At 42.6% G+C, this 60948-nt stretch overlaps 2 protein-coding genes across 3 annotated transcripts; one reads left to right on the forward strand and one right to left on the reverse strand.

Moving 5' to 3' along the window:
* Window positions 1-23690: 23690 nt before the first annotated feature.
* On the reverse strand, window positions 23691-25850 carry utp11 (UTP11 small subunit processome component). The gene is made up of 8 exons (XM_068735790.1): window positions 25587-25850; window positions 25365-25426; window positions 25146-25248; window positions 24909-25022; window positions 24530-24623; window positions 24293-24423; window positions 24065-24175; window positions 23691-23976 (listed from the first exon to the last, which is right to left on the reverse strand). The coding sequence occupies exons 1-8, from the start codon at window positions 25644-25646 to the stop codon at window positions 23893-23895; spliced, it is 759 nt and encodes a 252-aa protein (XP_068591891.1). The 5' UTR covers window positions 25647-25850; the 3' UTR covers window positions 23691-23892.
* A 5853-nt stretch (window positions 25851-31703) lies between these two features.
* On the forward strand, window positions 31704-57929 carry fhl3a (four and a half LIM domains 3a). 2 transcript variants are annotated; one of them, XM_068735862.1, is made up of 6 exons: window positions 31704-31943; window positions 52775-52947; window positions 53934-54108; window positions 55766-55935; window positions 56053-56239; window positions 56588-57929. In XM_068735862.1, the coding sequence occupies exons 2-6, from the start codon at window positions 52792-52794 to the stop codon at window positions 56737-56739; spliced, it is 840 nt and encodes a 279-aa protein (XP_068591963.1). In that variant the 5' UTR covers window positions 31704-31943; window positions 52775-52791; the 3' UTR covers window positions 56740-57929. The 2 variants fall into 2 exon arrangements, with proteins under 2 accessions (XP_068591963.1, XP_068591964.1); XM_068735863.1 differs by lacking the exon at window positions 31704-31943 and adding an exon at window positions 52355-52625.
* Window positions 57930-60948: the final 3019 nt, after the last annotated feature.

Consider the following 60948-nt stretch of genomic DNA (forward strand, 5'->3'; position numbering starts at 1 on the left):
CATTTACATGATCTACACATTAGACCAGGGTACAGTTGGGCTCCACGGAGAGATTCGTAGCAGGCGCTGGATTTTAATTCCTTACAACACATTACCGGTTTCATTCATTTAAAAAAAAAAAAAAATCTCAGTAAAAAGTGAAAAGCTGTAACAAAGTCTACATCCACGAGGCTTACACATTTCAAGTTTGTTAAAGATCCAAACTTGTCTACATTTGGGATGTTATTTTAAATGTAAGAGGCAAGTTTTTTCTAATAGTTTTATATTTTATTAGGCTACTTCCTCAAGGAAAGTGTGCCGTTATCTAACGAGAATACGCAATATAAAGTTTGAAGTAGCATTCGGTTTCTTAAGGCAACTTATAGGCAGGTTATATTTCGGAGACAGACATTTACTTGCTTCGTACACATCTCGTGACACTCAATATCCACGAACATTTTCCTTCATTTTGCGTAATGCGTTTTTTTTTTTTTTTTTTAATTTAAAGATGATTTTGTGTGCGGTCATTGGAAGCCTACAGCCATGGCATGCGTACAAAACAACGAGACACAATATAAAGACTGGATCATTTTTTAAATCGGCCTTTAGTGCTGCTGTGATGAAAGTGAAAAAAAAGTGTCTTTGGACTGGCTGAGGTGGTCAAAACGTTGAGAGGAGGCCAACGTTAGGAAGCAAACCAAATGTCAGAGAACAGCGGGTCACAGGCGCCCCCTGCTGGTTAAACCGGAGTACTGCACCATTAAAGCTGGCGGTTACCTCCAAGTTGGATATGAATTAACAATAATAACAAAAGCAACAATATAACGTTAAAAAAACAACATACTCATCATTGCCAACATCATTTCAGCTGTTTGTTTCTGTGAAACACACACAGCTCAAACATGCTCGACAAATTTACTCCACCTGCTCAAGTACGGCATTCTGCACCTTTACAGAAGTTTACAACAGACTATATGTTGTGTATTCCTTTTCAAATATCAAGCAAATGAATACTTATCATTTGGGTTTATGTGTACAGTACTGTTGGGGGTAAACTGTTGTTTCTGTGCAGGTGCACAAGTGGCATTGCCCCCCGTTGACTAGACCTCAGTCGTCACTTCTTCATCGCTGTGGTGAGCCAAGCAGAGAGACATCAGGTCACATTTTTTTTTAGAGTTTTACGTCAAACCTCCCAGTATCAGGACAGCCACCCAGACCACCGAGGGCCTCTAAGTGATCAAATGTAAATGGTTTGAAATACAATGCAAAACACAGAGTGAACATAGATGGAGAAATAGAGAGTCCACAGTTGTCCAGACAAGAGAGATTGTGGTGACTGGTACCAACTGTTATTATTTGATGATGTGCATTTTTTATTCCGTGCCGTATGGAGGGACACAACCCCCATTATGCCGATAAATCAATAATACATGAGCAGAACTCATCACAAAACAGCAAAACCCAGCTATTTGACCTTACGAATCACCACAGTACGCCCTTTCCTCCTTTCCTCCTCTTCCCCTCTCAGCAGTCTGCTCTCCTACACTGAGTGGGCCCTCGGCAGCACTTGCAGAGGAGCTCCAGCCTCAGCAGTGCCCGGGCGCTCGTGAACACGATGCCTCCTTCATCGGGGAAGTATCGTCACACACAGGAGATGTGGATTAGTGATGATTAGCAGGGATTATGGCTGGTTAATGGTGGGAAAATACATTAGGAACCATCGGCTCTGGGAGGGGGAGGGGATTTCACTCACGCTAGCGGATTTGCATTGATCCACAGCAAATGAATGAGGATTAGCAGCATCAAGCTATCTGCCAACAGATAAATAACATTAAGCGTATTATACGCCAACGCCTGTTATTAATGACATTACAAACACCACCACAATGCTGGCAATTATGGAAATAATAGGAGCGGCTGAATAATTTACTTGGTTGGGATTCGTGGGATTCCAGATCATCCTCATGTACGGAGTCATGGGATGATGCTGCAAAGCCAAGATACTGGGAGGCAGAGGCACCTGTAGTTCTTGGGTACCACTTTCTATTAAAGCATGCATTACAGAGTTTATATATTGGTAAAGGCTGTATTCAGGCAATGTTCAATAAATAATCTATGCCTGCTTTATAGATTAGTAATAAGCCGTTTGTGGGAACAAGTTTCAGGTTGCTGAACTGTGAAATCCCCCTTGGGTTGATGTACATTCTCCACCAGCAGCACTTGTCTTTTGCTCTTTCAAATTCACCAATAGCTACCTTTATCACTTACACATGTGAACAAAATGAAGACCACCAGGACCAAAAGCATCCATTAACAACTCCAGATTGAATAGATTATTACAGTGAAAGTCTATATTCATGTTTTACTCACTCCCTAATAACCCGACATGTGTGCACCCTGCAAGTCCATAACCCGACAACCCCAAATTATTATTATATTATACATATTACTTATCCATAAAATATTAATACATGATTTATTACCCATCAATAAATAGTAAAACGTATACCTTATTAGAAAGTGCTTATTAGCGTGATGCGACAGATGCAAAAAAAGCACAAGAAGGAATGCATCATTTACACTGTGTGAATTATAGCTGGCTCAAAATACACTTTCTTCTCAAATAGATGCATCCTTTTATATTTTATGACAGATAATGTTAAAGTTCTATTGGATCAATACTGAGATATGCTTGACACTGATTAAATTACAAAGGGAGGGCATCTACATTATACATCCTCTGCTTGCACATTACGCTCCGTAAGAAGTGTGGAGAAGAAAAAGTCGTCATTCCTCCATCCAGCCCATATTTTTAACCTGACAGGTGAAGGAGCCTGTAGCTTATGTACTCTCTATTAATACCTCTTCCTCCAGCCGGCTTCTGCTTCTTTTTTTTTTTACCGTTTATGTAATAAATACTCCACTCCCACAGTGAGTGGCAGAGAAGGTGGGGATGAAGACTGGAAAAAAAGAACAGAATAATGCATTTTTTCATCAAAAATTCTTTCTCTTCCCCTACCTCAAGGTTTCCTCCTCTGAGCCACTTGAAAGATGGGCAACAATGTGGCCACACAGTGAACACCTAGTTACCATATGAAACACTCCAGCAGTGAACTGGAGGAGACGGAGACGGGAGAGGAGAAGTCTTGTCTTATTTATGATACTGGGCCTTGTAGCTATATGGGTTCCCCCTTCATGTCGACTCCAAGGTATGGCCCCCATATGCGAAAGGGGTTTAAGTGCAGCTCTCCCCACTCCTCTGCATCTCTTTGCTCCTCACTCTGAGGTTTTGAAGAAGAGAAGTAGCCCGTCTCCCTCTTTCATGGCTTTGAGGGACATTTTATATCGCCTCAGGTGTCTGTCAGTGTGACTAACAGTTCTGAGAGTGGAGAACTAATATCTCAGGAACTTGCCTCCAGGCAGCAGCACATAGATGTTACTGTTGGTGGCATACAATGAGAAGAAAGTCATACTTTAGAGGCATTCGGCAGCGGCAATTACTACTGATTCAGTGAGCTGGTTGGTATTAAACAATGGATGTGACAAGCTTAACAGGTGATAAGAGCAAAGTGGGAAAGGCAAGATAAATGCAATCATCCGTGCTGCACAAGCTGCCTTCATTCTGGAGGATGTCTGACAAAAGGTTGCAAATAGCCCAAGGAAACGTATTAAGGATAACACACTAAGTAAAGAAAGCAGAAATAATAATGGTGTTTTTATATCTTTAGTCTTTTTCAGGGCGACACATCCGAAATCACACAGCACAGGCGCTGAGGAGGCCTTTAAACAACTGCACAAGGTTGCAAAGTTAATTGTTGCGCCCAAGAGGACATGCCATTCCCATGTTAAAGGTTGTCCCCTCTCTTCACCTTCAAGTTGGGCTTTTGTCAACTGTGGCAAAGGCATTGCGATGCCTCTTGACTGCAATAACAAGATTCACTGCTGAGAGTAAAAGAAAAGATAAGGCTTTGCAGTAGAGAGACACACCGATAAACAATAGGAAGGTCATCTAACCTTAGAGCACACTGCGATGGCCTTCCTTCATCAAGGATATTCAAAAAGAAAAAGAAAAAACATGATTAAAAACATGGCTGTTCACAAATGTATAGGCAGAGCAGCTGAAAGATGTCCTCTCTGCATACCCCGAGCAGCCATATTGTTTCTTTAAGAAGACATATGGACGATGTAGGAAACAATAGCAACTGAGGAAGTTCCAGCTCTGCCCTACACTGTTTGTGTGCCAGCCCTATGATCCAAACCCAAACAATATTCTTTGCAGTAGTCGTTTACCCATGACTGATCCTTCGTGTTATGCATGCCGGAATGGATATTATATTGTGAACCCCTGCAAATTGGAGCCGGACATTAAACAGATCATCAAAGATGATCCCACTGCCCCCGACAGTCGGCTTTGCCCTGCGATGGCGAGTTCAAAGGAGGGAGATCGGTGGGCAAATGAGTGCTGTTGCTCAGCGCACAGTCAAGCGAAACAACAACAACAAAGATAAGGCTGATGGAAATAAATAAAAAAATAAATAAGGATGGAGGAGAGAGGAGGGGGGGGGGGGGTAAGGCAAGTAAATGGGGAAGACACAGCACAGAGATGAAATGGAGACCTGCCACTGTGCTCAAGGACACCGCGTGCCACTGTGTAATTAGAAATGTACACAGATGATTTGGATGCAGCGATATGATTAGGCAAAGCAGTCCCCAGTCTTAGGCCTAATCAGCTCTCTTCTGAGAGATACTCCAAGACTGCTGGTGTGTGTGTGTGTGTGTGTGTGTGTGTGTGTGTGTGTGTGTGTGTGTGTGTGTGTGTGTGTGTGTGTGTGTCATAGAAGTAGACGGGGTGTTACTCACTACTAGGCATCTCTCCCCTTAGCACAAGCGCTGGGAAGGTACACTATGAGAAGCTGGCATCCAGACACCCTTGCACATTAAGTTAGACATCCAGAGATGGGGAAAGACATAGCGATGGATATGAGCAGACACGTAATTTGAACATAGCTTTTGTCAGCTATTGATTATGGTAATATTTTATACATGCATGCGAGTGTATCTACGCTGAAAATGTCACATTCAGTATATCATGATGCGTTACAATGTGTTTTCTGAAGCGGGTTTCCGCACACAGAGGGCTGGCTTGTCCTCCTCTTACTGTAGAATGGAACATTGGTACATTTTTCTTTATAAGGCCGTATTACACATACTGCGTCCTTATCTATGTTCTCTGCTGACACCAAAGTCTACCGGTGTCGACAACCTCTGATCATGTGCACAAATTAGTTTCGTCATTCCCAGAAACCACACCTTTTTTTTAGTGAAAGCACTTTTTACAATTCTTGACCCTCATCTTGGTGTGAGCTACAGAGACATTTTAAACTAGAATACTTTTGTTGTTTTGCTTTTTTTGTCTGTTATTTGTGTTTTTATGTGGTACATTTGTGAAACCTTTATGCTGCCATCTTGGCCAGGACACCCTTGTACAGTAAATGAGATTTAAAATCTCAATGTGATAATCCTGGCTGAATAAAAAAAATTAAATAAAAAAAGACATATCTAGGATCTGTTTATGGTGAGAATTAGGGCCACCGTTTTTTGAAGACGTATGAGAGGACTAGAGGGTAGTATAGAAAACAGAGCTCCATGAAGGAGAAGATTAAGGGGAGAATGAAAAGAGAGAGGGTAAGAGTTGGCAGGAGCCCTCATCATACAGTTTTTTTTTCTTAGACATGCATAGATAGTAAGTAATACTACACTTGACTGAAAGTAGGATTCTTCCAATTCTACTCTGAGTCGCTTTCAGGTCAAACTTCAAACCAGTCTATTGAGAGCACCACATTTTGAGGTCAGCTCAAGAAGAATCGAGCGAAAAGACCTAAAACCCCAACACATATGTGCCCTGGAGCTAGAGGCCGGGACGTGCACAAAAGAGGCGATGGTCCACAAAGACCCGAGTAATGAGCAGAGGCCAATTAAAAAGAGCTGCTCCCTCCTCATCCTCCTCCTCCTCATCTACCATCTCTCACGCTCTTCCTCCTCACTCTATCTGTCCTTCTGCCACTCCTCCTCCAGTGGCTTGTTATTGATCACCTTTAACCCCGTCTCTCAGTGGTGTCAAAACTACCATTTAGGGTCATCCCTAGGGCTGAGCGTGTGTCGATCGCACCCTGCCCCATAAATCATTACTGGGAGGAGGGCTGTGGAGGGTCCGGCTTGCTTGAAGAGCAGAGGGAAGGCCTGACTTTCACAGACACATTTCGGCAGAGCCCAAACCCGTGCCCCCAGGGGTCAAGGGTCATCGATGGTCCCATGGATTAACACCCAGACACCCCCACTAACCCTGGTTTCTCCAGCCAGCCCACCCCTCATCCCCCACGGGCCCGGCAGCGGCACCCCTTTGATTTTTAAATAAGACGAAAGGTCAGTCAGCGTCCTGACCCGTCTTTGCCGTGAGCTTTCTCCCTGTACGTGACGGTTCCTCTTTATTCATGATGGATCCTAATTTTTTTTTGATACTGAACGAATAGGATGGGCAAAGTTTTAGGGAAAGGGAAGTTCACAGAACGATATGGTCGAGAGAGTTTGTCAGTGGCGCGGATGACTGTGGGCTACAGGAGGCTATTGTTGTCACTGTCTATCTATTTGGCTATCTGTGTTGGCCTCATACAAACTCCCCTTTACCTCCTCCTGGGCTGGAGGCGCCTCATCGCCTCAGTACACGGCTGCATATCAGCCAGATGCCGCATCCACCCACAGCCCTCCTCCTCTCTACACCCCCTTTCTTCCTGCCTCCAACCTATGTAGAAGGGGCAAATAAACAATTCTCTCCAATCCGCTCTGTCTGTCTCTTTCCTTCTAATCTGCCTCTCTCTGTCTGTCTGTCCACCTGCTGCTCTCCCTGCAGTGGTCAGACCAGGTTAGGTTACCCTCCCCAGTCACAGTCTAGGGGCCTGGGGATGAGGGGATGATAGGTAGAGGTGACAGGTCCTTTGTTGGGGTAAAGACTCATGACCCATGGGTAGGCAGGCAATGGAAGGGGTAAGGGAATCTATCACTTTCCTTAAATCCTGAATCTTCATTGCCCCCGGAATGATGTAGTTGGAGGTGATTTTGTTTCTTTTTTTTGTATGAGTTAGCGACCAGTGATAGATTGTTGTACAACCATATACAAGTACTCAAATACTACTGAAGCACAACTTTAATGTATTTGCACTCACATACAGTATCACATTTGTTGCTACTTAATAAATCTACTTTAAATATTGTATTTTTGCTCCAGTGCATTGATTTAATAATTATAGTAACCACTTAGATTGTATGAAACCTATTAGCTTCTAAAATATGATGCTGTTAGGGATTAAACTACCCAACAGTATATAGAATAGTTATCATCTCCACCTTTCAAACAGCTGCTTACATGTTAATTCATCAGCAATAATTCTAATAATTCTAATGATAATACCATATTTAATTGTGTAACAATGACAGATAACCACATTGCTTCTGTACTTTCACACAAGTAAAATTGTGTTTTTACACGTTGGTATTGCTACTTTCACCGAATCAAACAACCTGAATACTTCTTCCATATTGTTAGCAATAAATACAAATAGTCAGATCTTTGTTTTAAAGCTTCAACATTCACCTCGATTCTGAAATGTGATTGATGCAGCTGCGGTACTTGCATATACGGATGAAAGGTGATCCATTGATGCTGAGGGGGGATGGTGGCGAAGCGGAACACAGGGTATGGATTTGGTACCCATTGTTGGTAGTGGGTTCCCATGTGCCTCTCCACCCACTCCAACACCACTCACCTCTTCCCTGCGGGACAACTCTACCAGGGGGTGCAGGCGTGGGACAGGACACTCCGCCACCGAGGGGATTAATTGGTGTGGCACCTCTTTGGTGCACATGGCCAAAGCAATTAAATAGTGGCCTTAGGCCTTCAGTTTGCCATTACAAAACCAGTGACAAAGCAGCAAATTGGGCCTTTCTCTCCATACTTGTGCCCACATATGAGCATATGCCTGAGAGATGAAACAAATTCTGCATGTGTCTGCAGAAGTGGTTCTATGAGGTGTGGCTATTGGGCGGGAAAGGACTACAGGTACGGCAGCATCAATGTCGTGAAGGCGAATGATTGAGATTATAAACATAAATTTGTTCAGACTTGTGCTATCTGCGTATGTTTGTGAATATGTATCTGCATGGACATTTGAATGCACAATGTGCAGACTATGAGCAGGGTCTGGTGGCTTTCTTATCTCTCCCACTGTCTCTCCCACTCCCTGCAGCCGTCAATTAGTGAGCCCGGGTGTGCGAAGGCCTTGTGCTCTTTCACATCAGCCTTTGTTGCTTCTCCCTCCCTCTCTCTGTCTCCCCCGTGTTTGAAGATTGAGAAAAGACATGAGGCAGGTTACTGTAGCTCCTCTCTAGGGTGTTGGTTGCTGTCTGCCCCTCTGTATGCCTGCCTGGGCCTGAAGCAGCAGACCACAGTGTCCACAGAGTCTACAAACACAGGAGGGAAAATACAGGCCCGGCCATGGAAATCCAACCTCCGTCAGAAAAGGATGGCCGTGTCAGATACACCATCACCTCTGCCAGTGCAGAAAGACGAAAAGGCCCCTGAGATGTTTTACGTACAGTAAATGCATATTGTGTATAAGTGTATCAGTGAAGGAGGGGAAGGAAGAGGAGAAATGGACTGTGCTAAGAGCAAGGAAGGGAGGCAGGTGAGGGAAGTGGAAGAAAAAGGAGAAGGAAGGAGATGAAGGGAAAGAGGAGCAGACACAATGAGAAAGACTAGGAAGAAACCAGCAAGGAAAGGTAAGAAGGAGAAATAAAACAGGAGACAAAAAGGAGGATGAGTAGGAAGAATAGATAAAGAATAAAAGAAAGGATGAGTTTTGAGAAGGAATTTTTATGGAAGCAAATGAAGATGACAGGAAGTACAAATAATTTGGATAAAAAACATGCAATGAATTTTTTATATTCCTACTTATTTTTACCTTTACTATATTTCCTTTATGCAGCTCAGGCTAAACAAAGCTAAGCTTACTGTATATTAGACAGAGTGTAAACAACACTGCAAACAACAAGGGACCTTTTTGGTCCTGCAATTGTCTCGAAAGAAAATTCATCTATTTAAAAAGAAGTGATATATTAAAGCCTTTGAACGTATTTGAAATATTCACAAAATAACCTCTTCTACTCTCAGTTACCAGTTTGTTTTTCATATATAGACATGTTGAAGACTTAGCAGTTCACAGGTTCTAAGCAGAGGAAAAACACCTCTCCATACAAATTTGAAGCACTTTTTATCTGCTAACTGTCAATGTCAAAACTGAGAGCAATTCCAGGTGCTACATTGAATAACTGACAGCTCCATTCAGAAATTCAAGTGGTTTAGCTAGTAGCGATTGTTCAATTTAATGCAGTTTATCCTAGAAAGAACCACTGAATAATCTTTTTTTTTTGAGTGCAGACAACCTTTGTCTAACTAGGGCCAGACGCGTTCACCCCCAACCACCCAGCAGCCCAGCCCTATAGCCCTCCACCCCAGCCCAGATCTCCAGACACTGGGCTGGGAGAGAGGCGTGAAGAAGGGGGCCAGACTGCTAGCCATCCATCACACCCGTCTGATCCGCCCGCAGTGCTGAAAAGACCACGGTTATCACTCACCCCTGACACAGTCATCGACGTTTGCCCTTACACACACACACACACACACACACACACGCACACGCACACACACACACGCACACACACACACACACACACACACGCACACACACACACACACACACACACACACACACACTCACACTCACACGTACAAAGACACCGAGGCACACATATGGACGATCTACAACACCGTTGCAGTCACTCCAAAAATGTCCCGTCACCTCTTGTACTTCCCTCCATTGAACTCTCATCACCATCCATTAACCTTCATCATTCACAAAAATGCCAACATGCTCAACAGATGGCTCCAAATAAGATCAGGAGAAATGCCAGGTAACACCCAACAGGGACCAATCGCATTACTCTGCATGTTCAACTATAGGAAACAGTCATTTCCAGTCCTAGAAAACAGTTATGCAAAGCGAGTGTCTGCTTCGATCTGGACTGGTGGGGGCCTTTGTGCAAATCTGAGTTGGGCGTTACAAAAGCTTGTATTGTCCTACTGCCTCTCAGCTTTATTACATATGTATGTGTTGATTGCTGCAAAACAACAATGCTAGTGCATGGCATTAAGCAGTAACAATAACAGTGATGCTTGGCGCTCCTACTCAGCGTTGGATGTTTATCCAACAAACCTCTGTGTTTGCGCCCAGTACCCAATGGTGTGAAATACCAGCAGGAGCGCCAGCTTGGGAATATCATGAATGGGAACTTTATAGACTACTTTCCTTTATTGAGGCATAATTCAGTGATTTTAAACTATAGATCAGGAGTGTTTGACTTAATTTCATTTATTGTTGTACATACCGAGAAAAATACAGAACTCACAAGTCATCCGAATCATTTCCACTTTGGCTGTATCCAGAGTGCTTTGTATCGAGTCTGAACACTAAGCTTTGAATAGGAACCCGATGAGATCCATATACTGTGTAGATGTGCGATTGATACAGAATTCAGCGGCACAATGGACACATATGAGAGAACTCCATAAGCTCAAAGGTCACCTGGGCCACCCACGTCACTGTGGTGTAACAAGCCCGTGTGGAATGCCAGGGGGTCGCTCTGGTCGAAAAACCTTGGGTTTGTCAACCGCTCAAACCCTCCAAGCATCGTGACACACCCGAGCGGGCCAAGCAATGCGCCACCCCCGCCAGCACCCTGTGGTATCAGAGACCTCCCCACCCTTGGGTCTGATTCACACAAACCCACACATGGGCGTACGCAGACAACAGCCATCTCTGATGCCCTTCTGATTCTCTGCGTTGGCATTTAGCTGCAGAAGTTTAGTGTGTGTGCACGTATACTTGTGCCAGTGTGTGTGTGTTTGTTTCAGCGGGGCAGTGTGCAGCAGAAAGTGTGTGTGTGGGGGGGGAGGGGGGCTGAGATGACAAGAGTTGTGGTGCAGATGTCCCCACAGCCAGCGGAGCCTCATGAATGGCAACTGTTGTGATGGTGACGGGGAAACGCGTTGGAGGCCTGGCCTACGCACTCCAGTCATCTGAATGGCTGGAATTCAACTTGGTCGAAAAGACAAGCTCATGCGTGCAGACTGGAAACAATGTGCCCTCTTTATTACTTTCTCTCTCTCTCTCTCTCTTTCTGCCACTCTCACTCTTTATTCTTTGCCTTTGAATCATTCCCCCTTTGTAAACGTAGCTGTAATTTTCATTGGGTTTCATTGTGACGCAAATCGGTAATCGTACCTTTAGAATTGCTGTTGAGCACCAAATATGGTGTAATATATATGACAAAAAAAACATAAAAGCCAATTGATTCATTCTTGATAATGCATCAAATGAAGCAAATTATTCTTAGACTATGGAGCGCATTCTATTAAAACAAAGGAACAAAGATTGATTGGAAGTCTCGGAGTAATTGATTTGAAGTGGAAATGTTATGATTGATCTATTGATTAGCTGTCCGGTGCTCCAGCCCTTTTTAACAGCAGACATACGGCTTCACTCAGGGGACCTTGAAGCTGGGGCCTCAGAGGGACACACACACACACACACACACACACACACACACACTCACCAAAGGTCCATCTATTTACCAATCCAACTATTGGGACAATGAGACCAAGAAGAGACAAGATGTCTCTTCAAGCTCTGTCCTATTAAACATCTGTTCAGCTAAACTAAGAAGTCGATGCTTCGTCAAACACATTTTAACACTCAAAGGCTGTTTACATCTCAGAATTTATTGTCACACATCAGCATTTTTCAGAGGAAATGATGTGACTGATATTCAATTCACAAAAGACAGAAGGGGAAATTACTGTATGTGTGCCGAAAACAAATTTTCCAGAAGAAAGTAAATCTTCCGCTGCTCAGTTTGCTGTTTTTTCTTTACAGTACTCTGTCAACATCAGATAAAACTGAGAGCACATGCACATTTCCACAGATTCACATAAGACACCTACCACCATGTCTTATTCAGAGTTGCAGTACGTATCAGTCACAGACTGGCTATACTATTATCTTAACCAAAGAACAACCATGAATGAACAGCTATGAAAGTGTGAGATGACACTGACTCATGACGTGATCAAACACATTAGTGAAAACCTCATCCATACATAAATAAAAATGTCTTTGCAAAACAAAGCACATTATCTTTGCTAGTATTTACACGAGAGTAGATATTAGACATCTTCAAGTTCTGTTTAATACTATTTTGTAACTACACCTTGTTTACAAAGCTGCACAGCTCCCATCTCCTTCATATATTAGGGACAGTGAAGTGGACAGCCAGACTACAGTGAAGTCCTTTATCCTGACTTAACAAACAGATAAATCACTCAGCTCTGACCCACACAGTCACACACACACACACACACACACACACACACACACACACACACACACACACACAGGAGCGACAGACAGTAAAAGTCAGACGTGTCCCAAGAGAGACTAAGAAAAGGATTCTTGTTTGAAGCAGGAAGGGGTTATTGTTCACTAGATGCCAGGACGTGGGCATCCAGGCACAGATTAGCCACAGGGAAACATTATCTCTCTGGGCCAGTTTACAAGAGCCAGTCTGGCCTGGCTCGGCATAGTTTGGTCATCTAGGTACTTTATGTTCTGAGTGGCTCTTGTCTCTCATAAGAACAAAGTACTGTCTTGTTGGAGAAACCCAGAGGGGTGAGTCCCTGCTCTCCTCCCACCTTCTCTCCTCCCTGCCTCCCCTCCTCTCCTCACCTCTGGCCCCCAGACCAACTGCGAGGCTGCTGGAGTTCAAGCCCAGCCACGTGTTGGCCATTACACTCCCACAATGACCTTGTTGAGCTCAACATTTAGAGTCTCATAAAAACATTATTGTCCAACTCCTGGGATCATTTGTCCACTACCACAAAGACACAGAGAAAACCAAAATGTTAACCCCTCGGGGTTTTGCGGAGGCACATTTTTCAGATTCTGCCCCTTCTCTGCCTCTCTGCCCATCCACCCTCCCGGTACCACATTGCGCCCACACTGACGTACTTCCCATCGATGCCCACAGGGCACTCCTACACCAGCGCATTCAGATATGAAGAAGGCTGCTTGGTCAAAATGCTGCCCCATCAAATGTGTTTTGTACTCTAAAGAACAAAACCAACAACAATATCCATTCTCTTCTGCATACATCACCATTTCAGCCTTTCTGCTTTCAATTGAATGTTTTTTGGCCTCTAATGTTCCTGTTTGTCATCTATTCATCTGTCCATCCATATGTCCTTCCCTTATTCAGATGGTAACTATGGACCCATAACAGCTAAAAGTCCCTAATGGTCATTTAGTCTCTAAATATGTCCTTTTCACATTGGCTTGGTGCATGTACCTGCTGAGTGAATGGGCAAGGTCGTGCCAGCCTATTAGCCATATTAAAAACCAACCCATTATGGTAATTGGGGAGGTCTAATGCATGTACAGGTTGCTTAGCGCCCATGTATTAGCTCTGATAGATGACTCAGTGATTAGCATTGAAAGGTACATTGTAGTGCAGCAATGCTGCTTGCCCCTGCGCTGGCCATCCTCTGATCCTGTCTCTCAATGTGGTGAGCACTACTGTGGACACTTAGGTCAGTTATGCATGTCCCTGACCAAATGTTTGCTGCTGGGAATCAGAGTGACCGCTATGGGCAAGGGCATTTGTTATTCACTGTGACAATGACAAAGAAATGTAACTTTTTTCTTTTCCTGGAGGGCCGAAAAACATTCAATTTACATTTGCTGTCAGGACATGATTGTGGTTAGAAATTAAGGAAGGCACATGTTTCATCCTCATTACCTAACGTAACAAAAGCGGACTTAAGATGCACATGTTCGATCCCCGGCTCCTGGTCCGCTAGTCTCATGTCAATGTGTCCTTGAGCAAGACACTTAACCCCAAAATTGCTCCCGTAGCTGCGTCTACGGTGTGTAGATGGATACTGAATTGTAAGTCGCTTTGGATAAAAGCATCTGATAAAATGACTGTAATGTAATGTAATGTAACATGTAAATGTAGAAGCTGTACATACTGGACTCTGATTCTCTACCACAACACACCCGCATAGTCAAAAGAACAGTACATGCCAAATTTTTAATTATTAAATAAAAAAATGTAATTGAATAAAAGTCAAAGTAATTAGTACTGATGAACAGATTTCTTTTTTTGTTTTTATAGTGAAACAATCTTATTTTATTATTATTCATGTAAATGTCTCTTCCAAAAAAAATTTGAATGGAAAATACAGGAGGGAGGTGGCAAGAACCCACGGTCATACTGATTAATACTAAACTACAAGTTTTTCATTTAGAAATCCATAAGGGAAAATGCTTTGCCTTGAGTATCCAAATCACATTTCATTCAATTTTACCATCTGTCCCGAACCACCGGCACCCACCCCAATCCCTGTTTTACTCCCAATCCAGAGCTCCCATCCCCTGCTCTATGAGCGGCCCTGACTGGGTCTCTCAGGGAAGAGAGCACATTCTCCTTTCATCCCCTCTTAGAGGACAAACATCAGTCCCATCACGTCGGCCATCCATATTCATGAGCCGCTTATAAATATCTGATAGCAGCCTCGCTACAGCTGTTTAGCTGGGAGAGCAACGTAAAGCGTCTCGCACATATACACACACACACACACACACACACAAACAAACAAATGTTTTGACTGGACATGCATGTGCACATACACACACGCTTAAATTGTACGTATATTGTTCTTTCTTTCACACACGTAAACACACTGGACAGAGGCCAGATATCGGCCCCACATCTCCCAGTGGTTCTACCTGCCTGGCCCCCTGATAGCATCAGCTCACTGCAGGGCTATCGCTCTCTACCGTTCTCTCTCGCTGGCTTTAATTAAAGCGTAAATGTGACTACAAAATGAGAGAGGAATCCATAAGTGCCGTATTTACCTTCCCTCTGACAGGGCTCATGCTTATCAGTGAGGCGAGAGTATACTGGAGCCAAGAGACAGGGACTTCTCAAAGGCCTGAGTAATCGCTCAGCCCCCTTTGCCTCAATTACATAACACACACACACACACACACACACACACACACACACACACACACACACACACACACACACACACCTACACACCTATACACACACACACACTTCTCAACCTCAGCATCACCCGTGTTGTAACGCCTCTCTCCCTGTTTGATGCATATGGAATACAAATGCTTCACATTGGTTCTCATCAATTGCAGGAGTTTTAAATTATTTAATGAAACATACAGTAAATACCTAAGAGTTCAAGTAAATAAATTTGTAACACCTCATTAAGACAAAACAAAACAACATAACAGTGTGTGAAAGGGGAATTTCTTATGTTTAGTCATGTGGCTGTAGCGATTCATGCTAATTATTCTTCTATTAATTCCAAACAAACAAAGACTTTTCACTGTTGCTGGAACATTTCACTTTCTGTTCGCCAGAGGATTTTTCCCTGGAAAGATGTAATTGACACTCAGGTGTTTAGAACAGGGAGTGAAAAAGCTCATAAAATAGTATAATTTGAATCACTAACCAGCTGTGAGGGAGAGCAGAATGCAAATATTTGGCTCTTTGCCAGCTAACTGTTCCACTACGGTCACCAGCTAGTCGCTAAGTGGGCTTTATTTTAGTTTTTTCTCTTAAAAACAGCTGAGAAAGGCTGGAAACAATTCTGATGAGAGTGTGAGAATGAACCAAAACTGAATTCTTTCACAAACAATGAGCTGAAACAAGATGCTAAAATGCTGCGTAGAGCTGAGGTGCAATGCAGTCGCATGATAATTCACTGTGTATTCGTCTGAGCTTTCACATCCATTGCTAGAATAAAAATATTGATTATAGCAGCTTTAAATGGAGCATGTTTTATTTTACCTTTTTTATTTTTTATCTTTATGCTAGATAAAAAGCTGTCTTGCATTTTTCCATATATGAAGAGGAGCCTTGCAGGAATTTACAATGCAAAAACCTTGGGAGAGGAAAACAGAAGGGGGCTTTCGTTTTTTTCCTGGGGCTCCAGATTAGAATGGTGATATGAACACCTCCCTATCAATGTCTGCTAGTGGCTTCCTAATCACATCCCTGCTACTGATACTGAGGCAGAAACAGGACGTGAGAGGGAGGGTGAGCAAGAAGAAGAGAAAGGAGAGAGAGAGAGAGAGAGGCAGCTAAAGGCACAATCTTGGAAATCAAATGGCACAATACACTGCATGCTTAGTGTGGCAGAGATAGAGCGACAATATTCAGAGGTGACATTGCAATCAGTGGACAATACTGGCACGGGTTCTCGCACTTTCAGAAAGGTAGAAGCCCCAAAACTGCACTTGTGAGGAATATTTCTGATGTTTTTTTTTCCTTTTGATTCCTTTTTTTATTTACTTATACCTAACCCTTCCAGTCGCTCATCTTCTCCTCCAACTAATTAGAAACATTAGAATTGCTGATGCCGGCAAGAAAACACATTTTGCTTCGGTCTGAAGAATATCTTTGTTCTGTTTCCAATACAAATAGAAGGAGATTTAAATATTGCTCCTCTGGAGTGTGGCTGTGTAAGAGAGGGAGGCAGAGAGAGAGAGAGAGAGAGAGAGAGAGAGAGAGAGAGAGAGAGAGAGAGAGAGAGAGAGAGAGTGAGAGAGAGAGTGAGTTTGAGTGTGCATCTGTGTGTTGAGCCGCGATTGGTTGTGCATACGAAAGGATGAGAAATTGTGTGAGCTTGTATGTGTGTGTGTGACTGTGTGTGTGACACTGTGTGTGTTCCCAGAGGGTATTTCTGTTCCTTGTGTGGAGTACAGTTAAAGTGAACAATAGGCAGTGCTGCACTGCACCCTATGCAGCGTGATACTACAGAACATCAACAAAAGACAGACTACAGGCTTTGTAGAGGAATCTGGATTCTACTACTACTACTACCTCACTTTTGGAAATGGTCAAAAATGCTGCGAGCTCTTAGCCTCAAAGGTCTTAAATATCAATGGCAAACCGAGATGAAGGCGCAGAAGTTGGATCAGATAGGCCAGTGGCTTAAACCTCTACGACGACAGAATACATTGAGTTTAACTGTGCACTGCAACAGGTGCATTAGTCTGTTTCCGTAGCCTAAGTCAGTCATCAAAACAAAAGCACAAGGACAAAACAGTTGGGGAAAATAATGATAACAACACATGCAATTCACAAGAAATACATCAGAAGTTGCGAGAGAGTAACGGATGCAGTAATATTAAATTACACTTAGGCAGAGGAGAAGGAAATTGAAGCGTAACAGAGGTGAAATATAAAAACAAGGAAAGGAGAAAATGTAAATAGAAGGTGGAGAATTGAGAAGAGAAAGGGGAGGGAAGGCTGAAGCTAGCTAGCTTTCCTCATTAGCCATGCAGAGCATCTTGGCTCCGCTCCCACACCTCCCGGCTCATCATCGCCTGGGCCCTGGCTGCCAGCGCACCCCCACCACCATGAGCCATCCCTCCATCCCTCCCTCCCCTTCCAGCCCCTATAATCACACCCGCAATCGCAGCCCCTAATTAGGTTAATTAATTTGTATCAGCCCTTGTAGGGACTTGGCTGATGAGGCAGCCGTAATAGCGCCAGCGATGGGGCCCCCTGCAAGAAAAAAACAGAAAAGAAAAAGAGGGAAAAAAGATCTGATGCAAGCCTGCCAGTGACAAGACAGGACTATAAACCACGGGGTCACGTTTACCTCCCCACCCCCAACCTTTCTCTCAACTACGTCTTTTCTCCCCTCTAACCCCAACACATCCCTTCCCCCTGCTCGTGTTATTCAACAGGGGTGACACTGACACCTAAATACTGATATATAACTCATCGTTTGACATTGTGTCCACTGGAATGAAAAGACCCCGTATAATAATAATAGAGTGTGCATCTAATAATTGAGTCTGCATCATCTCAGTGGCACACTTCAATGCTTATAGAAGTGTTGTGTTTTGCTTGTTTGTTTACACTTTGGCAGTCTGCCGTGGTGTTCCAAAAGTGGGGGGGGAAGTGTGCGGTATGATAATGATTCTCTTGGTTTGTCTCTGTCGTCGTCAGAGAGACCGATTGAAGCATCGCATTACAATCAGCGGCCCTCATCGCCCCTCATCAGGCCACTGACGAACAAACTCTGATTAACACCCCCATCTGATTACTGCAATCACCCAGGCTAACCACGCACATGAACTGTCCCCCACCAGCACACACACACACACACACACACACACACACACACACACACACACACACACACACACACACACACACACATCACTGTTGAGCAGATACGAGGCACACGTGCACTCAAAAAGCAGCTCTCATCACGCATCGCCACGCAGTTGCCATTAGAGAGGTAACCATTAGAGAGGCAACACACCAACAAATTTAAGAGACAAAAAATAAAGTGCATGTCAGGAGCGGAGTGTGTTTGTGTGAAAGACAGAAGTAGAAATTAAGAGACTGAGAATATTATAATGAAGTGTAAAGGAGCTTGAGGAAGGAGGAAACTAATGAGTAGTTTAAAAAAAAACGTACACACCTAAAGTATCAAACCCAAGTACAGTGTCCGGTGTGTGTGTTGTACCCACCACACCCCATACACTAGAACTCGGTGCGTTCACTTGTGATGCAAGCAGACACATGCATAAATATACACACACACACACACTCACGCAATCTCAGGCAGACAATGACACGGGGAGGCTGCGAGACAAGGACAGATCCGGTAGTTAAAGCGTAATGAACACGTCCCCGAGGCGCGCGCCTGGCATTCCCCTGAATGATGGACTGACAGTAATACCGGGGCAGATGGGTGCCCTCCACGCCCCCTTCAACACCACACACACATGTACACACACCCTCCCCCTGGTCTATCCTGTCCCTCTCTCCTGCAGAGAGATACCCCCTGTAGGTCTGATGTGGAGGGGAGGGGGGGGGGACCAGGGGTGCTGTGTATGTGTGTGTGTGTGCACCTAGAGGTGGGGGTGAGGGGGGCACAAGTATGAGGCCCCCGTCATGATTTAGGCTCCCATGCAAATTTAATCAATTCGAGTACCTCTCGCCAGCCAGGGCTCATTAGCAGCAATTTAAAAAGGGGGCTCTGTGATCCCCACCTCACTGCATGAGCCAGACATTCAACTCAGGCACACATGCTCACACACACACACACACACAAACATGCTAAGATACACACACGTATCCAAATACTCACACACAAGTACACAAAAACGCACACGTCAGGGGCACTGTCAAGACTGTAAAGATTTTCCTTCAGACGTCTTCCCCCTGGCATGGAGAGAGACCCTGCCTGCACGCCAGCCAAACCCCCCTCTTCTGTCCCTCCTCTCTATCCACTACTTCAAAAGCCCCATGACACCCGGCTTCAAGTTAAAGGGGAGAGGGATCTGAAGATAAGGACTACCTCTCATCCCCCACCCCTTGCATTCTGAGACACCCTCCCAACACTCAATCCCCAGGCTACCTCTCTCTTCTCCCCACCTCTCGCTCTCCAACTCTCCGTAATTGGGGGATCGATTAGTATTGTCCTTAACCATCCTTAACCTTGGCTCTGTGCGCTGGCTATGGAGCAGGGCCGAGCTGTGTTGGTGAATGAGGAGGGTGGAGGTGCAGCACTTGTGGTTTGCAAGGATCAAGTGCCAGGTTAAAGCCGTGTGGGGAGGTGGTAGTGTTTGTGACCAATTTGTATTCTGTATCATCTAATAAATAAAGGAAATGTCACCACAAAATAACAAAAAACGTAAAGGTTTGGTTCACCAATATATTTAGTAAAATGTTTTGTAGTTTTGTTTTTTGTTTTTATTTGCTCAGATGTTTTTATCTCTGAGATTTCTGCTGCAGCTGAGCTCAATTTTTTTTCAATTGAGCTCAACATTGAAATATTATATTTTAAAATGTAACAACGACATCACTTTCCAGAAGCAGTGTTCCTGTATAATGCACAGGACATACTGTCAACAGCTCTCATGGGGACATTTCTTCAGTAGGAAGTAGTTCTAATGAAAACTGTTCACATTGAGGTCTGTAGAATATCTACAATAACTGGCACATCGTCTCTAGAAAGAAGTATTACATTTTTTTGGATGGCATTTTTCAATACTGCAAGTAGCAAAAAGGAAGTTTTGTTCACTTCTACTGTTTTGAACTGGTGGCTGAAATCTCAGGGATAAGTATCTCAAAACCTGGTAAATTAAAACCAAATCTATGAGCAGGTAAATTACACTTGTAAGTGTTAAGTGAGGGAATATACAGTATTTTTGTAATAAATTAAACAAAAATAGCAGAAAAGAAGCAGAAATCTCCTACACTGAAGGTTTACCTTAGCTATAACTGACACCGCATGAACGGCCGAGAACAGAGCAAGTTTATCTAAAATGTAAAATATAGCATTAAATACAAAGAAAGGGATCACAAAATGTTCCCCATTTTAATGGAGGGTATTTTTCCATAATATGTGTGATAACTTAACAAAGATCCATTGTATTGTACCCCTTCTTAACCAGGCTACACTTTTACTCTCAGTTACTATATTTCGGGGTCAAAGTCATACCCTGCAGCTGTGAGGCCACACAGCTCTCCACTTCTAACCCCCCCCCCATTCCAAAAATGACTATTTGTTAGCAAACCTCCAGGGTCATTAACTTAAGAGATGCCTTTGTGGGGGACAGGATGGCCTGGTCCAGTCGTCAAATGAGTTATGAGGCTTTTGACAATAGAGAAATGCTTGTCTATATCTTTAAAATCAGAAGGTCGCCCACTGTGCCCACCCCTGAGCCCTGCTACCGCATCCCGACGCAAGAGCCCCGTTGCTGGGTTGGAATGAAAGGAGAGCTTGAGGAGGAACAGTGGCTTGTCTGTGTCTTGGGTCGCACAGTCAGATAGGGGTCCCGGAACTGCGCACACAGTGTTTTGACCCCTGGGCTCTCCTCAACGACCCCGACCCCCTCGGCTTATGGATGCTGAGCCTGAGGGTCCCGATACACGCACGCTCTCTCAGCGGTGTGACGCAGTAGCAGAGGGCAGGGAGAGTGGGAGGAGGGCGTAAGGAGGGGCGAGAAGGAGCGTTGGCCAAAGGACGTCAATCACACCACAATTCTGACATGAATGGTCAACACTGAAATGCCACGGGGAGGATTTTGTTGGGCCTTTTGTGTGCTTGTGTGGTGTACAGTTAAATCCATGCATTCATATACTGTATATGATCACTATATGTACAATATATACATATAGTCTTATAGATATTTGTATTTCTAAAAACATCCTCATCAATATTCATACTGCAATTAGGAAACTGCTGAGTTTTAAATGAGAGGAGCCAGTCCAAGCGGACACCCACCGTCACTCTTCCCCTGTTTTGGCCCATCATGAGGTGTTGGCTTACCTTTGCTCTGGTCAGCAGTGTTTGGGCCAAGGCCTTCGGTCTCTCTCCTCCAGCCTTTCCAACACTCTCACTGCGCCTGGTGACATTTCTGCCTGACTCCCTCTCTCCCCTCTTCCCCTCCACTGGCTCCCAGGAGAGGCTGATGGATGGGCCCTGTTTATGAAGCTGCTGCCACCACAGTGATCAATCAAACCTGGGTCACTGTGATCTGCTGCTGGGCGCCAGGTCCTCAGTCTATTTCACACTGTAGGCTGGAGGAACCACACATGCAGTTTGTTAGCACTCGCGGCATGCACGTACATGGCCACGTCGAGGTTGATGGAGAAATACGGCACTGTAAAGAACTAGAAAAGGATTTTCTAGTGAAGAATATTTGAGTGGGCTTGGCTCACCTGCATTGTGGTACCTCAGGACATAGAGTACTTGACTCAACCAACTTCAATTCTCAAGGCAGGGACTTGGCTAGGACTGATGGCAGGAGGATCAACTGAGGAGTTGGCCTTAGTGGTAAACCAGGGATCTTTTTTTACAATGAGACGTCTGAGCTAATCCCCACTCCACCATGGCACTCAGGCAAACTGATCAGCACACGCACACACTTTCCTGGGAAGTCTAATTAGCCAAAGACGACGTGCCTGTATGAGCTGGATAGTCTTGTGAGAACAGAAAGATGTGTGAGAAAGACGTGGCAAGTGACAGCTCCTGGAGGCCTTTATCATGGAATACATTTTTGACATGTCACAGTAGGAAAAGCGCAGGTGTAATTAATTCAATTAGTGACGGTTGAAATCCATTTAGCGGCTTCAATTTCTGGCTCCGGTATTGTGCATGCTGGCTTGCAGTCACGGCTTACTGGGACACCTGGATGTAACAGAGCCATCTTAAATGTCATTAGTAACACCTTTGCTTTTCTTAAAATGTCAACATGTCTACTGTGAAAAAAAAGGCAGAGGAGTATGCGCACTGATTTAATAAATAATGAGATATCTGATAACCTGTGGCAAATCTAAGGCGGTATTACATTAAGATAACTGGCTGAGTGAGAATATACTGTAGAGACAGGTGTAGCTCTAACAATAACTACATATGTCTTTCAAGGGAGCCTTTTACCAGACGTATTTGTGCATAAGGACAGCTGCAGCTAATAAAATTAATAATGGGTCATTTTGATTAAAGTGAGCTAATGAGCAAGCAAAGCATTGACAATAGTATTATTATCAATGCAAGCTAACGGACACCTAAATCCTACTTACTTGTATTAGCTGCAGCAGGGTCTGTCCTGCCGTGACATGTGAAAGGGGTCTGTTGGAGGTGTACGCTGCATCCTAAGTCAAAGCCTGCACCTAAGGCGTGTCCCTCAGAGGCTCTGAAGACTTGAGCTGAACCTACACCTCCACTCCACCAGACGGTCCTGCCTCACAGACACTGAATCTACAAGTGTATTTGTGGTCAAAAATGTCCAATTTATCACAAGGAAGCTACCCTCAAATGACAAGTAAACTCAGATGAGTTCCGTGTGAGTGACAACATATTTCCTGGATTTAAGCACCAATTAGTTAATTGGAGTGACATTTTCATTCACATCGTGTCGTTTACCAGTGACTGATGAACACAGGGATGCAAATATCTAATAAATATGACATTGACATGCGATACTTAATGAGATGACAATCAGAATGCAACCAATTTGCCTGCATTGAGTTGGGGGATGCTGAGGGATGCCAAAGTTGTGTCTTTCAGATTTTGGAAGAAAAATAACGCATTTCTTATGATTTCTTGGGAAAGCCTTTGAAATGGAACGTCAGTTAAAGTTATGACAGGTTTGATATTTGAATGAGGGGTTCAGGTCCTCAGTTCTCAACCTACTAAACTACAGAGCCGTTTGGAACACAGGCAAAGACAGAGCACTTCAGTGACAGCTTACAGAAATCAAAACCACTATGAAACTCTGAACTCTAAATGTTGGGTCATACTAAGTGACTTAAAGCTCTGTGTTTTCTCAATGCATGTTCCAGTGACTCCAGCTACCAACAGATCCCCCCCCCCCACCACAAATAATGTGATAAAGAACACTAATGCCACCTACTGGTGCAAGAACAAAATACAATCGACTGCCACAATTCTGATGGAACGCAGGTCAAGAAATCACATGAATGAATACGTTGTTCTGATATTTATTTTGAAAGAAACTAAAAGTCGTCGATGAATATGTACAAAACTGCATGGCTGCAACAACATTTGAGGGAAAGAAAATCAGCCCATGTCTGTGGTCTATGTTGTGAACCAGAAGTCCATTATTTTTCCAACATCTTATTGGAAAAATTGGGTGATTTCTTCTCAGCATGATGATTGCTCCCCTCTCAGCGCTTCCTCTTGGTGTCAAACTTGTAGATAGCTGCAGCATTGGGCGTCTCCTTTTTTACCTTCACTTTCTTGTTCTTATCCTGGTGCACAGAGTAAAGAAAAGTTAAGACAGTCACTCGCAAAAAAACAAAACACTTGTTGTGATGAAGAGCATCACCTTCTCCTCACCTGTAGGTCCTTGCGGGTCTGAATCTTCTGGCTGATCACAAACAGTTTCTTTTCTCTGTCAATCCTCTGGGTAAGGATCTTATACTGGTGATTCCTCTGCTTGGCCAACTTCTACAGTCAGAGTGAGGAGAAAACATGATCCATCAGTGGGTATGTGGTATGTATTCCATTTAGACGGGATGGTCACACTACAAACAAAGCTGATCTCAATGCATTGTGAACACAGACCATCATACTGTAAGGGTCTACAGCTCCCTGGATGCTCTTGGTCTCCAGAGCTTTCAGAGTTGGTCTGTTGAACACTCTGTCCACCAGCTCAGGAGCTGTGTCGAGGTGGTTTGCCAGGTCAAATGACTGCACTGAGGAGACACAGAAACACTTTTCAACTTCTCCGGTAACCTCATAACCTATAACGCCCACAAAGACAAGGACATCAGAAATAACTACTGTACATGTAGAGTTTACCTTTCACCTTGGAATCCACAAAAAATGTGTGCTTGTTTTTTTGTTTGCTGTCTGCATCCAGAAGATGGAGCTCTCCTTTCATCCTCTCAATTTTCTGAAAGGAAATGATAAACAAAGATTTACGGGGAGCAACGACAGAATCCCCTTTTATGGAGGACTCTAAAGTGTGTGTGTGTGTGTGTGTGTGTGTGTGTGTGTGTGTGTGTGTGTGTGTGTGTGTGTGGGCAGGGGTAAAGTAATGGTTGTAACACATCTGAAGTTTAATTTTCAGTGCATAACAAAGTCCATTTTTGTTGTATTCTTTTATTCCAAATTTTAAGGATCAGTCAGGCACAAGAGGTTATCCAAGCATGATCTAATACAGAGAAAATAAACTTACCGCAGCCTCTGCAACTCGTTTCATCTCCACATATTTGATGTCCTGCGTCCTCATCACTTTCTTCTGCTCCTCTGTCATCTCCTCTTCCTTGTTCTTCCCTATGTGAACTCCATCCTGATAACATCCCACAACATAAGACATCGATATTGAACCATTCAGCTACAGAGATCACATGATTAGGATTTATAAAGGATAACTCATTTCTTTCTGTCTTGCTGATGTTGACACTTCTCTTACCTGTAGCTGAGAGCTGATCATGTTGTAGTAAAATTCATCTGGGTTCTTATCCAGAGCTTTCTTTCGCAGAGCAGCAAGAGTGTTCTGTTTCTTGTGGTAATCACTTTAAAAAACACACATAGGAAGCAGTTACAAGACTTCCTCGACCATGTTTGACATTAAAAGTCCAACACAAAACCTGGAAACATCAAACATGTCTTAAACTTCACTCAAACTCACTCTGCTCGGAGTTTGTAGTCTTTCTTCTTCTCCAGCAATCCCAAATGTTTCCTGAAACCAGGCTGGTCGAACAAAAATTACACATTTAAGACACGTTCTACACATTTAGTATTCTTAATTACTCAATGGCATTACATGTAATACGTTGGTGATCATATGTAGACATCTCAAATGTTGCTAGCATGCTAACAAGCTAGCCAGCAAAAACACTGAAACGCTCACCTGAGATCTTTCATGGTGGTTTCTCTGTCGGGATTTCAACGCTTTTCTGAACGACGACATTCCGAAAAATGTCCTCGAGCGTAACAAAACTAAATAGTTTAGTCAAAGCAGAGCTTTTCTAAGCTGTGCAGACACTGAAACCTTCTCGCTGCTTCGGGTATAGCGCTTCCCTGGTGGCTGAAGAACATGTGGGTTCCTGGTTCCTGCCTGGCTCACAGTGTGTTGTGTTTTGTATTTCCTTACCGCAGATTCGCAACTCAAGTCGCATTGAAAACATCGTAGGAATTCTGAAATATGACGGACAATTTACAAATATAGAAATACAGGAATTTTTTTTGGTCGGAATTGACAGGAAACAAACACGAAATGACAATTTTGTATGATATAATAAAGTGTTGTAAATTTCGTCCTACGTGTTGCAGAAGCGCGTAACAAACAGTAGGTGGTGCTGTTGCATACATTTAAAATGTTATAGCGGACTCATTATGGACGCAGTTGTGGGCAGTAACTAAGTACATTAACCCAGGTATTGTACTTACATACAGTATCCAAGTATTTGTACTTAACTTAAGTTTTTCTATTTGATGCTACTTTATACCCATAATACACATTTCCCAGGGTAAAGCTGTGTTTCTTACTCCACTACATAGTCTACATGACTGGTTACTATTTACTATGCATAAGATTGTACAAAACAAAACATATGGTCAATACAAAATATGAACGCTTGTCATGGATTTACCAACTCTACAGTATATAAAGTAGTTTAGATTTGTTACATCTTCACCAGCTACAACAGTAGCATGCATCTCACAGGTTAATGCATAGTCTCCCATTTCTATTCATATAGTATTACATTCACAGAGGCCGCTCTTCTGCATAATGATACTTGTACCTTGACTTGGAGTATTTTTATATTGTGTTGTGCTATTTTTACTTCAGTTAAGAATCTGAATACCTCTTCCACCGCTAGAATTATGTGAATAAATAACTTTTGAACAACGTAATCATCCAATTTCCTTAATAATGTTTCTCATCTGTTAACATCATGTTGGTTAAGTTCAAAGTTCAAAGCCCTGTATATTTGATCTGGCTTTAGATATTCAAGACCACAAAATTTGCATTATGGGGTTTACTGGTGATGGGAAAAAAGTTGAATTATATTCAAGTAGAAGACTACAATTTATCTGCCATTTAGAAGTTGTATACAAGCCAGGCTTGGCACAGGATCGGCTTAGAACAAGTGAGGGTCATCACAGTGCTACTGACTTCATATGTTTGGACTGTTCATGCACCAAATTATTTAGGTCATTATACTGAGGGTCTACATTTGCCAGAGTGCACAGTTAACACTAATTGGTAACAAGTTTATGTTTTTCCAACAAGGACATTTATTACATGTTTCCGTTGGGGTTCCAGGCCCCTGTTTTGATTCCTGTCCAGACCAATAGACCGAAAAGAGATTACAAAGAAACTCTGTAATATTCCTTAAAACTTTCTCACACACTTTTTCTCTCCATTTTGAGAGAGAAAAAAAATACGTTCTGCAGGAACTTGGACGATGAGGGGGTCATCACTCTACACTGGGGGAAAAGACTATCCACTTCCTGACATGATATTTTGGGTAGCGGGTAGACAAAGACAAAGCCACAATGGCACCAGTCCCCTAATCTCACCCAGACTCCCAACTCTATGTGGATGTGAGAAGAAGCCTTTAGGACAGAGAGTGATATTCCACTAAACAGATATTTTCCCCCCATGGCTGCTCACTATCCCCTCACCAACCGCAAGGAATTTGTTTTATATGTGTGAGATTTGCCCGGCATGCAGAATGTTTTGCGGGTGATTAGACCAATGAATGGGATCAGTGTTTCCACATTATGTCACAGGCTTGTTTATCAGTCTGATGGCTAATGACCCCGATTCCTGTGAAGGTTTCAGCCCAAGGCCCGACTGGTCCACTCAACCACTAACGTGTTTAACTACACACAGACCGCAGCCAGGATTTACGGGTAAAATGTCTGTGTTTTGACTTATTTTGCTCCTTGCTGTTTAGTTCATGGGAGTCTTTATCATTACAAGTGAAATGCCTGGTGAGCCACGACAGGGGTAAATGCTACTTTGGAAATTCGAGGGCTTGTAAGCAAGCTGATGCAAGAGCCGGAGGACAAGAGGTTGTGGGTTTGTTCAGGGTCAGCAATGAAGGAATGCCCTTGTGGGGCAGATGCAGGACCGTTTGGTTTTCTAAAATGACCCTGTAAAAATAACACTGCTGACATATTGTAAGACTGCTGCACTTGGGCTGAGCTCAGGGCTTTGGTATGTCTCCCCTGACCATGGTTGGTCCTCATCTGCAGCGAGACACCAGGCCAGCCCAGTTGAAAAATGCATGAGCCAGAAGTTCCTCCTGTGAGATTATTTAGGTGCATCTCTTAAAATTAACACAAGGCACACGTTGGCTGTGGAGGAACCTACTTATGTATAATTTTGAGGTATAGCTACTTTAACCATTTCCTGCTTAGTTATACTTAATGTCCTTCACTTCATTTCAGAGGTAAATACTGTAGTTCTTACCTCCACTACATTTATTTGACAAATAATCACTTCTCAGATTAAGATTCTACTTGAAGAAACTTCTCCACTGCACTAAACTGAACTGTATAAGCAGTTAAAACGTAGCTCCACCTCGACCAACAGTTAAATCCTTGGTGCATTAGTTTTAACAATCTAATAGCGTAACATAAAATAATGTTACATTCACTTGGGCCTTTTTTTACTGTTGATACTTCTTTTGTTCTTTTACTTAAGTCAAGGATCTGAATACTTCTTTCACCACCGGTTATTGGACATTCCCGGCCTTAGCTCCAAATGTTTCCCGGTACTTCTCGATGCCCGAGCCATAGATGCACTCCTGGGTGGGATTCTCAGCATCACCACAAACTCTTGTAAAACAAAAATTGTCTACAATTAAGTGCTAATGAAGTGCTTATTTTCTTATTTGAAGTGTCTATTATAGCGTGACTTGTTTTATACTCCAGACAATCACAGCAGTGAAGTGGCGAGAAGTGGATGAGGCAAAGTATACGTTGTGTTCTGTAAAAGAGCTATTATCACCAATATCATCAAAGGGATCTTTCAGTTGATGGTGTCTTGATCGTATCTTTAAAAGCCAGCATGCCCACTAAAGCTACAAACACATTGTAAATGCATTGTCTTTATTCATACTCCCTTTGATTATGTGATGTTTTGTACATCTTAGCAGCATGCCACGGTTTCCAGTCACCATAATATACGTGATGAAAACAGACAAATACTGCTGCCAGTCTTATTACTTAAGTGGGACTTTTAACAATTGAAGTGGCTCATTAGTCTGCAGCTGCTCAAGGCCATGATGCTCGTTAGAGTTAATTTCACTCAGGTGTTCCAAAACCACACGTCCAAGAAAAGAGTTTAAGCGTTACAATTTATTTCCAATTTCCTTTAGCTGCATGACAGTCTGCATGAGTTGTCATCATCACTGTTCATACACTGCTTCAAAAGGAAGGTTTTAAATTGAATTTGATTCTTAGAAAATATCTTAAATAAATATACATTTGATTTGCAAAATAATATTTAGCTGTTTCCATTTTTATACTTGTTTTTTTTCACCCCTTTTATGTTCACGTCAGTGTAAATGTTCTCACTTTGAACTGATGCTTAGTCAGTTAACCTCTATTAACAGTTTAACTTGTTTTACAAAAACTAAAAAAAGGTGAAAAGAGCTTCCCTTAACCTTTTTACAGAGGAAGAGACAGTGAAGGAGTCATAAGGCCATTTGTCCCATGATGAATTGACAGGCATCTATCCTCTAATTTGTTGCACGCAGGCTGAGAGGACCACGCCTCAGAGAGTAAAATTAGAATTTATAATTAAGGGGTTGTGGGGAATACAGGGGTCAGACCACTCATTCAGTTGTCGCAGGACCACGAAAGACAAGCGCCACATGTTTGGACAGTTGCATGAAAAGGTCTTCTGCGTTTAATGAGATATTCATGTCACACTTTGCAGCTGCTTTTGCATTTCCAAAGACATAACAAAAATGTAGAAAATAGTGTTTTAATACTTTCAATTAAATGTACCCATTGTGCTTTACATAATTAGTTAGGCTAACTGGCAGCGTACATATTTATCAGACAGACATGAGAGTATTCTTTTTTGTCACTGACACACAGCCTTTTGACCCCTTTTCAACCTTTTGTCTTTTAGAGGTAGAGGAACTTGTTTGTTGGAGGCCGATATTTCGTGCCGATATAACATACCATTGCCACACCAGCAGGACTTTTACTTGTATAAGACCTACACTGTAGTGTTGTTGGAACAAGTGTGATAGAAGGGCGTAGAAACCTCTACAATAATACAGCCAAAGTAAAGTAACTTCAAACAATCTGACCCTTTTGTGGTGTTACAGATGGACCACTGGAATTCTCTAGCTTTTACGTTTTCATTCGGCTTCACAGTTCATTCTTAAGCATATAACAATTATTTGCTACTTGTGGTGAAAATATATTAATATCCACGGTCTGAGAAACTGAAGAACCTGTCAATCCTAGAATTTGAGCTAACATTATCATCCATGTAAAGTGGAAAATGGAAGTCCAACAGCCACTCCTTTTGGTTTAGTTTTGATCTCTACCAACTCCTGAGGGAATATCTGGCTTCTTAGCTTCTCAGTGCTTCATTATGTTCACCAGCTAGTTGCAAACTGTTCGTTGCTCGGCAAGTAGAGTGCAGTGGATTTATCTGAGCTTTTTAGCTGCTGCTTGAAATGAGGTTGACGAGAATGAAAAACAGTACAGTCACAGGCCAGAAAACCAAAACAGCCAGTTCAAAGACAGTAAAATGCTCAGTTGAGATGAGGGGAACTGGTTGATAATTATCTGTAGGGCTGCCACTACCCGTTTAACATTACACATAATCATTGTGAATATAAAACTTGATTAATGGAGCTTTAATTGAACTTTAACATGCAGAGATTCAAACAGGTTTGATTTAGAATGGGCTGAATAGAACATATCTGCTATAAAAGAAGTAGAACAATGCTATCTGTCATACGGGGTGGTGCTTCTGCCAACAACACTGTGGTTACACATTGATTAACAGTAATTACTCAAATGGTAAGATGTAGAAATCCTTCATTGTATGAGTCCAGGATAAACATCACTGCTGCTTTTTGAGTCACGACAAATATGACACATCGGGACTGGAGAAAGGACCCATACTATACAAAAGGGAAACGAAACCTAACAGCTGGGTTGGTCTTAACCCTGTTTGGTAATGTCAGGGCGTATGAGGTTAGTCACCAAAGGTCACTTGAGACAAAGTACATACAGAAAAAAAGAGAGAAATGTCATATAGAGGTTTTATTTTATATAAAAACGGTTCAATTGCACCAATTTAATGTATTTAATGTTTCTCTTAGACTATGTATCTCGTTTGAAACATATTATATATTTAACCCTGACCTTAACTTATGCTGATCCTTCAACTTACTCTGATTTTGAACCTTATTTAACCTAAAATCTAACCTACACCCACACAACCTATTTCTCATTCTAAATCCCGTAAGTTGTTTTTTTATTGATTGTAAAGATTCAGACTTTCCACGTAAAGTGTGAACTAAACCCATTGTTGTGAGGGATTGCTCTCTTACACCAGTCAACCACTATCTCTGATTCACAGGTGAGAAGTTTGTCTTCAGGGTTTATTTGAACCCAGAATAAAAACACGTTTTTCATTGACTATCTTGAAGATGATTGATTAATTGATTTACTGAAAGCTTATAAACTTCATTAACGAAGCTTAAAAGCAGGAAGCAGTCAACACTCAGAGATCTCATAAAAAAGCAGGCTCTGCCTTTCCACCAATACTCACCATTAAACACAGGCTGGTTGTTAGAATAGACTGAAAAATAAACGCGCACTACGGAGACAGAGGGCCCTGCTGGGAGCTCCCATCACTCCCTCCGCCGCCTGGACGTCTCTCTGGTCTCGTTTGAAGTCGCAGGAGGGAGGGAGGGAGGATTGCCTTTTTTTGGGGAGGGGGGGCGGGATCTTGTGACTCACCAGCAACTTCCTCAGTAGTAGGACAAATGTAGCCGGCAAACTGCATCACTCTCTGCCGCAGAGATTTTGACTACTGTCAGAAGAAACACACACAAAAGTTTTACAGCTGCCGAGCGACGCTGCTGAGCCGCCGGAGTAGCGACCTGCAGACTGATCCCGGTCCTGATCTGAGCGAGTGTCCGCTGACAGAGACAGGGAGGCGGCTTAGCGCTGTCAAGTTGCAGAAGGTGCCTCCAGACTTCAGACAGTACTCCTGGTAGGACTCCACTTTTTATTTATAACTATCGAGACTTTTTTACGTTGTCAGTGTCCGGCTCTTCGACCTCAGTGGGGGTTTAAGAATCAATGAAAACTCTTTTTACGTCAAATATTCGGGGATGGTTTATTTGATGGTAAAATAAACTAGTGTATCACCACACCTCATTTCAAGCATCATAATGATTGTGGTTATGGTTTTCCAATGAAAATGAATGGCATGAAGAATCACTGAAGTTTGTTAATTTCAAACATTGTGACAGCAACAGTATAACTATTTAAATATATAATGAATGGAAATAACAGCCTTTCATGTAATCATTTTCATATGTTTATTTGTATTATTATCAGCAGTAGTGGGAGTATGGTTGGTTGCACAGTAGTTATGATCTGTAAACATAATTTAACACCTTAAGATCATATTTTTTCTATACTTTGAACTATTGAGAGTTTCTGCTGCTGTTTAGTAAAACATCTGTGAGTGTAAAGATTAAAGCAGGCGTGGGCCTGACATTATGACAAGCCTTGATGCTTCACACCTTAGTCAAACATGCCGCCCGGGGAGTAAAGCCCTGACTAAAGAGGACCCACTTCCTGTGACAAGAGAGGGAGTCTGGACATTTTCAGTCTGCCTCTGTGTTTTTCTGCCTCCCGTGTTTATGTCTTTTTCTTCTCTTTTCTCTGCCACGCTAATCACAGTCTCACACCTGCACTCACGCTAGTATCCCATCGGTGGAGGAACAGACTGTATTATTGGGCCGTGTGACCCATTCAACTGTGTGGAGGAAGGATTAAGGAACAACTGTTGTGTCACAGAAGCTCCCAGCTGAGCGGCGTGTGAAGGCCTCAGAGAGCAAAGTCCCTCAAGCTAATCTTGTCTTTTCTTCGGCAGCAGGAAGTGGGATATGGCAGCGTGCATCTGGGAAGGGTGTGTCTGTGCTGCAGCTTCTAGATTTGTTTTGGCCGTACATCATCACATCACAGCGCATAGTAGTAGTAGAATCATCGTAGTGACGGCCGTTTGTTGTTCCACCTGTTGCGTCATCTGGGCGCAGTGGGCACGTTGGGAAAGTCAAGTGTTGGGACTTGCCAAAAGAGAATATTTGATCAAGATCTTACATGTTGTTTTGGGAATGTATCGTTTTGTGTAAAAGAAGTTCCAGTTGGAAAAACATTTGATGTTATGATACCTGACTTGGCTCTCAGACTTGTTAGAAACAGTAAAGTAATTTGGTTTTTAATATCTTATTAGACTTCTCAGTTCATTCTTAAGCATACAACAACATTTGCTTATTGCGCTGACAATATATTGACAGTCCTATAATTTAAGCGAACGCTATCACTCAAGTGAAGTCGTGTTTCCAGCCACCTTTTAGCTTTGTTTTGATCTCTACCAACCTCTGAGGGAAATATCTGTCTCTTAAGCTTCTGAATGCTCCACTATGTTCACCAGCTAACTGCTCGGCATGTATAGTACAGTGGATTTATCAGAGCTAATCTGCTGCTGCTGGAAGTGAGGTTGACCCGAGCAGTGGCACTGAATGAAAACAATACATTTGCAGGCCCTGAAAAAACAAAATAGTCTAATGAAAGATGCTAAAATGCTCTGTAGAGATAAGGAGAATTGAAGAGTTGGGTGATCATTGTTGTCACTATGAGCAAATCATTCCATGTTGTCATGTAGTCACTTGATACATTGTTAATGTACAAATATTGATCAGTGAAGCATTAATTGATCTTTAACATACAGAGATCCAGGCAGGTTTGATTTACAATGAAGGACTGAATAGAACGACTCTCAGTTCCTTAAACTATATGTCAAAGCCATCGCTAAAACTACGGCTTGAATAATGCAGATCTCTTTTCTGTCTGTTACTAGAGAATTCACACCTTTTAAAGGAATTTGAGCTCTTAGGCATCCCGCTGTGCTTTCACTGCTGACAAGATATTTTTACTCAAACCGTTTGTCACAGCAACAAGCAGAAATAATCCCCTTGCAGCCAAAAGCCAGTCATTCTGTCCCATTTCGCATCTGGAACGTTAGCCTTGACAGAGCCCACGGGCTGTATAATGTATTTGTTTGCTTTCTTCCCCTTCCTCGCTCCCTCTCTGCTCCATTGACCATGGTCACATTCTTCGGAGGTCTCAGTGTTTTCCAAAGGTTAGCCCCGCGTGGTGGTTGGACCTCGGCCAGCTCTAAACTGCAGCTAAATGACTCGGACTGGTTGTGGCTGGTTTTATGGGTTGGCATCATTTGAATCAAGGCCAATGATAATGATGGAGAACCGGCGGTCAAGTGTTTGCAGGTGGTTAGGGAGCAGAATTTAGATTTGTGTTCTTCTTTGGACATTGTGCAGCTGTCTGATCCGTGGTCTTTCGGAGGACACATTCTTCATTCAATCAGCAGGTTTTTACGTCCCAAACTGCTGGTCATATCTGATGATTTTTACTTTTTTTTAATGCTTCTTCTGCTTCTTTGTCTCTCTTATCATCAACTACTTGTTCACTTACTTTTTCTCTGTGTGTCTTTTTGCTAAACCTTTGAGAAGTTTAAGCACAGCATTTAGGGTGCATACCTTGTTTTCAACCTTGGCTCCAACCAGAAATAAACAATGCAACCCAATCCAGATTTTAGCTCTTCAGATTGATTAAAAAAAACAACATCACATCTGTGCTACATGTGAGACCAAGGACAATTAGAAGTCTTTCTGCTTTGGTGTTAACAGAATTTGTCTGGCTCCCACCTCTTCTTTGAACTGTATCAGTGAAAACCTGGGAAATCACATGGTTTTGGCTATGTATTTTCTCATAATTCAGACATTCTTTTCAGTTTGTTGCATGTGCGTCTCTGTGTCTTTCCCCCCTGGTATTCAGCACCCTCTTCAATAGGCTGTGGGGGCACGTGGCTGGCAGCAGGAGTGTGTCTGAATTCCCTGAATGGGAGGAAGTGACCTCAGGTTTCCTGTGTGGGGATAGCCAGGTGCTGGGGTGTTATTGTGAGGGGCGCAAGACTTCCTCCATGGATGCTTTGTTGGTAAACGTCTGAAACTTGATCCGCTGAGCCAGGGCCCCTGTGGGAGGTAATATGCCCCCCCCCCCTCTCTCACAATCCAGTCATCCTGCCTCCTCGCTCTCCTTCCCTCTCTTCTTTCTCATTCACTGTGCTCTCTCAGCGTTCACTCCATGTGAGACTTTATGTAAAGGGAACATAAACTTTATATAGGCAGCTCTGTAGTGTTAAAGGTAACTGACTCTGTGCTAATGGGGTAATTACATTCCTTTAGGGATACAATTACAGGTCTATACCTAGCACTTACCCGCTACCCTCAAAGGAAGTGCTGTTTTCAAAGGTAATACCAAATTGTAAGCACAGAAGTGCAGATGCCTCATAACTACACACTTATTAGTTTAATACAAACTAATAATATGTTATGAGAGAATGGGGCTATGCTTTGCATCTCTTGATTTACTTAATTTGGCATCTGTCTGTTATATTTATTACACATTAAATGAATGGTACCCCCTCTCTACCTTATCAGTGTTTTTTGCTCTGTTTCACATGAAACAGATGTTGTTTGGGTGCAGGGATCCTGTCGATTTACTGCTGCATCTTCACATTCGGTCATGTTGGGAGCTTGAGGAAAGGTGTGAGTCAGGCATGACTGTTTCCCTGCACCCTCGCCTTAAGGTAAGAGGGTAGGGTCATGCTCCAATGGAAGTGGATGGCATGTACATTTTCTCAGGAATTGATGCAAGGAATGCTATGATGCAAAACGTGGTTACCAACTCCACCATCATGTGCCTAACCTGATGCAATTTGTTCTTGGGAACAAGGTCCCACACAAACCTGTCCTAGAAACTCCCTCACCTTTGCTGTGGGTTCGAAGATTCATTGCCAAATAGTGTGCAAATCTATCTAGAATTGCCTAATGTTACTGCTTGCTCAATACAATGGCACCCATAAAAAGATGTTATTCTGGGTAAACGACGCAGTTCTACACGGGGAATAAATGTCGTGAAAGCCCATAAATAAGCATGACAGCTGGATATATTCAGTCAGCAAACTGGCCTCCAAAAGCAACTACCTAAGTCACATCAAGCAGCAGGGAGGAGGGAGGATTGAGAGGGAAAAGCACAAATTTGAAGTCTGCGGACAAATTGCAGTGGTTTTTATACAACCGGTAATGTGATGTGTATTATCAATTCATGTAACTAATGGTTATGTCGGGCTGTGGCTAATGGCTAAATCATAGGATAACCTATGGTTAATGGAGGCACTTGAGGAGAAGAATGTTGGGTGAGGAGAATTTTTCTGGTACGCAATTCAATAAGATGTTATTTCACCCTGATAAATCTCTGCTAAGAGAGATGACAAAGTAAAAGGCCAAGGTTTGCACTTCATACTGTTACACCACAGCTTTATATCTGGGATAAGAGAGGGATCTTCTGCTGGATAATGTTGTTATTGAGGGAATCACTGGTCCACTGACCTACAATTATCATGGCTTCTGTCAGAAGTGGATCACTATTACATTGCTTTATTTGCTTATTGTCGACTCAGTGAATAATTTGATACCAAAGTGTTGTGGTTGACTGACACCCCTACACCATGTGGCATCTTTGAGATGAAACCTCTAATGGACGTAAGCTTCAGTATGAGTCAGTCTGCAATCATTTAACAGCAACATAAGAAAGAACAGAGTGGTTTTATCTCTATGGGAGCAGCAATGTCGTCACCCTTCCCATTGGATGTTTTTGTACACTGGCTTAATTGGGCAATAATTTGAGGCCATTTGGCATGCAGTCTCTAACCACGCAGTGATACACAGCAGGTATTAAACAAGGCAACAATGCCTGAGGCTCAAAATGTCACCTTTCAAACCACAGTAAATACCTGAGAGACTGGGCCGTTAACAAAGTGTTTCTACACAACAACATGCTAGCAGGACTCTGTTCTCATAACAGATGTCTTGGAGGGGTAATTAAGCCTTGGCACTGTAAACATGCTTTGTTTGTTTCACCATGCCACCACTGCACCTCCACGTCCACCCACTGTTGCCGTGGTAGTTGTGTCTTTATATGGCAAGTAACTTCAGCTTGCCACAGTGCCAACTGCATTAGTGTTGATTGCTTCCCAGACATTTAATAGGGTTGGCTCCCACATCTGCAAAGAATGAACTCAGAATGACATAATGGCAGAGGAAGTGCAGTGATGAGAGTGTGGGTGTATGGCAAAGTGTCGCCGTTTAGCATGTGCATTTTTATTCAAATGTGCAGTGATGGTCTCTGCGTTGCATTACCGTCTTCCAGGGGTGAACCAGAAGGGCCGGACTTGTTGCAGTCACTCGTCCTGATTAGATGTGTATTATCTTGTCTCTGATAAAAACAAGACTGTTTATTTGGAGGGCAGCTGTGAGCGAGAGCATTCCCCTTGCTGAAAGTAAACATTGTTAAAACGCCTGCTATGCATGATGAAACTAGCGAGCGATCAAGAATGTGACTACTTATCCAGACTGTCTTACACTGTCGTCATTCTTTCCCGCGATGTCTTTTGCTTGCTAGTATTTACAGGCTCACACACACACACACACACACACACACACACACACACACACACACACACACACACACACACACACACTCTCTCACCCTCTCATTTTCATCTCTATGGCTCTGTTGGAAAGACAATGCTCTCTACAGAGACAGGCTTAGACAAGCCAGACACACTATGTACACTGTGGTGTGGATTTATGTCAGTCACTAGTGCGTAAATTGAACTGTATACGACATTGCACCTTTTTCAAAATACACAGAGAAGAGTGCACTTGGCACAAATTTTGAAAGCTGTCAAAGTTGCGTTGAATACGAGAAGGAAGCGGGCAGAATGTTTCTTGGCCTTCTTTTGCTTCCCTGTGTTCACTCACCTTGATGGGATAATAAATGGCCGTCGCACGGTGCATTGGAGGAGCCTTACATGGCAGAAAATATCCTTGGTGTGGCTATAAAAGGACCCCGGCTCCCCGATGAGATGATGACGCTGGTTTACGATAGAGGCGAGTAACAGAGAGCTAAGGAGGGATTTCTTGGCTTCTTCAGGTGAAGTTTTAAGAGCGAATGAAAGGATGAGGAGTGGCGCGAGTACACTATTATTGCCTGCGGGCGCATCTGTCAACAGGCTGTCACAGAAAGGCGTAATTGAAGACAAATGCAAGTCCCTACTGTGTTTAGTTCACTCTGTGTGTACTACCTCTCCATCTTGGGAAAGTTTCTGCTGGTGTGCAGAAACTATTTACCCTCATCGCAAGAAATGTACACAAGAGAAAGAACATGTTGTGACTCCCCCAAAGCATCCAGCATCAGCTCTCATTCACCTGATGTAATTGAAGTCCTCGAAAGTGGTGCAGTGAGAACATTACAGTGAAGTACTGCTTTGTTTGACAGCGTATTTATAACCAATAGATCATATTGAGCTCAGGATGTTTATAGTAATTGGACATAATTTAGTCCAGAAGGAGATCAGTGCATTTACAGTGAAACCAAATGTTTCACAGACCTCCAGATATGTTTTTTTTTGTTGCTTTGACTAGTATTTAGCTTAATCATCTGGTGTTTGAAGACCCTCTAGATAGAAAAGCATGGGGCTGTAGCCAGAGCTTTTTTTTCAACCAAGCTCCAAAGGTCTGCAGATGCAGCACTGGGCGTTGAGGTCATCCTCGGAAAAAATTTGAAATTCCTTTCCTTGCATTTTTCCAGTGCATTTATGTCCAGTCTATGCATCTGAGATATATGAAGCAAAAGACTAATAGTATATGTATTACCCAAAAATACATATTCAGTAAAAACTATTCTATTGAATGAACTAAAGATGTAAGTTTCCATAAATTCAGAAACCAATAAAGAATTCAAACATTTTAAAATATATTTTTACAGCGTGCTTAAGAAAATGCAGTCCTGTCATGCTTCTATTTTCTGGTTCCGAGATTACAAAAACACATATGCATAATCATAAATATACTTTATAGCATACAAAATAAAAAAAACGTTGTCTTTCTTCCACAGCTGGAAAAGCATATGGGTACAGTCAAGAGCCCTCGCTGCGCTGCATGTGGTTCTGCAATACATTTACAGATGGTACAGTGAAGTAGAAGAACAGTGACTTGGTGTACTTTTGTAGCAATTTCATTTCATTTGATGGGCAAAAATTACAGATGTCTGGACCTCATTGTCGTCAATGGTATCGTCAGCCTGAAAAGATAATTATTTTTGTGTCTATGGAAAATCTTTCATCCGGTCATTCAAAACCTTTTATCTTCTGAAGCATCACTGAAGAAACAACAGACACTCTGCACTTAATAATATTTTCAGTCAGGTGTATATTTCTCTTCTTAATGTTAACGATAGTGTGGTGTATTTAGTCTTATCTGAGCATTAAGAGTGCCTGTGTAGCTCTTGACATTTATTCCTAGAAATCAAGCCTTCTCTGTGATGCTGGTGAAATTGCGTGACAGATAGAGACGTCCATTACAAGTGGCAGCTTGATGTAGTGTATATGTCTCGGGCATTCGTCCAAACCACCTACAGAGATGGCGCTTGACCGCATGAGCAGCAGCGAGGAGCAAAATGTAACACATCTCTTCCACCAATCTATATGTACATGCTGTATAAATTCACATAAACTGTTACATGCAGACCCCAAAATATGCACAAGCTGTTCAAACAGGCGGCAGGCTGCTTGGGCATTAACAGTTTGTATACAAAATAAGTGCTGATATTAGTCATCTCATGAGCGAAAGAGAATTCCGATTTTGTTTCATTCCAATGCCATGAATTAACATGAATTGAAACCAGCTCAGAGCTAGAATGCAAGAACACTCGTTAACACCAGGTGTAAATAGGATCGAAGGTTTTCCCACCTCACTGAACGCTGCTCAGAGCTGTACATTCTGTTTACTCCAAGAGTCTGGCAAACATCACTAAGTTGTTTTCTTCTTTACTTTTCCTAAGGTCCACCATACGTTTGCAATTCTGTCAGTGCTTTAATGGGCCTAAACATTCAGCTTCAAACAGAACCACATCCAGTGTTGGCAATGGAAATTAGATCAATGGGTAAAATGGGGGCCAGACGGTGAGCAAAGCATAGCAGAGGGCCAATGACACAACCACCATGACTTCACTGTGGAAGCATTCAACCCCCCTTAAAAAACATCCCTCATCCTATCGCACGCTTCCTCAACACTGGAGAGGGGAAACTGTTTAAGGTTTAATGATTGCTGAAGGAAAAGTGTCCCACATTATGAGATGTCATGCTTGCGGTGATCTGTCAGGGGAGTATTACAGTGCCTCTGCACAACGCTGTTTGTAAGTTAGAGCCATGTTTCTTTTCACCTTCATCCACCAGTGCCACTGGATTATGCTAGTCCAATAATCAAGGCAGAGACATATACCCTGCTAATTTACACAATGCGTGACAGACATTTACACTTCCCTTGATGGATGAAGAGGCCGCGGAGCCGTTGTGCCTTCAACTAGCTGCCTCTCACTTTGTTTGTGTCTGTTTTGTGTTCAGCAGTGTTCCCGCATCCCTCGAAGCCAAGAATACTCCTGTAGCGAAGAGACGCAGGATAAAGGCAGAATGAGGTCGGACAAGAGTCGGCCGAGAGTTGTGGTTATTAGATTGCAAGAGATAGACAGGTCTGCTTGGGAAGCAACATAATTCAACTACGCTATCAGTGTTTACCAAAGCACCTGTTCTCACGTCGTCCCTCCATTTAACAACCGCAGCAGGGACTTTGCATTTTATCACTGATAATGAATTAGGTGGGGAAGATGAATGGTGTTTTGCATGGCTGCATGATAAAGAGATCCCAGCGTGTGACACTGGGAGATAAGGACCTGACGGATTGCAGCTTTGCTCTGGCAAAGTCGAGAAACTAGCTATAGGATTTCTGAACTTGCAGCTCTTCTCGAGACTTAAATGAACCTCAGATAAATCCGCTGGGACCCATTGTCTACCAAAGGGAGTATTGCTTTTTGATACCAGCGCTAATCGGTTTTGGGCGAGTACATGTTTACATCTATCGCTACAACTCCACCGCTCCGTTGTTCTTCTGCTACGATTGATTTCTACATGACCTGCTAACCGCCAGTGTACCACACAAACAAATGCAACTCTCCTGGCGGTGTGGGTGGATGCAAAATCTCAAGTAACGCACGAAGGCTCAAGGTCTCGGTGAACCTTGGCTGGAAAGACAGCGGAGAAAAAGAGAAAGGGTAGGTGGGTGAGCGTCTGGGGGACGTGGAGGGTGGAGGCAGTCTTGGGATGCATGGCAGCATGATTTATGGACACCTTTGAAGTGAGCTCATTTCAGCCACACAGCCTGCCTGCTGCATTTCAGAGCAGGGACCTTCTCCTGGCGGTACGGCGAGGGGGGATAAATGGCCCTTAGGTCACCAACCTCCACTAGCGTACCACTCACATATGCACTTCCTGATTATGTGGCAATTCATCAGTGTGTGTTTGGTTTCCAACAAGCCAAAATGAGCTGCCAGGGCATCCAATGGACTCGTGACTCCCTCCTCAGTGACCTATTTAGAGGTCAAAGCAAACAGGGAGAGTGACATAGAGGAAAAGGAGGTGGTCCCTCTCTGGGATCATACAAATTGGGTCAAGAGAGATATGTTCCTACAGAGTCCAGCTACTTTTCTTTTTTTTGCTGCAGTATGCAGAATTATCAGGGGGAATTTATAGTATCTTCAGTACAGTCTGAATGGAAACTGATTTTTACTTTGCCGTTTAAATCTCTCGCCCCAGTAGTCTCACCAATGATGACATCATTGTTTGAATAAGTAGAGCTTCCATCTTCTGTTCTGCTGGTGAGGGTTGAGGAGTAAGGCGGGTGGCTTGGCAATAGTCAGTCCCAGTGCCTCAGTCTGGTTTGAATTAATCATCTACTCGATGTGTTTGGATCGTCACAACCAAGATATTTCTACTTTGTTTGAAACTAATTTCCTAAATACATCAAATTGTTTGATCTTATCAGCTTCATTCAGAGCAGAAAAGCCGGGGATTGTGAATATGAGCAGTAATTACACTCGGGGGGGAAGTCCCCACAAAGGGACTAAAACAAACTGAGGGTGTGTGTATGCAGCTGCTCACTATGTCTGCTCTTCCTGCACAAGTCACCCATTGTCCCCCAGTTTGGCTGCAGTGTTTATTTTTTGTTTGATCCCTCTATCTACCCCCAGCTTTGTGTGTTCGTATGTGCGTGTGCACACTACTGTAGGTGTGTTACTCCTCATGCACATGGCTGCAGGTGTGCCTGTGTCTCTGCAACTTTGTCCTTCTGCAGGACTGTGTCAGTGTCTGCACACATAATACGCCTGCTTTTTTCATTGTGACTGTGTGTTTGCAAATGTGTGTGACCGACGTTCTGAGAAGTCCCAGAGATGTCTCTGTTTGGGGTAAAAGGAAGTGTGTGTGTGTGTGTGTGTGTGTGTGTGTGTTCATACTGACTTGGACATCCTCATTGTTATCGACCCAACACTAGTGATAAGGGTCGTTGCCCAGTAGGAAATGAACCCGCGTTTGGTTCTCACAGCACATACCAGAGTAAAGGAAGAAGACATTGTGATTTTATGACAGGAAAATGGTGCACAAGGATGTTTCAGAGGTCAACTCACATTATCACGTCTATCTTTAGATCTCTGGTTTTATGCTGTGGGATTTTACTGTGTGGTGATTTAAAATACCCATATAATAGTATACATTTAACTGTATGAACTGGTGAACTGTCAAATTTTTTAAAGATAAGTTTGACCTGATTTTCTACATCTGCGTTACAGGTCCCACTGTAGAAATAGCAGGGGAGTCTATCATCTGCCTGAGTGATCTAACTTTGGAATGTATTAATATCTGATATCTGAGGTCCCTGATAGGTTCAATATTTTTCATAGCACATCACATCAATTTTTCACATTGCCACAATAAAACGCTGGGTTGTACCCTCAGTCAGTGCTGCGCAGGATGAAACGAGAGCTGAGCATCACTGCCAAGAGGTTTATGGTCCAGGGGAATGAGGGCACTGTTTACACGTTGCCTTGGAGATGTGTCTGAGAAGGGAAAAAATGGCTGTATATACTGGAAATGACTTCATGGATGTCCGTCCCAGTATTTCACAATTGGCAGGCACCCCTCAATTTTCTAAGAAAACGTAATACTTTTTTATTTTTTCATATGAACCCGTCTTCTCAGGGTTACAGAATCAGACAGGAAGAGAGGTGAGTATTTTGGTCTCTTCGTAGGAGATGATTCATGCAGCCGACATGAATGTAGATTGTTCTTACTGCTTATTTTGTATATTACCCATGAAAGCCATACAATGATTGGAAACATCCACCTGCTTATAACAACATGCTGAATATTCATGTCTGGGGATGTTGGGATGTATGCGTGAACAAATACCAGTCTTGTCTGGGCATTAACCTCAGGGTCAGGTGCCATCACTGCAGCCACGAGCCGCAAGTCTGAATGAGTTATAAATAATTGCTAGCAGTTGTGGGTGTGTTCTGCACAGTTGTGTGTGGCATGCTTAGATTGCTGAGTGTGCTGCCTGTGAAACCTTATCCCAGCTCCTTGATGTCCTGGCTGGTTGCGCTGACTCAGCAACATTAGGAGACCACCTGGGAATGACCAGTCTGCCGGAGCCATTTTGTGTCTTTTGGTTTGCAGTTAGCCTTGGTCCTCAATCCCTGTGGTTTAGCCACGGAGGTAGTGCTTGAACAGCAGTTGTCACGTTTACGTCACCAATGATGATGCAGTCATTATCATCACGCTTCCTGGGCTTTTAACCTTTTAACGAGTTGATTTTAAAGTATATAGACATACTATAAAACGTATTAGTTAATTGTAAAATTAATTGTAACCAGAATGAATTGTCTTTACATTCAAAGAAGAAAAAGTATCAGCGGAGCTAAAGAGTCAGAATATGTGGGGTAGTTTCCTCATTCAACATTTTTTTTTATCTTCCGAAAAAGAAAATTGTTTGTTTTCTTTAATTTTTCTATGAATGTCCAGCAACATGAGTGAACAGTGCACTAGTTGGTTAGGTTTAGGAAAAGATCGTGGTTTGGGTTATTAGAACTACGGATGTGCCGTTACCTAAGTGTGGAAGTTACGTGACAACCAAGTCGACATTGACTTCGCTTAGGACACAAACAGCTCCTCCCCTTGGTGAGAATCTGGCGTTGTTGGACCCACCTGTCCACTCCAATCTCCTCCCTATGCTGACTTTATAGTGCGTCACCTGTCCTGGCTCAAGATTACATGGGCTGTATACAAGTAATAGTGCTCTACTTTTCATAACATTGTATCAGAACAGCCTGATCCCTGATAGACTTTGCTCACATACGTATCCATAATAATTGAATCTCCTTGGGTCCTGTTTCTTTATTTCAGTTTTTGAGATCTAAATCCTTACCATGAGAGGAGAGTGAAATTCCTCATTTTCCACTGACTGTATTTGGGCTTGTGTCAAGGCCGCAAAACTGTATAACATGCACTTCTACCAAAGTTCAACAATAAAGATAGCCATAGCTCAAATACAAGAAAAAGAGAAAAGTCCATGACCGATTTTCTATCATATAGAAAGCAGAAATGACAAAGTCAAAGCATCCTCATTCCTCCATTATCAGATTTCATGGTCCAGAACGCCAAAGCAACAGCTCAAAGGCACGTCCCTCAAATCCATATTGGGACCCGTGTAAATCAAAGGAGGCCAGGTTGGCCTCTACATCTCTTGTCTCTGACAGTTTAAAGCAGTTTGTTTTATTTATAGGAACGGCTCAGAGGTAATTTTCCATTGTGGCGACTTGCGAGACATTTGCTGTGTCTGCCTGGCCTGTAGCAAAGGCACAAAGACACATACAAGAGTTGATATTTCTGTTTTGCCACTGAAGATATTGCATCAGAAGGGCTCTTTCCGTTCCCCCTCTGGAGGTCGGTCTTGTGAAAACAACATCCTCTCCAGGGGCTTGCAAACCAGTAACTGAATCACCCAGCTTGCAAGTGAAAGTACCCTGACCTCACTATGCATGCCTCTCACTCTACTCAGATATGAATGGAGCCTCGGCTGTGTTACACATGTTAAGTGCAGTATGTGTGTAAGCCAGGGTGCTTTCAAATTGAATACATTTATTTAAACAACAGCTCCACAGTCCTCTGCAAAACAAAGCAGGTGTCAAAACTGAGATGGGTCTCCACTGAACAGTGGAGGCTTCAGATTTCAAAGGGATGCCCTACCCCTTGGATCACAGGATAATGGACGACAGGGAGGATGTGAAGATATCAGGATAATGACTACAATGTCCATTTTTGGGCACAAATCTGCCCTGGGAAATGCTGGAGTAAAGGGGTCCCTGGGATTGTTGGCCATGTTTGTTCAAAGACAAATAATATACTCGTCCTCTCATACAGAGGCCTTAGAACAACCCCACTCAACTTATTTAGTCTAAAAGAAAAAGGCAACTTAGTCTAGGATCTTTTTTTAGCACTTTTCTCAGTTTTCCTTATACAGTAGGCTTATCTTTGTGGCGGTGCAGTTTTGTTCAGCAAGCATCGGTTTTTAATCTTTTTGTTGTCTATTGGATGTTTATCACACGCTCTCTTTAACTCCGTTGTTTCTGCATTCCTTACCTTCCTCTGCTCTCACCACACTGTTTACCGACTCAGAGCGTATCCAAAGATCAGCAAGCAGACTGTCAAGATTTTTTTTTGTTCTTGCTTGCTTTCAAGATTTGCTTTCTCCTTTCTCACTCTCGCTCCAGTTTTCCCTCTGCCATCTAAACATTTACCGGCAAATACCGGCACAGAGCGAGCGAGAGCGAGAGAAAAAAAAAAAGACAACCTTTCTTGCATTCTCCAGGCAATGACTCTCCAAACCCTCCCCTGGCACACAGGAGTTGACTGCATAGTTTCCCCAATGCAAACCAGATGTGAAGCACTAATGTATGGCAGCATTTTTTTTTTGTTCTTCAAAGGAAGACAAATGTAGGCCAAAAATGTAGTCTCCTGGTCACCCAGAGACACAGTGATACAAAAATAAATTCAGATTCATTCCTGAGTTCCAAACTTTCCCTCATGGTGGTTGGGACAGTACTGTATGATTTAAAATAATTGCAACGTTATTGTTTGGTGTTGGTGGCGTATTGTGGAACATTGGGATTGAGACAGGCCTGTGGAAGGGGACCGTTGAGTTGTGACAATTGCATTTTCAGCTGCTCTCGCCTTCAGAAAGCGTTGCCATCCATATGCACATGGAGTCCTCCTTGCTAGCACGTCCTCAAGTTTCTGTGTGCCAAGTAACTGTCAGATTATGACAAATGTATGTTTTAGGTATAACCAAACATCTGTCAGTGCAGGCTTGTGCTCTGCTTTTGTTTATCTTTTTGTACACATTTAAATCACCATGTTAAATCCTTTTAATAATTGAGTCCAGAAGGTTTGACGTACAGTTTACTTGCTGCTTTGCTCTAATGCTGCAGTGCATGCTGCACAACAGAATCAAGGCTAATATTAGAAGACATCAAGTCGTATCCCCACACGAGCATGGTCATTAAAAGCTGCCAAGGAGGGACAAATTACAAAGGCCATGGTGACATTTTATGCTGCAGGTAGTCATTTTCCTCCTTTATGTTTACGATGTTGGCTTTCATTTGAGCCCTCTGCTCTGTCCCACTCCACACCAAGCGGTCTTTAAACGCTCAGGGACAATAACAGGTTAGCGTTCCAGTGTCTGGTCCTGCAGCCTGTACTGTATCTTCAAGTCTGACCCAGTTTCCCACAGAGAAGCGGTCTCAGGTGCCTCCGGACCAACCCCCCACTCCTACTCCCCTCTGCCCTGCCACAGCTTGTTCATTGATGTTCAAAAAAAAAGAAGAAAAGTCAGTAAATGAAGCTGTTCTCCGTAGCTCCGTGCTTAAAGGCTCATGTAGTGTCCTGAGGATGTGGGTGGCCAAGGTTCTCCTCTCATGCAAGACGGAGAGATTACAGAAATGACAACACTCATATGTGGAGCCACTGGTTGTTTTCCAACTTCATCTGAACATCCGCTGAGTGCTGACCCCATCGTATAAATGATGACCGCACATTGCTCAAAGCCGTAAATGTCACGATGATGACTGCATCATTTTGTTTTTCTGGCTTGGAATCAGTGTCACGACCACACTGAACAGCATGGTGCTTTATTAAACTGACATTTTTTTATGATCTTTAAGTAAGCAAAATTCTTTCTCAACATCAGAATTCAACAGTTTTTTTGTTGTTGTTCTATGTGCGTAACCAGTACTTGTAAGCTTGTTTAAATAAGGACATCTGTTTGTGAGTGAGCCGCTGCATTATCTCTCCTTCATGAGCAATTTCCTCCTCTTCCTGTGATAAGATTCATTGCCTCTGTGTGACGTTTCGATTACTGCACTTCATTTATCTGATGCACACCAAACTTTAGACAAATATATAACTATGAATATATAAATATGATTTAATAATTCAATGTCCAACTTCTGTGTTTTATTGTTTATTTATTGACCTGACTGGATGTGACTAGTTGTCCATGCACACATTTACTCATGTTGATGTGATTCAGCTTGTGCTGTGCCTAGTTTCACACAATATGTGGATCTGGAAGCTTCTCCCAGAGGACCTGACCTCGGTTTCCCGTCCCTTGAAGAAAAACATGAATGTAATCCCTCTGACATTGTGTCACAAACATACGTTCTGGACCATTAAAAAAGTCTTGTGCAATTCATGCCTTTGTCTTTTCACATTAGTCACCAAATGGAAAAGTCTTCCACGGTCATGAGGCGCTGGAATAAATAAGATCAGACGACTTCTCCATCAGGCTCATTTCAAGTGGCCTCTGGACGAAGACACAAATGAACTATTCTGAAGTGTGTTTTTGACATTGTACTTTATTTTTGATACGCTCAACCAGGCCCTCAAATGATATAGTCAAGTGTCCAGTGCTGTAATTTTTCTACATCTCAAAGCCAGCCAAGGAGCTTTACTGTCTCTGGAAGATGTCCAGGCACCAGACAGAAGGCGATGTGGTGGTATGTGTTTATCCAAACGCAGCCGTCTCACTATTTTCCTCTAATTTGATTTAAGACGTTTAGGATTCTAAATTGTCACCTTTCTTCTTTTTTTTCCCCTTTCTCTTTCTCTCTCATCTCTTGTCCTACTGATTTCTCCTCCGTTCCTTCATCGCTCCCTCTGGGACCTGTATAAATAGGAATCATCAACACACTCCTTTCTCTGTTTGCGGACAAAAGATCAAACAGTTAAAGGTGACTGAGTGGCTTTGTAGCCGCCACTTTCTTAAAGTAAATCAGACCTTACTATGCACATTAACATCCACACTTGTTAAAGCATCCACTTGGACATCAAAGCACACTAGTCACAATGGACCTATAAACACAGACCTAACAGTTGCCCTGGTAGTGAAATGGTTTCCGACTAACTGTATTGCTTGCAGACCTCATTCTACAGCAGTTGCCCACTTGGTAATAATTCAAACCGTTTTGAAAATGTGTCATGCATCATTGCCGGACTGAGTCATGATGTCTTATCAGGGTGGATACAGTTGCACCACTTCCGCTACGTGACTTTCTTGTGTCAGAGATATGACATTATTATATTGTCCCCTGCAATATCATAGCCACACTGTGTGTTTTGTTGTTGTTGTTGTAAGAAAAGGAAAAAAAACAACAGAGTTAGCTGTTGTCCCTTATTGACAAGATGTCAACAAGTGACAAAAACAACAGCTGCTCCACTGATATTAAGTGTATGGACTAGTGGAACATCCTCATCATGTAGCTGAAACTCAAAATGTTAATTGAGATGTTGCTCGATGCAATATTACAATATAACAATAGAACATCAATTATTATAGACACAAGCTGATCCACAATAGGTGCCTGCAGATCTTTTAACTAGACATTTAGAGTCTTTTACATGACATTCCAACCCTTGTGAGCATTTTCAGTGCCATTAATGAATTGCATTTCACAATACATGTTCTCTATTTAGCTTATACACCATAGTGAAATATTCTTCTCCTCTAGTGTAAAGAAGAGCTTAACGGTTCTGAGAGACATTAAGGAAGAAGACATTTTATAGTTGACTTTGTTGTCATTGTGCTTGCAGCCATCCGCCCACTGCGGTCAAGATGATCTCCCTCCTCTGTTGATGTAACATGATGTCATATGATTTGTCTAGTCTTAGTAATCAGGTATTTTAAAAGCAGATTCTAATTATGCATGGCAGGGAAAGAGGGTAAGGAACTGGCAGCTCGTTCCCAGCAGGCTGTGCGGACTGATCATTTGGAATCAACCGGAGCGTAAGTAAAGTTTGGTCTGGGGATTAACAGGCCTGCCTGTGGGACCGGCCTGGACAGGGCAACAGCATACAGCCTGCTTGCTAACACTGGTCTGTTGCTCTGTGGTGTCTCACTATTGGCCCTGAACTTCACCCCTGTATGTCACCCTGTGACATACAGGGGTGAGGGCTGTGATGAGTAGAACGTTGCCTTGTTCTTCAGCTATCTTTTAGTCTGATGTGTAAAAACAAATGAAAAGTCTAAATGCCTGCTTGCAGAAAATAAGTTCATCACATCGCACAACATCTAGTACGAGGATAATATCCGACCAGCAGGTATTATCTTGCTTATACCATGGCCACTTTCCAACAAAATGCCATATATAACCAGAAAATATGAGTCATTAATTAACACACACAATTCATTTTGATCGTGCTTTTCTCTTTGACAAAAATAAAAGATATATAGTTTAAGAGCGGCAGAGTTTGTGTGGTTTTCATTAAGCCTTAGTGGTGGGCGTAAAATTGTAAAGTTTGTCCGTAAAGGAAACAACCGCAGCAAATTCATCCATCTGCTTTGGATATACTTGCTTTTGGCAAACAGACTGATCGACTGACCGATCAGAAGGTCATTGTAAGGCCTTTCATCCAGCAGACTACAGACTTGCAGTGGTTAGGAAAACCACATGAAGTCATTAAAACTGACCCATATAGCTGCATTAAATAATACACATTTTCTCTCAGAGGAACTCTGAATGGAATGCACTGTTGTCTATATTAAATAGAGATCAACACTTTGTGCTGCAATACCATAAATAAACTCAGTAGAATTGTCTCGATCATTGTCTTGTGTGGGGGCAGTGGTGATTTCCTTGAAACCCACATTTTTTCCCAGGGGGCTGAATTCAGTCACAGCTCTGGTATTTGGGAACAGTATTAGCCCAGAGCAGGGTTTTTAGTCACTGGGTTCTGGACATGAAGGAGATGGACCTCTTCTGGGAAGTTGGCATATACAGTAGCAGTCAGATATAAAGCCCTGTGAGAACTGGCCTCTGGACTGAAGTTCATTGTGACCCAGATCCCCTCTCTTCTCTTCTCTTCTCTTCTCTTCTCTTCTCTTCTCTCTTCAATTTGGCATTGTGGGTTTTGGGTCAGCGGTTACTCTATGCAGTCACATCTTAGTCCATCGCCCGGAGGGGTCAGTGCAGTGATGTCATGCCCCTCTCTGTGAGAGCCTGTGCCAACAGGAGTTGATGTCAGGCTCTGCATTGGCCACTCAAACACTGATACTCAAAGTTACAAGTCAAAGTACAAGCCTCTCGTCTGTTTTCTAAAGGATTACATATTTATGTATCGGGCTTTGGATCCCATCTGTGTTTTATTTAGTTCTCCTTTACCTGATTGCTGGCAAACTAGTCATTTTTGCTCAAACATCCCCCTGGAGACCATAAAAACACTTGTCGCGAAGGAAATATTGCAACCAGGGACACCCTGAGTGATCCATCTCAGGTACAGGGACGTTGGCTAGTTAGACATCTGCATTTGAGATGTTTCATGACCTACTTTCCGCAGCCTTTCAGTATGTGGATATGTGGATGATACATGTGAATTTGGGGAGGGCAATAAACAGCTGCCTGATTTGCTTTGGAAATTAAAGTTGACATCAGACGTCATAGCACTGGCCTCCCGGCGTTGTGAGTCATGCCCCGTCTCGTTCTCTTACCTGGCAAGCAAACGCAGCGCATACCTACTAGCACTGCAGATAGCATTAAGGTCACAGTGCTCGTTTTCAGCTCTTTACTTTGTTGATCTAATCTTGAGGTTGTGGTTACGTGGGCTGATGGCAACGTCTGAAGAATACTGTGTCAAGCGAACAGAAATGTAAGTTAAAACGCTGACTCGGCACCTTGCTGTACATTACACAGGCCAACCGCAGCTGCTTATTCTGATCTTTTGCCCTAACCCCCTGATGGATACTATAACATGAGACAAAAGATGCTAAAGATGTATCCATTCAGTCATTAGATAGAAAGATATGGCTGCCCAGTGATGCAAGCCAGTGTACACACGTGTCTGCAGGGCCGTCGAGCATTTAGACTTTGTAATTTATGTCTCACGGTCATCGAAGGGTGCTGAGAGCGTCTCTCTGTTGTGTTAGCAAAACAGCCTGTCGCTGGGTTAAATATGAAGACTGTGAGCAGGTGAAGTCTGTTGGGTCTTGACTTTCTCACCCCGACTCATTAAGAGCTTTTGTCTCGCAAAGGGCTGAGACAGACGAAACACGAGAGTCTGGGACTAATGTTTTCTTTGATGACGGATCTTGTGTGATTTGGCTTTTAGTCTTTGTTCCCTTTTTCCGTGTCGCCCTGTGTTTTAGTGTGTTCGCATGTCTCCTGCGTGCTTTGTGTAAATGATGGTTGTGCACTTGCGTAGGTGGACTTTTTGTTTGGTGTGTAAGACAGGCAGCACAGGGCCAGTTTGCAGTTTGATTGATTAATATATCAGATTATTATTACTGGGTGGTGGGAATGAATAGCCAGCTGTGCACCGTGCCAGGGGGCCGTATCACTTATCACTGGGCTTTCCTCCAGCCATGCTGTAATGTTTTGGCAACCTGATATTGTTGCCATAATGCTCTCACAATATTATTCTGTCACTTTGTTGTGTGCTCAGTCATGATGGAGGAGCCTATCGCGCGGTGAGCACCGTGTACTTTGACAGTACACCTTCTTGTGTGTGTATATGCACGTTACTGTAGGTGCGTCTTTATGCTGACAGGAAGCCACTTTTTAGGGAGTCATGTTCAAACAGCTTCAAGTGTCTGTGCTTTTGACACACGCTAACACTCACAAACGCTTCATGGGGTTTCTGTATCTGTTGGTGGTCCACGCTCTACTCGCCGAATACATTCTTGACTCATACATATTTACAGGTGTGTATGATGTACAGCCCACTCAGTCATGAGAGAAGTTGTTCAGTTTTGCATTCGTGCTTTGATCTTCATGTTGCAAATTCTGAGCGCTCGACAGCGACAGGAGAGAGTTCTGGTAGTTACCGAGAGAAAGCAAAGTGACAGCTCCCTCTCTTGTCCCCTCCCTCCGCATCAGCCACACTTTCATCACACGGCAATAAAAGTTAATGGGCATTTTGTGCTGCCTCTCTTGTCGCTCTGCCACTCTCTTTTTCCACTTGCTCCCACTTGCACGCCGTGTTTTGTTTGAGCTAAGCTTCATCGCTGGTACAAGCCAAAGTATTTACAGCGTAAATATTGGCAGAGAAATTCTACACTGACATCTAACTGCTGAGCCGGAAAAGGTGACTGAATCATTCCTCAAGACTCTCTCCCCTTTTCTTCCCCTCCTCTATTGTCTCACCCCTTTGTTCTTTTCTTCATCTCGTTTGGATTCGTTGGCATTTGTTGTCTTTTTTTTTCTTTTAATGTTGCTCTCCATTCTTTGTTTCAGGTTTACAGAAAATTACAATGGCTGACAGTTTTGACTGTGACAACTGCAAGGAGTCCTTGTACGGCCGCAAGTACATCCAGTCAGACAACAGTCCCTACTGCATCCCCTGTTACGACAGCCGGTTCTCAAACACATGCGATGAGTGCAAGGAGCTGATCGGCCATGACGCAAGGGTAAGGCATCTTTATTGACATGATCAGACATGTAATCATTTATCTGCTGCTCAACAGTAACATGTGGAGATCATACAGAATTCAAATTGCAACACCACCATTTTTGTGATTTGATTAAAAGAAAAACATTACATGTTACTTAAAAAATTCTGGAAACATACATTTTCTATAATACATGCCCAGAGGAATGAACCGCTCACGTGACCTTTGTCTTTGCACAGTTTGAGCCAGATGTTAGAAGTTGAAACAAATATAAAGCCCCAATTAGGTTTAAGCCATTTTTTACCATGTTTTAAAATTGCCTTGGATCTCTATAAGAGAAGTTACGTCATTTAATGATGCATAATTCATGCTAAATGAGGCGTGTTCTATATATTTTGAGTGGCAAGACACAGTAAAGGCTAATATAACATGCAATTATACAGACAATTTACACTAAATCCACATAAGCCAACGGGCTAATTTTGTCTAAGATTGTAAAAATGCAGCATGAGGGACCGTCTCCCTCTTCCCCACAATCAAGTTAAAATGTAATCTTGCCTTAATGGAAAACACTAACATGAAGTGGATCATTTAAGACTGACATACGCTGCTTAGTGGAGTTTACAGAGTGGGGCATGATACAGTGCTTAGTAGTTTACTTAGCTAAGGAGGCCAATGAGTTCTCAACACCCTCATGGGCTGTGGGTGAAAAATAAAGCCAACATTCTCTTGGCTCAGTGCCCTTCAGACAAGCAATTCAAAATCCTTGTGAGGAGCAGAATCATGCTCAAAAGTGCAGTACATTCTGTACATGTACACACGCAGTGTAACCAAGTACTTGACCTTATGTCAGTTTGACCGACACCAATCAATCCAGAAACCTTTGTTGGCGTTAAATCTTGCAGTTTCTTGTTTGCTGTAAAACATGAAAACCAATTTGAAAGACTGATAATAATTAATGTAATTAAAATGTCTTGTTGGCTCCTCTTGTTCTCTCATGCCAGGAGCTCTTCTACGAGGACCGGCATTATCACGAGCACTGCTTCCGCTGTTTCCGCTGCGATCGCTCGTTGGCGGATGAGCCTTTCACCAGCCAGGATGACGCGCTGCTCTGCAATGACTGCTACTGCAATGAGTTCTCCTCCAAGTGTGTGGCCTGCGACAAAGTCGTCATGCCAGGTAAAGGTGCCAGAAATATGTGCATAGAGAAATTTGGGTGTTGAGATATAAGGCTCATCCCATCTGTGCTCTCTGAATGACTCTTTTTCCAACTACATTGTGTTTCTTTGGACGTGAACGAGCTTAGCTTAAAATCTAAGAAGCGAGAGTTGATTTAAATAAAATTATAATGAAAAAGGGAGTGACATACCTTGCGTATAATGCATTTGACAGTGCCATATATTATGGTACATCACTCACCCACTAAGCATTAGTCTCGTTGTCACACATTTTATTTTCCATGTCGTATACAAATTCAAATTTTAAGATAGATAGGCAAATGACTTTGGAAAATGATGACATGACAAATTCCAGGAAGCAGGGACAGTTGGAAAGTATAATGTAACAAGCAGATATAGAAAGGAAAGATGTTTTAGAAAAAAAGAGGGAGAAAAGAAAGAGACAGAGGGTCCAGGATTTAGCAGCAGCAGCCAGGGCTGAATTTGACAGAGTAATTGCCAGTCGGCTTGACTTGTTGTCTGTAAGCCAGATCCCCGGGGCTGGTCGGCTGCCAGCAGACTGATGATAACAAGAGATAAGTCAGTCAGATATTCCAGCGCCCCTGTAGCAGCTTACACAGTCCCCTATACTTCTACTGTAAGTAATCTTATGTTTTCTTATCAAGATCACACATTTGCATTATAGCTTGTAGAGTTATGCTCAGGTGAGTCACCTTGAGAGGGAAACAAATAGTTTTTGAGAGTGATGTTGTCAAAGATATCTTAACTAGGAAATATCCGGGGGTTTAGTAGTATACTGTGCAGTACTGCAAACTGTTGAGCATCCCTGTTTCACCAAAAATTCAGACGCACAATTCATGAAAGTGTTGCCTCTCCGCCAACAAAAGAACGAACACATACAAAAATATGTTCACCCTCGAAACAGAGAGACACACTTCTCTTTGTTTAACAGCTGAAGTTGAACAGCTGAAGTTGTTAATGTCGGTGACGGAAGGAGGGAAGAAACTTAATACCAACGCCATGTAAATGGACCTAAGATTGTTGGTTTTTTTGTGCATGCGTAACCTGTACCTATTTAGCATTGCGGCTTGTTTGTTTTTATTCTATTTATCAAATACCTAACTGCTAATCTTGTCCTCCACTGTAATTCCTGTAAGTTTATAACATGGGATGTTTTTTTCAGGGGACTTTTTCAGATTTTGAGACACAGCCTCAGCACACAGCCTGAAGCAGTGAAACGATAGCATTTAATGTCAGCTCCACTTGAATTACTGCGTCACCATAGAATACACCAACCAGTATAATAAAAAGCTCAACAGCCAAGGGATAAAAGAAATGGCATTATCCCTTTCTGTACGGCCTGCCGCCAGTTTCCAGCAGTAGGAAAGAAGTATGGGGCCTGTGGTATTATGATTTAAAATGAAATAAATCTTAGAGAAACAAAATGAGTTTTATATGCCTTCAAGCAAGTGTATCATTTCATAGTTCAATAAAATTACCACCAAAAAACCCAAAATGGCCATAACAATCCTAAGAAGGACGGCAAAAGATGCATTCTACACAAAAACTTAAGTCTCCCTCTGCTCTCTTTCAATCTTTCCATCCGTCTTTCTCTTTTTCTTTCTCTGCCTCCTGTCATCACTCGTTCTCTCTGCTAGGTACGAGGAAGTTGGAGTATGGAGGCTCTACATGGCACGAGGGCTGCTTCATCTGTCACAGCTGCGAACAGCCAATTGGCTCGAAGTCTTTCATCCCTGACAAGGATGAACACTACTGCGTGTCCTGCTATGAGGACAAGTTCGCCCCGCGCTGCACACGCTGTGAAAAGGTCAGTAAAGGTATCAAAAGAATTCCCACTGACCCTCGCGCGGTAGTCAAACAAGAAAGTCAGGAACATATATTTTAGAAGTGAATTAAAAGGATCTTTGACCTCTCTCATTTTCAGACCCTGGCTAAAGGTGGTGTGACCTATCGGGACGAGCCGTGGCATAAGGAGTGTTTCGTGTGCACCAGCTGCAAGACACAGCTGGCGGGTCAACACTTCACCTCCCGAGAAGAGAGCCCCTACTGCCTCAAGTGCTTTGGCAGCCTGTATGCCAAGAAGTGCGAGGCCTGCAGCAAACCAATCACAGGCAAGATTTCATCACTATGTTCTACACGATAATATTGATTTGTGCTTTACCGCACTTTTGATATTGGGTTCGGGTTAAACACTAAAAATAGACTGACTCTAAGGTTGGCAGCCATTTGTGCGCAACCTTTTTAACTCAGATTTTTGCTTATTTAGTCATGGATATCAGCGTTACAAAGAAACAATTTGAAGCCAAGTCTTCAGAGGCTTTGAATTTTCAAACTCAATATACATCAAAAAAAAAAAGTTTTCCCAATAGCTATGTTTTGAAGCATGCATGATTTGCTGAATTCAAAGTCAGCCCTCTAAAGCTCAACATAGTTTGATCTCAATGCTCTTCTTGTTCTAGGTTTTGGAGGAGGGAAGTACATCTCGTTTGAGGATCGCCAGTGGCATCAGGCATGCTTCACCTGCTCCCAGTGCTCTGCTTCACTGGTGGGCACCGGCTTTTTCCCTGATGGTGACAGGATCCTGTGCCGCGACTGCAACAGCAACCTATAGAGCAGTCATTTACCGCATTCTCACCCATCCCATGACTTACCTTTCACCCTTCGTCACAGCATTTCAAGAATCCCAAGTCATTACCGAGGAAGGTAACGCAGGCTAACAAATGCTGCCTCTCAGGTTGTTTGTATATAAAGAGATCAGTTCCTTGTGGTCCCTGATTTTCATCCACGAGTTAGTGCTGCATTGTTTCAATGAACCACCACAAAGATGTCCTCTTATAACAAAAAGGTTAATGATTTTATACAACAAAGTTCATGGAGTGCCTTAAGAATAACATTACTTATATGTTATGTACTATTGAACCAAAGAAATGCAAAATGCTAGTCACTTTGCAAAACAAAGTCTGTCATATTTTTTATAAAATAGTTGCCACTTCAGGTAGAGATCAGGCTCTGAGGACAAGACACAGAACACTGCTACAGTACAGTATGTAAATCTCACAGTCTGTATTTCAAAGTAGGGTGGAGGTACTGTTTGTTTGTTTTAATGTTCTTATAACTGCAGTTTTAAGCATTTTAATTACAATATGTCAGAGAGTAAAAACAAGGAGAAAACGTGGAAAAGCTTTGCTAATTATGCTTTCAGTGAGGTAGTCAGTTTATGGTAGTATGATCATTAAAGTCCTTTGCACTTTTGATAAGATATTCTCTTGCTACCATGTTATGTGCACATAAAAACACACTAAAAAACATGGCACACAGACCACTTTTTTGTTATCTGTATCTGCTTTTGTTGAACTTTGCAATGACACATACATATTCATCTTGTTTCTGTCTTTTTTTTAAATTTTGTTGTAATGAATCTTTTTTTTTATCACCGTTGCTCAAAGAGCCAGCATTTAACCCCAAAGAAGCTGAAATGAAATGCCGTTGTGTATTGCAGGAGTATGCATGCCATGATTTGCGTCAATAATTATTTTGTTGCTCTAAACACTGTTAGTGTTCTGTTTTTTTTCATTGTTAGTTTGTAACATGTATGTGAAAAGTTATTTTCTCTTCATTATTTCAGCTTTGATGCTGGTGAGTCAGAGTTGGCAAATATAACTTTTAAGATGGAAAATACGACATTGAGGCGATAACAGTATGAACTTACTGTAAAAAAAAATTATGATAATTGATACGGCTAAATACTACATGAGTAGTTTTATTTGTGAAGTGCTTTTAAATAAATGTACACTGACTGATCTTTGCTGGGCAGTTTTTGTAATCTGTGTGTATTTGTGGTTACAGTGAAATATCCATTACTGGTTTATGAGGCCGTAGCTTTATGTGGACTTGTGTTTACTGTCTAAGCCGGAGAAAACCCTTCTGGTATGTTTAAAAAGTCTTTCTAGGAAAGATCAGTGTGTGTGTGTGTGTGTGTGTGTGTGTGTGTGTGTGTGTGTGTGTGTGTGTGTGTGTGTTTGTGCATATGTGTGAGAGAGAGAGAGAGAGAGAGAGAGAGAGAGAGCACCGGGGGAAGGGCATAAAACTGTGTGAGAAAGTGTTAGAGAGAGAAACCATGTGTGTGTAATAAAAGACAATAAAAAAGTGTTTGTGTGTGTCTGTAGTTTGAGGATATTTGTATGTATGTGTGTGTGTGTGTGTGTGTGTGTGTGTGTGTGTGAGAGAGAGAGAGAGACACACACACACACAGTAAAAGGGAGAGTGACTGCACATCTGTGTATACGTATATGTCTGTGTCTTTGTGCCTGAAATGTGTATATATAGAAAACACCGTGATGAAGCACACACACATCGACCGCCAGACACAATCTCCTGTCGGCGTTGGCGAAATATCCTCCTCCCTGCCTGCGTTTGAGATATTTTCACCAAAAAAGGAAATGGAAAACTCGTAGCTGCACGGGGGAGGGAGGGGGACTGGTGGTGGAAGTAGGAGAGAGAAAAGAGTGTGGGAGAGAGAAAGAGAGGGAGGATGTTCACATCTGGAGTTGCTCCATGGCACTTTCACTGGTGGGGGGGGGGCCTCCAAAGCCCCCTTTGGATTTATTGGAAGGAGGAGACGGGCAGGGTCAGAAGAAGAGATGTTAACTGTATCATATGGTACAAGCACTCTCCACACAGGTTCAACTTCAACAACTACTATGTGAAAGCTGCCTCCCTGTCTCCTGGTCTTTCTGATAGTCAGCAACAATGTGTTCCCACATGTCTTTGTTATCGCTGTCACTCAGGTTTACCAAGAAGTCTGAGAAAGTACAGCTTTTCTTTTTACTCGAAGTGTGCAAATCCCGGCATAGCTTTCCTCTCACACTCTCTTACAAGAAGTCGGTCTCTTCACACAAAAAAGGATATTAGGCTCACAATTTTAACATTTCACTCAAACATCAACCCTTGATGCAAAAACAAACAGCATTACTTGTATTTCGGTTCTGAACATGACAAGACTAACACAAGTAGACCTAGCCGGACCTCTTCAGCCATCTATTGTTGATGTAACATGTCAGGCTGTCTGCCAGTAATGTCATTTACAATTTTACCACAGAGAGACCCGGGTGCAGTTCACAAACTAAACACGGCTCCGTTTATTTGAATCAAAGCTGCACAAAGTTTATACTGTGTGTGAAACTGAACCTGTCTTATCAGCCTCAATCACAACTTCACTGCTGAAGGGCACTTAGCTTCCTAAGCGAGACACTACAAGCTTAATTTTTACTTGCTGAACATTTCGAATTTCTAGACATTTATGTTAAATACACACTGAATCGTACATAGTTGCAAGTGCTATTTAGCGCTACATGGGGTCATTTGCGTCACTTATGTTCTCTTGTATGAACTGAGTAACAGATTGATATGGTTCATACTATAGGCTGTATTTTAAGAAAAGACAAAGAATATAAAAACATAAAGAAAAATCTTCACATAGAGTCTGTGTTTCATATAGACACCATGTTACTGGATTTGGGGGTTTCAGGGTCAAGTCAAACATACAGTTACCTCATGTTGCCCAATATGTAGCGTTGCGTGGTGCAGCTTTTGATAAACATAATACAAAAACCTTGACCTAATGACTATATGGCATTGCCAGGCCATTAAAAATGACTGATTACAATTTTAGAACGTACAGTATATCAGAAGGAAAGGTGTCAGGAGAGTGAGGCTGATAGAATTATGTTAATGGCTCAGATCCCAAAGTTTTATAGATTGTTGGGTCCATAAAAACAGCAGGGATAGATGGTTAGCACAGACCCCATCCATATTGAGCCCAGATGTCTCAGCTGTTCTCACTCGGCTGGATCACTTTTCAGCATAAAATCACAATCACCAATTACATCTTTCAGAGGGAAGTAAATCATAAATATCCAAAGTGAGGGTGATACGATCAAATTATTGTTTAATCTTAGCCCTCTCTAAGACTTTTTTGAAGACCATTAAAATACTTTTTATTTGCATCCATTTATGGCGATTAATGGCTCCTGTCTTACATAACTAATGACGTTGGTGTTTCATTTTAAACGCTTTCATGTTTACATATTTAGGTTCAATTTGACTTTGGAGTATGTGTATTTGTGACAACTGTGTGGAACCAAATTGAACTGAGGCCTGAAGTGATATGAAGAGAAATTGTTTGCTTAATCCACGTCAGGCATTTTCTTGATTATTTGATTGACCTAAATTAAACTGAATCCATGTGTATCTGCGCAGATTTACCAGATTCACTGCAAATAGATAATGTCCAGTTCCCTTGGTTTGGCAGCAGGAGCTTTTCACTTTCAAACTGAACATTTCAAGCAGCAACCAGTGTCACAATATGCAGTCTTTGCTGTGAGGAAATGTACAGATTCTTCCTCTCCAGGTGGCCAGTCTATAGGGACCAGTGATCGTACACATGTCAAAACTGAGAGGTTAACTGAAAATAACAATCAATTTCATGTTTTGATTCAGAGTGTTATTGCACCTGTTTGGACAACTTTGTAATTCTAATTAGTGACCTCAGGTAATTCATAACATTCCTCAATAGCAAACTGAGCAGAGGCCCAATTAGCCACAGTAAGTGAAAACACCTGTTTGTGTGTGTGTGTGTGTGTGTGTGTGTGTGTGTGTGTGTGTGTGTGCAGGGTTTGCTCATAAACTGTACATCTTTTGTCGCTATGAAAATCTGTAAATAAATTGAATTAGCTCTGCATATAGTGGTAGATGCATTATATGCCGGCAAGTGGTTTAATGCTTTTTGGTGTTTAAATATTTTGCCATATGATTACTGTAA

This window comes from Cebidichthys violaceus, unplaced genomic scaffold (genome assembly GCF_023349555.1).
Source record: "Cebidichthys violaceus isolate CVI_PGR_0920_01 unplaced genomic scaffold, fCebVio1.0.p SCAF_7, whole genome shotgun sequence".
In the NCBI taxonomy this organism is placed as follows: Eukaryota; Metazoa; Chordata; class Actinopteri; order Perciformes; family Stichaeidae; genus Cebidichthys; species Cebidichthys violaceus.

What these genes read in the sequence shown, in the direction of transcription:
- utp11 (XM_068735790.1), bottom strand. Translation starts at nt 25,646, where the DNA reads ATGTCGTCGTTCAGAAAAGCGTTGAAATCCCGACAGAGAAACCACCAT. An exon ending in ACCACCATGAAAGATCTCAG is followed by an intron (nt 25,427 to 25,586) that starts GTGAGCGTTTCA and finishes TTGTTCGACCAG; the next exon opens with CCTGGTTTCAGGAAACATTT. An exon ending in TGTGGATTCCAAGGTGAAAG is followed by an intron (nt 24,424 to 24,529) that starts GTAAACTCTACA and finishes GTGTCTCCTCAG; the next exon opens with TGCAGTCATTTGACCTGGCA.
- fhl3a (XM_068735862.1), top strand. Translation starts at nt 52,792, where the DNA reads ATGGCTGACAGTTTTGACTGTGACAACTGCAAGGAGTCCTTGTACGGC. An exon ending in GCTGCACACGCTGTGAAAAG is followed by an intron (nt 55,936 to 56,052) that starts GTCAGTAAAGGT and finishes TCTCATTTTCAG; the next exon opens with ACCCTGGCTAAAGGTGGTGT. An exon ending in CTGCAGCAAACCAATCACAG is followed by an intron (nt 56,240 to 56,587) that starts GCAAGATTTCAT and finishes TTCTTGTTCTAG; the next exon opens with GTTTTGGAGGAGGGAAGTAC.